Source organism: Coenobita brevimanus, chromosome 97 (genome assembly GCF_032717465.1).
Source record: "Coenobita brevimanus isolate Jiangsu-jjx chromosome 97, ASM3271746v2, whole genome shotgun sequence".
Lineage (NCBI taxonomy): Eukaryota > Metazoa > Arthropoda > Malacostraca > Decapoda > Coenobitidae > Coenobita > Coenobita brevimanus.
Window position 1 is genome coordinate 7,324,879 of NC_137050.1, and position 60,948 is coordinate 7,385,826.

The following is a 60,948-nucleotide window of genomic DNA, read 5'->3' on the forward strand; positions in this document are numbered from 1 at the left end:
GCGTCTATCTGTGTGTGTGTGAGGTATAAGTCTATGTGTACCTGTATGACCTGCATGTACACAGCCAAATGGCCTACATACACGGGGTGGCCTATATATACAGGGCAAATCCTTGGCAGTCTGGAAGTGTGTGTGTGTGTGTGTGTGAGAGAGAGAGAGGGGGGGGGAACAGGTGCAGAGACCGAGTAAGTTTGGCAAGTACAGATGGATTTTGTGAGAAAGAGCGTCGAGCAGGAAAGCAAGGAGTGATATGCCGAGGAAGGAAAACTTGTGGACGCTAGGGAGGGACTGTGACGGGGATGGATGGTGTGGAGAGAGAGAGAGAGAGAGAGAGAGAGAGAGAGAGAGAGTGTGTGTGTGTGTGTGTGTGTGTGTGTGTGTGTGTCATTGTAATAAAACGTCTCTTGACTAATCTTCATATACATTCATATCACACTCTCAAATCACCCCCCCTCTCTCTCTAGTTTGATTCACCTATTTTCTCTTCTCCCTTCTCTCTCTCTCTCTCTCTCTCTCTCTCCCTACGTTCCTACTTCCCTGTCAAAAACTATCTCATGCTCTATTTCGTCAGCTTTCTCCCTCGTCTCCTACCCCAAATTTTCTTTTTCTTTGCTCTCCCTCCTCCTCTCTACATTTTTTTTCCTTTCTGTCTCTTCCTCCCTTCTCTCCATATTCTCCTTTTTCCCTTCATCCTTCCCTCCATACAATTTTCTCTCTTTTCTCTCTCGCAGTTACTTCCTTCCTTCCCTTCCTACAAGTTTATTTCTTTCCTCCTGGTCTCCCTCCCTCCCTCACTCCAACTTTATATTCACCTTACTCACTTCCCACATTTCTTACCCTTTCACTCCTCCCTTCCCCAGAGTTCTTCCTCCGTTCCTCCTCTTTTCCCTTCTCTTCCCGCCAGTTTTCTTTCGGCTTCCATCTCCTATTTCGCTCCCCTGCCCCCTCTCACTTCCACACCTCCCCTCTCTCTATTCCTCACAAAGATTCTCCCTCCCATCCTCTGTCATTCCCTCCCTCCCTTTATTCCTTCCAACATTCTTCCCTCTATATTCTCTCTGTCTTTCCTGTTCCTCCCCGCCTTCCTTCTGTTCCCTTCAATATTTCTCCCACCTCCATCTTCGCCTTTCTGTCTGCCCCTTCCCCACTCTCATCCCTTCAGCTTTCCTCCCGCCTCCATTCCCGTTTCTCCACTCACTCCCCCACCCCAACACCTCGTTGCCGTGAGACATACCGGGAGACGTAAGAGGCAGGACGTGTGTGCCTGGTGCGACGATAGCTTCAATGCTGTTTGGTTTCCTGTACCCCCACCCCCACACCCCCTCTATCCCTCCCTCCCCTCCATTCGTTCTATTCTTGCCTCCCCAACACCCTTCTATCCCTACCTTCTCTCCATCCCTCTATCCCTACCTCCCTTCCACCCTTCCATCCCTGCCTCCTCGCATCTCATTATCTCTGCCTGCCCTCCACCCTTCCATCCCTGCCTCTCCTTCCCTTCCTCCTCTATCTCCACCTCCCCTTCACTTCTGCATCCCCACCTCCCCTCCACCTTTCCATCCCTGACTCCTCTCCACCCCTCTATCCCTGTCGCCTCTACACAGCTCTATCTCTACCATTAAGGGGATCAGGTGGGAGTGAGGTAGGTGACACTGAGGCACACTCTAGTGGATCTTGAAGACTTTCCAACATTTCCTCGCCCGTTCATATATGCACATAGTGAGTTAATAGCCTCCAGTATGCTTCTTAATGCAAATTATGGATAAAATGGATGGGGGAGATGCATAAGAAAAAGCTTCAGTTCCCTATTTCTGGAACATACCAAACTATGTGGAATCCAAATATCAGCTCTGTGTAGTCCGAAACTCTAGAGTACTCAAGAACTTAAATCATTATGCGTTTCTCCTCCCACACGTCATTAAGCGAATCATATCCATTTTGCAGAGAAATGAAAAACCTACAAGAGAGTACAACTGTGTAATATGCAAAATAAATCGCAAGGGAAAAGGTGCTAAAAATGCTTCCAAGCCAACGAAAACATGATCCAGGGACGGAGGGGTAGAGGCGCAACAAGCAAAAGAAAGACTATCTATCTATCTATCTATTGCCAGACGCCTCAATCCTGTTTGGGGTGGCCACAAACAAATCGGCTCCACTTCACCCTGTCCCCCGCCATTTCACTGCCCTGCTCCCAACTCACATCACCCTCTCTCATATACCTCTCCACCCCATCCCTCCATCTCATCCTCGGCCTCCCCCTCCCTCTTCCCTCCTCCACCTCACTCACATACACTCTCTTCGTCAGTCTTTCACCCTCCATCCTCTCCACATGGCCAAACCACCTCAGTGTGTTCCTCATAACGCTTCCTATCACAGCCACATCCACACCACAACGCTCCTTTATATCCTCATTCGTCAGCCTGTCTCTCCATGTGACTCCACAGGCTCCTCTTAAATAACTCATTTCCACTGCTCTCACTTTTGACTTGTGTCCTTCCAACAACGTCCAAGCTTCACTTCCATACGTTAGAGTTGGTATCACAATACTGTCATGTAGTAACTTTTTCACTTCCATGCTCACTTCCCTGTTTCTTATCACTGCTTTCAAGGAACCAGCAACCTTTAAAAGAAAGGCAAGGTTGGAAAAATGTACAAAGTTAGACGGATAAGCTAAAAAGGAAAGCCAACACAGTCAATCCTACTACCTGATGGAACTGGGCCACTTCCATAACCTGAATACTAGTAGAGGATGCATGAAATTTAATGAGTATTAGTTATAAAGTAGGACTGAGTATCATTGCGTACTAGTCAAATCGGCCCTCTAGTCCAACAACACCTGGCCATCAAACGAGCTGAAAAGAATGAGATGTTCGTCAGGGTAGAACAATCGCGTTATAGTTTACATGCCGACCATACCAAGAAGACTCTCCCAAACCATCATTCTCCCCCTCCACACGAAAGACAATCATTCAGTACCAGATTATTAAAAAATCCACGAAAACTCCACATGAATGGATGAATGGAAAATATACTTTATTCCACACTGTCTTAATTTGCTAGGGAAAAGTACCGATAAGTATGGTGCATAAAGGCGTTCCGTTGTTGCTGTATCCTCCATGATAATGCTTAGAGTTATAGAGTAATGAGTCAGATAATTGGGATATTCAGTCGTAAACACCTGCAGCTGGAGATAAGAAGCTACAGCTGAAACTTATCGGGGGGGGGGGGCTGTTAACTTCAAGCCAACGACGTGTTATTTTCACTCTGTTTTTGATATCCATAATAATATTAATAATCTTACGGCAGACTTTTCGAGCTGCAGGGGTCTGATGTAGCTTTCAGTAACTCTTTCACTAGTAGAAATTTCTCTTCAGCTGAATAAAATTGTCTCGAGTCTGCAACTGCAAATTTAAACATACAGTAGGCAATACCATGCTGTTGCAACCTTCCATCTGACCAAGCACATACTCCCCCACCTCCCTGCGCACCTAACCAAGAGCATAACGGCCCTCACCCCCCCCATCATTTCTTTTAAAGGAGGGCGTATGGAGGATGCCTTGAGGACACATAACCTGGGCCCTTCAGATTCCTTGCACGGGTCGCATTGAAATCTCTTGAATTTTATATATATATATATATATATATATATATATATATATATATATATATATATATATATATATATATATATATATATATATATATATTACTTTTTATTTTAAAAAAAAACTACTTCAGACACAGCACTCTACCTATCAAAAGGCACCAGTTCACTATAAAAGACACATAACTATGTGAAATTTCATTACTCTATAGTGAATACTCTCCGAATTCTGGCCCGGAAACGAAATCTCTAAGCCCGGCCAAGGCCCATAACCTTGCGCCCGGCCAGGTGCCCTGCCCCCCAGCTCTACGGACGGAGACCTACTGATCCCAGTGATAACAACACCCTCCTCTGAGTCTGTCAGGTGGAGGGTGAAAAGACATATGAGGAAAAATGTTGTTACTCTATCAGTGTCTCACCACATAACCCGACACTGACAAGAACGTGACAGCGAATGGTGAGACGAGGCAGGAGCGTGGCAGGATGTGGATGACATAAAACAGGGTGTGGTAGTAATGCCGGAACTGTGTGGATAGGGTATGGCAGGGTGTGGATGGGGTACGGGAGGGTGATGTAATTATATGGAATGAGTACCGAAGAGGCGAGGTTTTGTGAGGTGAGGAAGGACGGCAGTGTGGAAGGGATGTGGCAGAAACGAAGCTGGGTGTGGCAGGAGTGTAGATTATGTGAGTCAGGGATAAGAAATGATGTGGCAGCAGTATGAAAGGGGTGTGGATATGCTTGGTAGGGGTGTGGATTACGTGTAGCAAGGGTGAGGCAGGGTGTGGTAGTTATGTAGAGGAGTGAGATAGGGTGTTGCATGCGCAATATATGGGTGTGGTATGGTGTGGCTTAGGTAAGACTGGGTGTGGCAGAATTGTGTTTGAGGTATGGTAGGGTGAAACAGGGGCAGGAGATGGGGTAAGGCAGGGCATGGGTGAGACAGGGACAGAAATGAGGTATGGGCAGGGATTAGGTACCGGCAGGGGGAAGGCAGGGGTTGGGGTGAGGCAGGGGGAAGGGCAGGGGTGAAGCAGGGTCAAGAATGAGGCAGGGGCTGGAGTGAGGCAGAAGCAGGAGCGAGGCAGGCTAGGGATAAGGCAGGAGTAGGGGTGAGGCAGGGGCAGGGATGAGGCAGGTGCAGGGGTGAGGAAGGGGCAGAGGTGAGGCAAGGGCAGGGGTGAGGCAGGGGCAGGGGTGAGGAAGGGGCAGAGGTGAGGCAAGGGCAGGGGTAAGGCAGGGGCAGGGGTGAGGAAGAGGCAGAGATGAGGCAGGGGCAGAGGTGAGGCAAGAGCAGGGGAGAGGAAAGGGCAGTGGTGAGACAAGGGAAGTGGTGAGGGCGGGGTTGGAGTGACGCAGGGACTGGGGTGAGGCATGAACAGAGTGAGGCAGGGGCAAGGATGAGGCAGGGGCAGGGGTGAAGCAGAAACAAGGGCGAGGTAGGAGAAGTAAAGTAGGAAGAAGAAGGAGGAAGAAGAAAAGATTAAGGAGGAGGAGGAGGAGGAGGAGAAACGATTAAGGAGGAGGAGGAGGAGAAAAAAGAGAAGGAGGAAGAGGAAGAAGAGGGAGTAGGAAGAAGAGAAAAGCGAGAATGGCAGAGAGAGAGGAAGTGGAGAGAGGAAGAAGAAGAAGAAAATGAGGAGGGAGGAGCAGGATGGGGAAGTCATGACGAGGGAACGCAAGGGTGAAATGAACTGACGCATCCCAGAAGTGAGGGAGGTGGGGAGAGGGTGGGGAGTAGTGGACAGACAGAGAAGAGGGTAGGGAGGAGTGGGGGAGAGTGGGTGAAAGATAGGGAGAGGAAGAGAGGAAAAGGAAGATGGAGAGAGGACGTTGAGGAGTGGGGGAAGAGTGAGGGGAAGGTGGGGTGAGTGTGAAGAGCGGTGGGGAAGGTGAGGAGAGGGTAGGGAAAGTGAGAAGGAAGAGAAGGGTGTAGTGGGATAGACTGAGGGGGAAGGAAGAAGTGTAGTGTGTAAAAACTTGACTGATAAGTTGGGTGAGGATGAATATGGAGGAAGGATGCGGAACGAAATGAGGCATAAAAGAGGACGATGAGGCAAAGATAGAGGGATTAATGAATTTTTAACTACGGATGACGAAGGACGAGATGGAGATAAAGGGGTTAAAGGAAATAAATAGGGAGGAAAGGAGGGAAGAGAGAAAGAACAAAACTATGAGTGAAAAAATGACAGAAGGAAGGAACTAAGAAAAAAGGGAGGAAGCGAGAAAATGAAGGAAAATAGAGAGAAAAGCAAAGTGGAGATGGAGAGAGGGTACAACATCTTATGTCACGGCTGCTTGCTTCTCTCCCAACCACTCTAAATTGCCATGAAAAATATCCTTTTATCTTAAAAAAATTTCGGGGAGTTGTTGTCAGTTTCTATCGTCATAGGGAACATTTTTTTTTTCTTATGCCAAAGGAAGAAACCAAAATGTGAAAACCTGCGAAAGCTGAGTCTTCCAAAGCAAGCTAAAATAATGTTTCGTTCATTTCAGGATACTAATATGGAGTTCAACAATTATATATACTAGATTCACAGATTAAGAATACTACAAGTATACTCGCGGCGCGCGACACTGAGGTTGTTATTATCGTGCCCTGGCAACCTACCATTCAAAAGTGCGTCTGATTTCGTGTATAAGACGCATGTAATTCGTGTACAATATGCTCGTGTATAATAATATTCATGTATAATATATTCGTGCATAATAATATGATTCGTGTATAATATGATACGAACCAGGACGCACTTTTAAATGGTAGGTTGCCATGGTACGATAATGACAACTTCAGAGTCGTGTGCCGCGACTATAGATTGCACAACTCTTCCATTACAGTGCTGAACAGAAAAGGAATAAGAGTACGTGTATGGACGGGTGCTGCATGCCCGCTGTAATGGAGAAGCAAAAACAAGTTTATAAAACCGGAGTCCAGTGTAATAGTAATGGTAGACTTTATTTTTCTTTCCGGAAACATTTCTTACAAAGAGGATTTCCTGCTCACGGCTCCCGCCACATTTAATTCCTTTTACGACACGAAGGGAATACATGGGTTTCTTATAACTTTACCCTAGCAAAAATGTTTTACTGTGTTGAATGGACATGTATGTGCAACTGTCTACTCATGTACTTTGCGTAAATGTGGTTGAGTCCCCCGCCAAAGAGTGTTGTAAAAGGCAAGTTACCCGGCTTCCGGCCACAACACCACCTCCACGGCAGTACCTCCCAGGAACGATGATAACCTTACACCTCCTACTTGTATGACAACTGAGGAAATGAATGTGAGTGAACAGGGTTGCCTTTTTGTGTGTGTGTGTGTTTTTCTGTTTTCCGGTACTACCCCGCTGGAGAGAGAGAGAGAGAGAGAGAGAGAGAGAGAGAGAGAGAGAGAGAGAGAGAGAATTATCAGACGGCAAGCCTTCAACACCACTCTAACTTAAGGCACCGTAACTACTGCATGTGGAGAGCCCCAGCATACAGGAAAGTTGCAGGTGCACAGTAGCCTACATAGCGACGAATAACTTACCTGCACAGGGTCGTCGGATCAGCAACTTTAGCCCCTGATTGGCTGATTTTGCTGGAGCCATTGCGGTGAAGGGGTCCAAGAAGGCTGCATTTTATTCCTTCAGCAACAAAAGTCCAACTAGACCTAAAGAAAAATCTGGAGTCAGCAAAAATAAATAAAAATAAATAAAAAATAAATACATAAAACGAAAGGACGTCATTGTAGTGAAGGGCTTAGAATGTAAATAGTCAGATTATGAAAAAATGGTAATCTGTCAACATACATCCAATTGTACTCATAACTTAGCATGAACCACTTCACTATGATGATGCAATTATTTCATTTTTGCTACCGCCGGACGATTTTATTCAGCTTAGGATTGGCTTTTCGAACTGGAAATTAGATACGGTCTTTATCTACTTTTTTTGCGAGTTAAGTACAATCGTCCAGAAGTAGCCAAAGTAAACTCAGGGGTAAACTAGTAGAAAAAGTCGCTGTCACACTGGAAATGTAAAGGACAAGCAACAGGGCGTCAACACTGGATGAGACACGCATATAAATAACAGTACTGACATCTGCTATAATTACAAGTACTGTATTTATGATGACGATGACACTGATGAAAGCCATGACGATGACATATAGTGCGCGCCAGGAAGTTAGGGGTTATAAAAATGATGGCAGTAATGCTGAAGATGGTATTTAATTTCTCTGCAGCCCCCACCTCGTGTCTGCAGTACTACCAGGGCGTGACGGGGCAGGTTCGATCCTACAACTATGACGTCAGCACGGGACTACAGCTATCTAACCAGGACTACACTTCTTGCATCAGGACAGAGAAGAATTTTTGTGGCATTCAGTACATGGCCTGTGCTGATACCGGTGAGTTGAAGTACCATTAAACAGATAAACTGATAAACAGACAGATACATATATAGTGACAAAGAGGAAGATCAATAGATACATAGTGACAGAGAGAGAGATAGACAGATACATAGTGACACAGAGAACGATAGACAGATAACGAATGACTGATTGATTGGCTGATTGACAGACATTAATAGACAGATAGGTGGATGAACAGACAAATAGATAGCTGAAAGATACGCACAGATAGAAAGATATACAGATAGATGGATATAGACAGACAGACAGATAGATAAATAACAAGGTGGCACTCGTTAGCAGGAGAAAGCAATTATTCTGAGTCGGTTTTCTCGGCTGTCGTTCGTAATGGTCTACATCAAAATAGGTCTGAAACATTCACAGTCAGGCCCCGCTCATCACAGTCCGGTTTACCCCGATTATTTCTGTTCTTGCTTGTGAATCATCCCCCTCAAACCACTTCATTCCGATTGCTTCTGTTCATATATGCCTCTCGCCCGCCTGGATGCTTAGACTTGTGACTTTCCTTCCTTCCTTCGATCTTCATCTTGGCTTAACCTTTCCTCTCAGCCACTCTTTCAGTGTGTACAGTTAATCTTTATTATTATTATTATTATCTCCCATTTTGACACACTCAGGTGAGCCCTCCTATGGTACTAGGTATACTTCCACACCTTTCCCTCACCATGTCATTTCTCACTCCGTCAAACCATTCTATGCAAACCTTAGACACTTCATTTCCAGCACTTCCACCCTTCTTAAGTCTCTAGCATTTAGAGTGCACGCATCGCCTTCACACAAAATATGTCGGCACCACTACACCTGCATACGTAGCCACCAATACCTGAACATACACCCTTCACTACACCTTCATACATAGCCACCTTTACTTGAAAACACTTGTCGCTTCTTCAGCACACTCCTCGACGCCCCTAATACTCTAGTCCTTTTTCCTATCCTATGGCTTGCATCAGGTACCAACTAATATTACCACCTGTAAATAGCTAAAACAATTCACTTCCTCCAAAGATTCCCCGGTTAGGTTTATCTTAAGCCTGCTCTCTCTCTCTCTCTCTCTCTCTCTCTCTCTACTACAACTACAACTACTACTACTACTACTACGACTAGGACTGTTACTACTGCTACTACTACATCTTCTCATCTTGCTTTTCTCACAGTCATTCTCAGTTTCCCCTTCCCACAAACTCTTCCAAACTAAGAAACAGGGAAGGGAGGGAGAATGGGGGGTAGAAAGAGCGAGAAACACCATTACGCACGAAGACGACAGCCAAGTTTAGCAAATACGGTAACTTATTCAGAGACTTCACGTTATTTTAAGAAGGCAGGTAGACGGAGAAGGTGAGGGGTGAGAGGAGGCGAAGGAGAGGAAGATAATGAGGGAGGGAGGAGGAGAGAGGGAGGGTGAGAGGGGGAGAAAGGAGAGAAGGAGAGGAGGGAGGAAGGAGGAGGAGAGAAAAGTGAGAGAGGAAGAGGGTGAAGGAGAGAAAGAGTGTTAATAAAGGAGGGAAAGGGTGAGGGAGAGAAAAGGAGAGGGTGGAAGAGAGAGAAAGTAATCAATAGAGAGATGGGGAAGAGCGAAGGGAGAGGGAGAGGATGTCGAGTAGGGAGAATGAAGGAAGGGAAAGAGTGAGATACAGAGAAGAAGAGAAGTATGAATGAAGGAGAGAGAAAGGAGTGGAGGGGGAAAGAGGTAGAAGGATGGGAAGAAAAAGACTGAAGGAGATGGACAGAGAAAGAATGAAGGATAGAGAAGAAAAACGATAAAAAATAGTGAAGTTTGAGGGAAGAAACAGGAAGGATGAAGTTGAGGAGGAGGGGGGGGGAACAGGGATAGAAAGTGGTGGAGGAGAGAAGAAAGGAAGATAGGTAAAGATAAAAAGCTAAAACAAAAAAAAACAAAAACAAAATCAAGAGGCCTGGAAGATGGAAGGAAGATCAAGAGGTGGGGGGGAGAGGAAGGAAAGGGAAGGGTGCGGGACTGAAAGAAGGAAAAGAAAGGAAAAGGGAAAATGGGAAAACGGAAGGGTGAGATGAAAAAGGGAGTCGGAGGGAAGAAAGAGGGAGAAAGAGGGAGAAGGACGTTAGGGAGAAGGTGAAGGAGGAAGAGGGAAAAGTCTGGAAAAGGGAGATTATGAGGATAAGAAGAGGGAGGGGGAGGGAGGAAAGAAAATGGTCAGGCAGGGGATATGAGAGGGGGAAGAAAGTAAAAGAAAAGACAGATGAGAGAAAGAAGGAAAGAATGGGGGAGATAGGAGAGGGGGTGGGATATGATGAGAGAGGGAGAGGGGAAATTCGGGGAGAGGGAGAGAATGGAGGGAGTATTAAAGACTGGGTAAGGGAAGGGATGGCTTGATGAGAGGGAAGGGAAGAGCGGAAGGGATAGAAGGGGGGAAGAGAGCGAGGGGAAGCGTTACAGAATAATTATGGAGGAATGAGTAAGAAACTGCGTGATATCTAGTAATGAAAACTGTGTAAATAGCTTTGTGATATATATATATATATATATATATACACATTACAGTAACGATACAGAGAGCTTAGGCATGGTCTTACAATCATCGCATGTTTCAAAATTTCGCGTCATAACTGTGAATCTGTCCACACGTTAATACCTTTGAGCTCAAATTTGTAATAGTACTGTCTACAAAATTTCACCTTTAGAGGCAGCACACACGCCAGAGTTAGTCGTGCTCTGGCGGCACAAATAACAAAATACATAAACATATATTCCATCTGTAACCCCTACTGAGTCCTACAACACCAATAACAATAAAATTACGACAAAAACAAAACGAAAAAGCATCTTTTTATCTTCGTGCCTTTGCATCAAGAGTATTTCCCCAATCCTGCCCTGCCCCATTAGCAGCATAGGAATCCTGGTCTAGGCTACTTAGTTCAGATTTCTAAGGCAAAAATGACCAGTTACTCTTTCCCTGTGGGGCGTTATGTTAGCAATAAACCCTAACCACCCTTTGGGTTCAGCCACTGTAGGACACATCTGGCTAGGGAAACTTAATCCACTGAACCACCAGGTGTCCATTTATATGCATATGTTAAACGATTATCACTCAACGTAGCAAACAGTCTCCTGGGTTACAACATTTAGTTTGTGAATCAGTACAGAGTCACCTGAAGGTAGCACTACATCGCGTGAGTGGATGTTCAGCACCACCACCATACACTCATGTCTTAAGGTTCGTATTCTAAGTGGCATTGGAGGTTTCGTAACACCACTTCCTTAAGCGATGTGTTTTACATATTATACCTTAACATTAACTTGTATATCATTTTAATATCGATCAAAGTTTGCAGGAGAAATAGCAGAAGGAAGAGGCGATAAGAAAGATACTCAAGCCCCTACAGGCATAAAGAGTAATGATATTCTACCCATTTTAATGATAATAATACTTTGTTTCGAAATACAAAAGCAACAACAACAATACTACTACTACTACTACTACTACTACTACTACTACTAATAATAATAATAATAATAATGCTTTACCCTTTCAAATAATAATAATAATAATAATAATAATTGTAACAATAATAACGCTCTACCCTTTCAAATAACATCAAAACTTTACTCTCTCCAGTCAACACAAACCCCCAGTCCTTCACCATCACGGGCAGCACAAGCGCACCCGTGGGCAGTGTGGTGGGTGCCGCCAACTGCGACAAGGACTGGGTCACCATCCCCTGCATCTCTGACAACTCCGTGGATCCAACTTCGAACTGTCAGGATAGGCTTTGCGGGGACAACTTTAATGTCATTCAGTCAACCACCTCGGGCAATGTCGTCTTGTTTAGTGAGTTGGTGTTCCCTGTGTCCCTACTCGGTAACAACTCCCTCCCTCCTTTCTGTCCCTAATCAGTAGCGACTCCTTTCTTTCTCTAGCCAATAACGTCTCCCTCCTTTTTTGCCCTTAATCACTAACGACTCCCTCTTTACGTCCTTACTTATTAACGATGTCTTCTTTGTCTCTACTCAGTAATAACCCCCTCTTCGCTATCCCTGTTCAGTAACCCCTCATCCATATCCCTGCTTAGTAACAACTCCTTCTCCATATCCCTGCTCAGTAGCAACCCCCATCCTCTTTATCCCTACTCAGTAACAACTCCCCTCATCCCTATCCCTACTCAGTAACAACTCCCTTCTTCCCTATCCCTAATACAAAATCAACTCTGTGTGTGTGTGTGTGTGTGTGTGTGTGTGTGTGTGTGTGTGTGTGTGTGTGTGTGTGTCGTACCTACAAAATTACCAACACATAACAATATTCCTGCACTCTAACTCTCACAGCCTTCCTCACTGTTTAAGCTATTTACTTATTATATTAACTTACTTTTTATTTTTTATTTTTATTTAGTTACTTATTCTTTTTTATTTTTATTGTTTTTTCCAGGTTACGTTCGCCCCTTCCGCATCGTCTACCACACAGACGCCACTGAGGGCAGCGCCAGTCCCACGGAACTCAACAACAGGGGATTCTGCCTTGATTTTGTGCAGCAGCCTTGTGTTTGAGAGAGAGAGAGAGAGAGAGAGAGAGAGAGAGATTGTGTGTGTGTGTGTGTGTGTGTGTGTGTGTGTGTGTGTGTGTGTGTGTGTGTGTGTGTGTGTGTGCATAAACTTGTAAGTCATCCCGCTGGCGGAGCATAATGGTCAGATGGGCAGGGTGGGTTGGTGGGTGGGTGGACAGACGGGGGATTACGCAGAAAGGGTGAGTGGGGAGGGGTGGGGTGGGTGAGTATGTGGGTGGGATAGGTGGATGCTTGGCTTCCATGAGGACAAGGCAGGAGACGGGCGTACGTTGTAATTGTACGTTAAAATGATGTACTTAAGAGTTCAACAGACCCAATAGTTCACTACGATACGGTAAAATACGTTGTCCACCTTAACCTTGCCTAAAACCGCCATCCCTGCACCCTGAATGTTAAAACTGTATCAAGAATTTAACACTAGAATATGGTACTCGTCACAAAAAGTGTTACAGGCAAGATGTAGAGTCACAGCATTATCTTATTTTGTAAGAAGAGATTAACACTAGAATATAGTACTAGTCATATGTGTTACGACAAGGACGCAGAGCCTTAGTATTTCTTATTGTCATTGAACTACGAGAATAAGCTGCAAAAGGACGAAAATCGCCGCCACGTGGACGAACTACTGTATTGCAGTCTACCACCGTGTTGATAGACTATACTGTAATAGGCTTAAGCATTATTTACACACCAATACTTCCATAAAACATACTGGCACTATACGAGTGAACCTCATCAGGCCGAGGACACCACATCTAAAGTTTGTACTTGCTGCTGCATGACAATTTTATTCAGATGAAGAAAGCAACCCCGTAGTGAGTGGATTAATGAAGGCTAATATCTAACCCTTCCAATTTGAAGTTATAAAAAAAAAAAAAAAAAAAAAAAAACGGTAACAACTAGCTAATAAAAATTACATCCTAGGGCTGAAGGGAATCCTGGAACATAATCAAATGTATCAATAAATTATAATTCATTTATGTGTAAAATATTTAACTGTCATTAATGGGTACAATACTAAGTGCTATTGTGTGTTTTCTCCGTGTTCTGTACCTGGCAATAATAAACAATACCTCTGCTTGTGCTGCTTTGCGTTTTGTTCAACAGCCATCGCGAGAACTCTAGTCTTCCACTTCAGCTAACGGCAGACCACTGTCTTCAGCTGAGGAATCATAAAAGCATGAGGCTTGTTAATACTGGAGCCATTAATTCTTTCAAGATGGGGACAACTCTAGCATTCTACTCGACCTGACGCCACATTTCTTCAGCCGAGTCATATCCGTAGCAGCCTGTGTTAATAAGGACACCATTAACTTTCATGATTAAGGCAACTGTAGCATTCTCTTCCAGCTCACTCCAGATTATTTTATTCGACAGAGGGTGGTTCATAAAAGCCTGCCAGTGTTAATAAAACATAATAATTTCCCCGATCTGAACATTACACCTTCACAACTATGCCTTTTTCATTTTTTTTTTTTCTTTCAGCTAACGATCTCAGGTACTGCTGGGGTTAATGACGGCTATATCTAACCCATTCACTTCAAAGTATTTCACAGGGTGCATCAGATTGTTTATTTTAACATTGAAAGACTTTGTGGAGGGCAGGGATCGACGATACGACTTTTCCAGATGGCTGTACACACGGTAAAAATGATCACCCAGGTGGGGTCTGATGATGGCCTAAATACAGACAGTGACATCTAGGGGAAATTAATATAATTTCATGTGTGTGTGTGAGAGAGAGAGAGAGAGAGAGAGAGAGAGAGAGAGAGAGAGAGAGAGAGAGAGAGAGAGAGAGAGAGAGACAATAATACTATAACCATGCAGAGAGAATGGAGGAGACTCTGACTAGCGGAGTGTCCGTGAGTGAGGCGAAGGAGAGGAGGAGGAAGAAAGGATGATATGGAAAAATTGGGTGAAGCATATGAGTATGGGGATGTGCGTTGGAGAAAGCACAGAGGGATGGCGGAGGACAGAATGACAAGGAGGCGATTATTGTCGCCACCTCTTCTTAGGGTAAGGCGTCTGGCTGTACTGTAAATAAAAAAACGTCACAAGCAAACGGTATACTGCAATCTCATTACAACAGGAATTCTAATTTATGATATGAATAACAGGCACTTTGCGGTATTCACCGTTCGTATTGTAATATGTACGGTAATATGCGCAGATACTTTTTCGCCAAGGCCAGACCCATCTTCACGAGTCCTAAGCTGTCTTACTCTCTTTTGATCAATCAACCCTTTGCTACTCAATCATCTGCCGTTTCATTTATGTAGACTTCAACAAATTAGTAGGAATGAATCCATCCAGCCCTTTATCTTTTATTGTCCCCATAAAGATACTTAGTCTTGGCATTCCATGCACATGATCAGCTGTTCAAACCCGAGCGGTATTATGTTAGAAATTATCACTAACCGTCTCTCGGATGTTATCTCCTATTGGCCACTTCCAGTTGGGATGCATTAACCTACTAGACCACCAAACGTCTATTTGGTTAATTGGTTACCACTCAGCATAGTACGAGTAAATAGCTTCGTAAAAAAAAAAAAAAAAAAAAAAAAAAAAAACCGTTGTTTACTCTTAACTGACCTACAAAATAGGATCTCATAGACCAGTGGTTTCCAACTTATGCGGACAGCTGCCTAGGGAGGTGCAAAAGCTTGATGAAGAGGGTAATTATATTTGAAAACTATGAATTATGATGGAATTCAGTAAATATTTCAGATATGAATAAGAAATCTAGTTATCTAAATATATAAACAATTTCAAAGATTAAGAATCTATGATATTTATTGACATGTGCCAACTATGCCAGTAAAATACAGCATTTGAGGAAGGGGGGGAGGGCGCAAGGAACGTGTCATTCAGTGAGGGGGGCGAGAATTAGAAAAGGTTGAAAACCAGTCATAGACACTTCTATCAAGCGCAAAATATCAGTCCATTCCTGCCTCCCACAGCCTCCCTCACCCACTCTAATGCGACGCAGGCAGACGATCAAAGGATGCTCTTGTATCCAATACTTTCCGCACCACTAAACATGCCCCCTGCTGCTAAACCCTGCTCTGCTTCCAATAACCACGGACAATAGACACTCATTCCAGATCGCGGGTTGGGAGGGGATGAGGGGTGGGAGAGATCGGAGCAAGTCACATCACGCTTATGATCTAATGATTCTCTGTCTGTCTGTCTGTCTAACCGCGAATTCTCCTCCAGTGAATGCCATAAACCGAGACATTATCAGTACTGTGTGATGAGTATAAAAAAAAATAAAAAAAAGCACCTTCCCTAATCTGCACCAAAATACACTCCTACAATGCTCCGACTGAAGGGGGAATAGGCTATACTAGTTAATGCAGTGGTTTCCAACCTGTGGGGAGCGCCCCCCTAGGGGGGCAAGAAGGGCTGCCTGGGGAAGCGCGAAGGCTTGATAAAAAGGGTAATTATAACTGAAAACTATGAATTATGATGAAATTCAGTAATTTCTTAATATGGAGAAAATATTTCAGATATGAATAAGAAATCTAGTTATCTGAATACATAAACAATTTCACAGATTAAGGATCTATGATATTTATTAACATGTGTCAACTATGCCAGTAAAATACAGTATTTGAGGAAGGGGGACGCAGGGAACGTGTCATTCAGTGAGGGGGGGCGAAAATTAGAAAAGGCTGGAAACCACTGGGTTAATGTACCACATTTTAGACGGCGCTGGAGGCTTCGAATTATGTATATTACACCTTGATATTATTTTCTGTTATTTATATACTGAGCCAACGAAAATACACCAGTATGTTATGTGTACTTTACTGTATACATAAACTTCGACTCATCACTATCCAATTCACAAGCAGAGTCCATTAACATTCACTACATGTTAATGTCTGTTTCGATTCGTTTTGTTTATATAAGCTCAAACATGCTTGTATGCATCGGCCTTGGTCACCTAATGGGGGCTCTCCATGCTGCTCGATCTCTGGCAGCCTCCTCATTCAGTCTCTATGACCTTGTCCCAGGTCTTTTTCGATCTGCTTCTCTCATCCTTATCCTCCAGTTCAAAGGCAGTCGTCAGCTCGACTTGGAAATAATCCTCTGACATACTGCATACCAAGTGTACTGCAGGAATTTCATGTGCTTAAGTATGTCTGAGATGCAGCCTCCGTATGTAGCGAATCTGACGTGGAGCTGTGGCGTGTACTGTACCAAGAAAGTGTCAGTCGCCAACTAAATTTGTTTCATTACGCCTCTGGAAAACCATGACAACCACTGAATGATGAAAAACCATTCTAAAGGCTACTTCACGCTGAGCTATGCCACCTTCCAGCACCCCTCTGGCAAGGTGACGATAAAGGCAGCACAAATTTGGCGTGGTGGCAGACCATTATTAGAACTGATGGACAATATTCCAGTTACGCATGATTCAGCCTTTGTCCCAAGCGCAAGACAATAAGCTCTATTGCCACCACCACCACCACCACCACCACCACAAAAAAAAAAAAAAAAAAAAAAAAAAAAAAAAAAAAGGAACGTGTTTGTTCTTAACTCAGTCAACCACTGATGAATACACAGAACCTCAGTGTTCACATGGCAGCTGTATGAGCCCATGATCATATCAAGGAAACAGCGTTTCCAGCTATACTGGTGATGCGTTTTAACTGACTTTCAATTTACTGTTCAAATATCGACATATTTTGCCTCGGTAATGTAGAAAAAGATAGAGGTTATGCTACTTGTATGTAGAAGCAGAATAAAAATTTCGGGGGCTTCAATGGTGTGTGAATGAGTGTGTGGCCCATCCTCATTATTATTATTTTTTTTTACCTGTTCTCTGGACCCTATTTCACACCACTTGTGAGTGGGAGCAAAAGACAGGATGATGAAGATGATGTAAGTGCTGTACCTGAGGACCTTCTTGGTAGAAGAGTACATCGGTAGGCTACACAAAACTAGGAGGATGCACCCCATCTACATACACACGCCACCCAATATGCGAAAGCGTGTTCGGTTGATACAAGAACAAGCTGCAACAAGGCTCACATCAGCTGCAATTCTGACCAATGTAATCAGAGTGAACTGCCTTCCCTTTCGCTCAAACAACACGTAACCAAGCATCACCATTATTCAAAACGGCCAGCATAGAACATCCCTTGATTAAACTTACGTAGCACAGAGCTGAGATGCAGGCCCCTCACCGCACTTCATGTACAATTTGAAACACTAAAAACATAATAATATATGCTCTATTAATTTTCTCAATGTGCCTTTAGTCCTTGTATAGCACGCGGTAGGGTCTTCACCGTGCATATAAATATCATTATCATTAATTCTCTTTTAGGCAAGGAATCCATCGCCGTTATATTCTAACGCCAGATGACTTTTTCAACAGGAGAATATTATTTAGTGGGATCGACTGCCAACGCTTTAGAACTCTACTGACGTAATTAACACAAGAAATTACGAAGAGGTCATATTAGTGAGAAACTTCCCAACTCGGTCCCTTGTAACTCTTCATTATGAATATTATACCTACGACTCACGTAGCGAGAGAGGGTGTTAAATTTTGAGCGGTGTGTGTGTGTGTGTGTGTGTGTGTGTGAGAGAGAGAGAGAGAGAGAGAGAGAGAGAGAGAGAGAGAGAGAGAGAGAGAGAGAGAGAGAGAGAGAGAGAGAGAGAGAGAGAGAGAGAGAGAGAGAAGTTTTTATCAAATCTGAACCAAACTTTGTGGATGGGCTGAGGGTCAACCACGGAGGAAGAATTTTGCTTATTAAAACAATAGGTCAAATAAAGGTCACAGGGCTAGTCAAAGTTGGCCAAGCAAAATCAATGAGTTTTTATCCAATTTAGAGCACACATGGGAAAATGGTTAACAATAAGGCAAGAATTAGGCGATTTCGTTCTGAAAACAAAGGTCCGTAGCACAGGGCAAAGTAAAATTTCGACCCATACTAACAGAATAAGTTGAACAGTTTTTATTCACTTTCTACCAAGTGATGGAAGTGCTAATGGTCGGCCAAGTAGCACACATATTGTTTGGAGGCTCAAGAGGCCAAAGGTTAAGGTCAACTTAGTTTTTTATCCAATGTAGGGCAAATTTTTTGGAAGGGTTGAGGGTATGGCAAGAATTAAATTATTCAACCCTGAGAACACTCAATCAGTGGTCGAGGTCACAGGAAGGTCAAAATTTGACCTATTTGTGCTTATTTAAACTGAAACTTCTTTTAATCCAATTTTAACCAAACTTGGTGGAAATGTTGAGTCAGCCATTTATTATTTTTAAGAACACTAGATCAAAATCTCAGATCATAAGCAAAGTTAACTAAAATTGTTTTTATCTGATTTAGACCAAACACTGTGGAAGGGCTAAGGATAAGGCAAGAATGAAGCATTTCGGTTTTGTGAGCATAGTAATCTATCAAACATTAGGTTCACATGGCACAGTCAAATATTTGCCCATTTGACCTTTTGATGATCACATGTGTTGTACTCTTTTGAGGGTTCCTACTTGTTATTCTTTTTATTAGCTTCTTAAACAAACTACAATGTTAATGTCTACTAAATGGACACAAAATATATTACCTGCATTGTAAGATGAAAGATATTTCGGTGCTGCATTTGCTTACTTTCTTGTTCTGGTAGCTGTCGATTTTCTTAAAAAACTACAACCTTTGCCACGATCATACTATTCCTTGCAGCTATGATCAATTTCTTCACACAGTGTAACATCTCGACCTGCCACACCATCCATCATAATCTTGGGCCGTCCCACTCACACCTCTCAGCTCACTCCATTCTTTTACTGTCCACCACCCCACTGAAACTGCTGGAGAAATATTTAATTTGATTAGCCCCACTGACAACGCTGCCCCATATACAACACCCACTTTCACATGTACCAGCACTACTAATACCCTTCCCCACCACAACTGCAGCCCGTCCCGCAACTCTCTCTGCTCACCTCACTTATTTCTATTCTTATAAGGCCAGCATTCCAAAAATCACATTTCTAAAACCACCAAAACACCAGGTCTGGTTTTGGGCGCACTCTTGCATTGGTATGACCTGATTTAATCTGTACTGACCTCAAATGATAAAGCAGACACAACAGTACCTGAAATTACTCATCATCCATCCAATACCAGTTCTTTACTGCCCAATCATGAGCACAGGGACCCAGGGTTAAGTTATTCAGTCAATACAAATAAGGTGAGTGACCAGTTGCTTTGCCCACAGTTGCATTATCTGAGCAATAAACTCCAATAACTTCTCTGATTTAGCCCCTTATAGGCAATATCCAGCTACAGTGCCTTAAGCCAATAAAACACCCTGTATCCATTTCTGTGTTATTATATGTAATTACCAACAAACATCATAATTGTTTTCCTGGGTTACACAGAACAGTTTGGCTTGTGACTCAATGACGAAGTCACCTGAGCCACTACTTCAGGTGAGTAGATGGTGACTGAAATATGCCTGAGTTCAACCATTTTGGGTAAAGCATGAAAGAAATAATATACAATGACCAGAATGGAACCAAGCTATACGAATGAACAAGCCTCACGGCCCTATAAGGTCACTCAGCACTTATCCAAATCTGAGCTATAGCTGAACTACGCTTCGCTTTGGAGCAAGTGCTTTGTGGCCTAACAGGTAGTGAGGGAGTGAATGTATCTGATCCCTATAGCTTTTACAGTCTATCCTAACATGAACAGAACAGTCTGTAAATAACATACCTGAAATTAAAAAACCATCACCAAACTGAAGGGTCAAAAGGACTTGAACTGACATGTATGGCTGGTATTGAGGTTGCACAGGAGGGTACAGTACAGTTGAAAGGTTGTATAATGTGAAGGTGAGCATTTATAAATTCAACAGTGATGCACTGAAACAATGTAAATACAAATGAATGAAACTGTTATACCACATAGGAATGATAAAAGTTTCAATTCAGGAAAGCGTATGCATAAACTGAGTTGCAGTTTCGCTTCACGCCAGGCAGAGAAACTATAGATGCTACCTTTATTGTACAGCTCCAACAGAAGTTTTTGGTCAAGATAGACAGTTATGCTTTGCATCTGTACACCCTCACAGGGTATTTGTCAGAGCACCCAGAGAAATGCAGTGGAGTATTAGGAAGATAGAAACTGATAAATGGATTGTCAGAGTGGTTATGAAACTATACAAGTGAACTAAAGATTCTCTGGGAATGAGTGAAATTTGTGACAAATTCTGTGAATATGGAAGTCTGTAAGTGCTCTGTACATTTCTGTTCATTATTGTTGTGTTATAAGCCTTGTTGCTTTAGTTCATAACTGAAGCACTTTGGGAGATGTTATATGCTGATTATCTTTTCTTTACTACTGATAGTAAGGAAGGAGCACAAGAAAAGCTTGATATGCATGGAAGTCAAGGGTTTGAGGGTGAATGCCTATAGGGTGGATAGTGTTTTTTCCACAACTGGTACACCAGTTATTTTGAACCTCCTACAGTTTATGGGTTTGGTGAACAGTACTTCATTACACAGGCTAGCCAGTTCCAATGTTATTTTACATCTAAAGTTTTTCAGCAAAAAATAAATCAAGAATATTTTTATCATTTTATCACAACAGAATAAATTGTTTCTTGTGCATCACCTTTCTAGTCTTAACATATTTAGCACAAATATTCAATACTGTAACTATATTTATTATCTAGCTCAATGCCACTTCTTGGCTTACAATGCACTGTACAGAACCATAACCACCAATTATCATCCTCATGAAGCAGCTTCTCACAATGACATGAGGACAAAGAAGGAAGGTAACAATGATGGAGAAAGTACAGGATGGGAGAGGGTGGGAGAATGTAAGATGAGAAACAAAGAGAAGAGAGGTAGGAAGAATGGAAAAGGAAGAGGGATCCTTTCATGCAAAGGAGGTATGCAAAACAAAGCAGCCTGTAAGTAAACCTGGAATAAAGCTAAAACACTGAAGCCGTCTCTCTACCATTCAGAATGACAAAAACTTGGAGAACAACTCCACAATTTGCTGATAGTGTATGTACATTTTGTAGCACCTCAAAGTCTACCCTGCAATAACTGTAGCCACTGTTTTATTCCCTCTCAATTATTTTCCACCTCAAAGATAACCTGAGTCAAATAAGGAGGAACTTGGAAGTAAAAATACTGCACCCAAAAGGGACAGCACAGAAAGAAAATTAAAAAATAAACAAGGACAATAATGACCAAGAACAAGGCTTTTTGATCTATTTTGAGGACATGACTCAAATATGACAGAAATTCCAGGTACAATCTCTCCTCTTTCTCCACTTCAGGAGCTATGAGACTGCCTGAATTGCAAGTGCTAAGCAGTGGACTGCCACAAAAGTATAGCCAAAGGGGGATGAAGACAAAACTCAGTTAAGAAGGAAACCCTATGTACAGTATCTCCGGCACTGTAGGAGGTATAAGGCTACTTGAATTGAAAGTCCTGGGCAGTGGGATGCCACATTAGTGTAGCCAGAGGGAAATTTTTATCTGCAGACTCCCATTCTTTTTAGTTACTTCTTATAAGTAGAGAACGTGTGGAACTGTGGATGTTACTATACCTCCTTCAAACAATTTCTACATTCTGGTCATTCAGTACAGTGTTGTTCACAAAAATAATTTTTTTAAAAATCTCTTAAATCTGGGTGCTGATCAGCTCTAAGAGCAGCAAGGGCCTGACTAGTCTTAGCACGTAATAGGGCAGGGTCAGCCACCAGTGTTTGTAATTGTGGAAGGTCCATCTGCAGCAGCATCCCAGTGAGGCGTGGGGCAAGGTGGGGGTACCAAGTGGATAGTGTATAATACAGTTCCTCACCCACTGCCTCCTTCTCGTTGCTTAGTCCTGTGTACTGTCCCTCCTCATCTTCAGACTTCCTTGTGATTTCTGGGTATCTCACCTCAGTTACATTGGGTCCTGGGTAACTGTTTTCTCCTGTTTGACTTACTGTTGCACCCTTCTCTTCTCTTCTGCATTCAAGCCATCTCTCCTCATCTTCCTTCCTTTTGTGTCCTCTCACACATTGCTTTGCCCTAGCTGGCAATGAGTAACTTTTTACTCCTTTTACAGTTTCCTTCATTGTACTGAGCCCACGTGATTCCTGTCTTTCCTCCACTTTCCCTTTCTCCTTTCGCAGATCCATCCAGGCCTTGGTGATCTCCCCTTTCTCATTTCTACTGAGTTCTGATACTTTTGACAGTCTCCCTTGTCTCTGACTCACTTGTTGAATACTCCTCTGGTTCTGATCATCCTGTCAAAAGAAGAAATTTCATCACTAAATGTACAAGTCAGTCTGTCATACAATTATGGAACAGTCAAACAATATGAAAATAATTAATATAGGTGACAGAATGGTGTGCCAATCATCCACTCACTCAAAATAGTGCCACCTTCAGGGGATTCTACACTGAATAAAAAGCCAAATGGCCTCTTGTAACCCAGGAAATCATTTACCACAACAGATGGCCAACATAAAAGCAAATGACCACCCTATGACCACCCAATATAGTAAATGGATTCCTGTAACCCTGGAGACCATTTACTACCTATTTTTCATGTACAGCACTTGTATGGCACAAGTGCATGAAAAATGGTATGATGCCTCCATATTGAGACTACAGTACCTTTGAGACTTTTCTCACATAATTAGTCTATTTTGGGTCCTTGTGTGACAAATGCATATCACAGTGCTTAATCCTTTTTAGTATAATTTTTCAAATTTTGTTCCAACTGCAGTCAATTTTATTCAGTTCAGAGAATACTTCTTATTAAAAAAAAAAAAAAAAAAAAAAAAAAAAATTCCAGGTAAAATAGAACATAAGACATCCAGAGAAGCAGGAATTCTTCACCAGACTGAACTGAAAACTTGTGAGAGTGCACTGTCTGAGATGTGCTTTACACCTGACTTAATGAAGGAAAGAAGCAAGCAGACAGTTCACAAAAACGGTGATCAGTGTAACAGCCAATATAGAAGGCTAGAGATTTAACACTGTGACAGACAGTGGCTATAGGAAGTCAGTAAGTCAAGAGGCACTAATAAAATGAAAAGTTTCTGACACCATCCTGTTTAGAAGGGCTGTATATTGTGAGCCCCCCATGCATGAGAACAACTGGATGCAGTTGCCTTGGCCTGTATGAAGTAAAGTAATGTACAAATCTGCTGAAAGCACTATACATGTACAGTATATATGCAGTGGTGCAAACAAAACCAGGACCCTTGGCAATGCTGTAGGAACACCGATCAGCTCACTACAAAGAGTGTGTCTACCTCTTGCATGTCTTGCAAGGAGGTAATGTTTTTGTTTCCCCTCCCCGACGTAATTTTCGTCGGTACATTTATATTCCATGTGTTTTTAAACAACTCTATATAACAGTGATAAGACCGGGCCTACGGCGGTGGCGGTGGACTCATCACCCTGGTACACAAATTCATCAACTTTGCAGATACCAGTGCACATACAAAGTCACTTCTCCCTCCACATGACACCACAACAGAAATACAATCAATTAAAATACGCACTGGTTACAAATCACACATAACAATCGCTAACACATATGTTCCCCCCCAATCGTCACCCACAGTACCACACAGTTACTCTCCACAGATACACCATATCACTAACATACCCATCATCATCCTGGGTGGTGATTTCAACGCCAAGTCGTCAGCCTGGCATGTCAACATCCCTGACACACAGAGGGTTGGTACTACAAACCTAGACAGATCACCTTTTCATACTGAACAATCTATACCAATATACCCATATCCCACACCAATCCCTCTTCCTCCCATCATCTCCAGACATCACCTTCTGCTCCCCAAACCTCGCCCCCACTACATCCTGGAGAGTGGTCAAAACCCTAGGTTCTGATCACCTCCCAATCATCATCACTACCAAAACCAGAATCACCTCAGCTGGCCACAAACACACATACACTAATTATAAGACAGCCACCTAGGAGGCCTTTGTAACTGAAACAGAACAATATTTCGAAACACTAAACAGTACACCCATCACAAACATAACACCATTGTGCACACTTTCAATACAATTATACAAAACGCAGACAAAAGACACATCCTTAGAGGCAACAGAAAGAGACACAACCCCAACTTCACACCAGAAATTCAAGGCCTTAAGACAATGGGACACACTGCGACACTCCCCAACACCCCATACACAAGACACTGTACAACAAATACAAGAACTCAACACTCAAATAAACAATAAAATATCAGAACAGCAAACACTAAACTGGAAAAAATACCTCCAAACACTTGACCACAAAACAAACATCAGCAAACTCTACAAAACATTAAATAGCTCACATTTTCCAACAGCAACACTACACAATCACACGTTGCCATCACAACAACAGACACCATACCCTCATATAAACAACAAGCAAACACTCTCATCAATCACTTTTCACAAGTCAGCCATCTAAACCCCCATCCCGAAGACCGAAGTATCATCCGATGTAAGAGACAGTTCCCCACAGACCCAGACTATGCATCTTTCACTGACAACCAGACAAAGCACATCATTAACAACCTTAAGCACTCATCAGGCTGTGGACCAGACAACATAAGCAACAGTCACCTTAAACTCCTTGGACCACAAGGCATACAAGCACTCACCAACATATCAAACTACAGCTACTCATACAACATAATACCCAACACCTGGAAGCATGGCATTATCATCACTATCCCTAAACCCAACAAAGACCCCACGTTACCCTCCTCACACTGCCCCATCAAACTCCTCTGCACCCCCTCTAAAGTCACTGAACGACTGGTACTACAACAAGTTACACCTCACATTCCCCTAGCCAAATCACAACATGGCTTTAGGCCACTACACTCCACAAACACCCTTCTTACAGACCTTACACAGAGAGTTTTCGATGGCATGAATTCAGCTAGGCCACCACACAGAACACTCCTAATCACACTAGACATCAGCAAAGCTTTTGATGCCATCCCCGCCACAACCTCACAAGCAAAATACTCAACACAAACATGCACAACAACACCAAAAGATGGCTGGCAAACTACTTAGCAGGCATGTGCACACGTAACATTTGCTGGTCAGTCTTCTAACATCAGAAACTTCACAAACGGCGTCCCCCAAGGATCTGTTTAGTCCCCTACACTCTTTAACCTATACATGCACGTCATACCCTCACCCCACACACCACAGATACACATAGCTTCATATGCAGTTGATATAACACTTACATGTACACACCAAAATGCAAACACAGCTGCACATATCATCCAACCTTACCTCAACATACTACACGAATGGTTCACCACAAACAGGCTCAAAATAGCCCCAGCCAAATCTACAGTGACTCTTCTCACAAACTGGACAGCAGAACACAGTCACATCCCACACCTCACCATAAACAACACTCCCCTAACACACACACACACACACACACACACACACACACACACACACACACACACAAAATCCTTAGTGTAACATACAATACATCGATGTCATTTAAACAACACATCATAAACATTAAAAATAAAATAACACCAAGGCTCAATGCCTTGAGGTCACTTGCCCATGCAACATTGGACACAACAAAGAAACCACTACCACAGTGTACAAACAATACATATGTTCAGTGATGACTTATGCAAGCCCTGCCTGGGCTCCTAACCTCACCAAAACACACTACAACACTCTACAGATCATACAGAACAAGGCCCTAAAAATAATCACAGGCTGCACAGCTACTACACCCACAGACCACCTACATCAAGAAACCAAAGTCCCCAAAGTCAAGGATCATCTAGACATGAAAGACATCCACTATATTACATGGCAGCACATCCACCCACACCAAGGAACATCAAAACAACACCCAGCACACGATACCATATACAAATACTGTCATCTCTCCCCCCCTCGCCTAACTCAGACCAGCTTCCAGAAGCATATCCACACTTAGATCACTCACGTCCACGGAATCCTGACTCCATCAGATAGGCTAAAAGTATTTCATCACGTTTTGTAGCTTCACACATATATCTATCTAAAGGTCAATCCGAATGCTGTCATATTAAAAAGGGGTGCCAAATCCCCGGTTATGCACTTCTCCGAACAAAATTCATCCAGGTAGCTCAGTCTCTTGTCAGTCCTTTAGCCTCACTCCATATCCCTCTTCCTCACACACTCATCCACCATATCCCTCCATCTCCCTCCTGGCCCACCTCGCCTCCTCTCTCCTTCAAATTCGCTCAGATATACCCCTTTCGCCACTCTACCATCATCCATTCTCTCTGCATGACTAAACCATTTTAGTACACTCTCTTCGATTCTGGTGTCCACAGACTTCCTCACTCTGAATCTTTCATGAATCACACCATCCTGTATCCTATCCACTCTCTGTACCCCACATAAATTCCCCAGCAGTCCCATCTCCACTGCTCTTACTCTGTGACTTTTCATTTTCATGCCATATCATAGTCTCACATCTGTTAGTTGGCACTAACACTCTATCATGTTAGCCTCGTGCAGCTGCAACAGTCAAGCCTTTGTTTTTTATCAAGGCCTTCATAACACCTGCTACCTTCCTTCCTTGTGTCACTCCACCCTCCACTACTTTTGCACACCTTCCTCTCCTTTCTATCACTGTATCCAGGTATTTGAACTCTCTCAACAATTCCCATCTCTCTCCATTCACTGCAACACCACACTGGGAGTCACCATCTCTCTCAATAACCATCACTTCACTCTATTCTACATTTACTCTCAAAGCATGATGCTCACCGACGTCTACAAAACTCTGCTCTATCTATCAAGCGCTAGTCTAGCATTTGCAAGCAGCACTGCATCAATGGCATACAACAAATTTGACATCATCCATCCATCACCATTTCATTACCAATGCCCTCCCTCTCTCCATTACCTGTGCTTTTACTTCTCTCATCATCCTATCCATATATGTATTGAACAACCATGGGGACATCACACAACCCTGTCGCATGCCCACATCAATCATGAATCTATCACACAGATGCCCATTTACCCCCACACATACCTCTCTACCTTCACAGCTCTTGACAGCACCCAGCAGCCCACCATCCACACTGCACATGCACAAAACCTTCCACAATCCCTGCCCATCTACTCTGTCGTATGCTTTTTCCAGATCCATAAATGCCATAAACACCTTAAAGTCCTTCTCACACGCCCTCTCCACTATCTGTCCTACTGCAAATATTTGATCCACGCATCCTCTGCCACTCCCAAAGTCACCCTGTTCATCATTCACTAGGACCTCTGCTTTCTCCCTTACTTTCCCTATAATACTGTAAATCATCCATATACCTTCCCTACTACACTCAATAGACTTACCCCATGATAATTCCTGCACTCACTTCGCTCAGCTTTATTTTTGTACAGGCGTACAATCACTGTCTCTTTCCATTCTACTGGCACAGTTTCACTCATCCATGAAAAATATGAGTGTTATGTGCCAAGTAATATACCTGAACCATGGCCACCAGGCATCTCGGCATAAGAAAGCAGCTGTAAGGGCATTACATCGTGATAAGTCTTGTGAGTATACTGGACTATTACCTGTAGGTACGCAAGGTATTCGGCCCGAGCTCTGGCGACAGCAGAGGAGAGGGCAGGTGGGTGAGTTAACAAGTGCGAAAGGGTAGAAGTGGATAGCTCCAATAACATGCCCGTTACCTGCAACACAATATTTATACAGTAAGCCCTCGATACATCAAACTAACTGAGGGGAAAAGGCTGACATTATAGCCGAGTGTCCAATGTGGCTGACGATATAACCAAGAGTTCGATGTAGCTGATGTTTGTTAGGGGGGAATGTGAGACCCCATGTTTGCTTTATATTAAAACTTGTTCAGTGGATACCTGATGGAATTATACATGTTCACACTTTTTAAAAGTTTTGTGTGGTTTATACTGAGTACCTAGATGATTCACAGATAACTAATACCGTATTTAAAATAATAATAAGTACAGAACAGAAAAAACAATATTTTTATCTGCCTTTGTTTAGTCTGGCATTCATGTTGCCTCAATAAACTGATCTTTTGTTTGATATACAGTATTTTAAGGTTGTTTAGTAAGTTCATAGGGGTATATAATGCTGAAGTATGGGTTAACAAGTTTCAATTTACAGGTGGTCCCCAACTTACAATGGGGCTACATTCCAATACACCCATCATAAGTGGAATACTGTACAGTAATCTTATACATAGGCTATATTACAGTGGCATTTATAATACCACTTGTATCCAGGGCCACACAAACAGTTCCATCTGAAACATAACCTCCTCTCAAGCACATCCCACAGACATAACACATGTGGTTGCAGTGCCTTGCAGTAGTGAAAAATGCGTACGGTAAGATCATTTTGTTAAACTTTACAGTATTTGTAACTTTATTCATAAAACATGGGTGACTGTACACTGAGTGACAAGTCAGATGGTTTCCTGTATGCCAGGAAACCATTTACTACGCTGGGTGGTAACTATATAACCATATTATTGCACCTGGTAGCTTAGTAATTAAGGTGCTCCAATCGGACTGAGCCTGTGTAGGTTTATATCCAAGGGATGCTTGGGGTTTATTGCTTACATAATGCCACTTGGGGATGAGTGAGGCTGGTCACTCTCATCTTAAATATCAGAACCAACCTGCCTAACCCCAGGCCCCTCTGCTCCTCATGGGGCAACACATGGATGATGGATGGATGGATAAACATGGAAAAATAAAGAAAAATAAACTAAAGAAATAAATCTTGAACATTTATTGGTGAACTGATGACTTGGAAAGAAATGTTGTACATTAGAATTATTGTGACTCCCTTGCTTACAGTTGTGTATAAGGCCATGGCCCGCCAATTTATTCCTCACCTGAACACTGTCACTCCACCCCTCACTCACCACTCAACTGTCTTGCAGATAAAACAGTAAACATATATGAACTGCATGAAGCAACAAACTAAAGTAATAAATCTTCAGCATTTATTTATAATCTGATGATTAGGAAAGAAGTGTTGTACAGCAGAATTATCACGACTCCCTTGCTCACAGTTGTGTATACAGCCGCAGACCACCAATTCATTCTTCACCTTAGTGCCATCACTCCACCCCTCACTCACTACTCAACTGTTTTGCAGATAATACAGTATATACAAAATTAAAGCACAGTAATTCTATCCAACAAAGCAAACCTTCATTTCTATCCGCTAGATTTTATCTTCTCTGCCAGTGCAAATGTGTTCTAAGGTGAATTTTTACATCACCTTACAATACACTTGCACTGGCAGAGAAGATAAAATCTAGCTGATGGAAAATGAGGTTTGCTTTGTTGGACAGAACTGCTGTGCTTGCAATTCGTATGGTACGTAGGTACTGTAATACTGTATCTGCAAACCACCTGAGTGGCGAGTGAGGGGTGAAGTGATGACGGTCTGGTGAGGATAAAATGGCGGGCCACAGCCATACAGTATACATAACTCTGAGCAAGGGCATCGTGATAATTCTACTGTACAAAACTAATGTACTTTCCAAATCATCAGTTTGCCAATAAATACTCACGATTTATTTCTTTAGTTTATACTTCCATGTTTTTAAGAATAATTTTTAACAGAATGGACTTGCTAAGATACTGTAAGATACTGCAAGCTCACTTGTAGTTAGAGTTGGTTCGTTAGGTAGAGAACCAAATGGGTACCACACATTTTCTGCCGACAAAGAGCATGCCTTTTTTCAATGTATTTACTCGCATTGCTTTTCTCAACCCTCTGTCCTAAAAACATCCCATGAGTATCATCATCATCACCCGGACCTCTTTTCTCACCCTTGGGCAGGGTGAAGAGTAGCAATGTCCAGATAGCCCAAATTTGCCCAATCCAATAGGCCATGCTTCCACTCATCATTCAAGCTCCTGGAATCCTGGCTCTATCGGATACGTCAAAAACTTCACCACGTTCTGTAGCTTCACATAAACGTATCCGACTGAGTCAATCCCATGAGTAAAAGATGAAATTTAAAAATAAAATACAATACAGTTCAGTACTGATACAGCACAGTAATACAGTATATAGTATAGTGTACTACAGGTATGTATGGTATTCAACTACTGTTGGCACCAATGGAGGACAGAGTTGTATATCATGCAGTACAATACTGTACAGTGCACTTAATCCCGTGTGGTCTTGTGGCTGGAATTACATGTACAGTAATTTCTGAATCACAACAGAGCACTAGGACAAGAAGCACTGAGAGGCCACAGGCTTTGCAACAACAAGAAGCATGGCATGGGAGGCCACAGAGTAAGGTAAGTCAGCACTAGAGTTTTGCCATCGTATGGTCACTAGAGCAGAGCACATAGATAAGTCTTCACTGAACAAGATCCATGAGAGTGAATGAGAGAGCGACAGTAGGTTCGGTACGCCATATAAGCTGCTCCAGCAACAAATTGTGATTAGCTGGTGCATTGTAAGGTTTTCCCGGGTGCCCATCTGCTACCGCATATGAGCTGGTTGATACGCCTCACCACTAGATACTGCATAGAACCACTGGTTACTTCCCATTTCAGTGCCAGATGTTGCATAATTTTGATGGATATTTCTTTAATAGAACCAAGCCAATAGCACCAGATATTGTGTTGGGGCATACATTGAAACACTGGATAATTGAGAGTTTAGGGCTGGATATTGCAACAACGGATAATTGAGAGTTTACTACTTATAAAGGAAGGAAGGGTTCAACCCTTATCGTCACACCTCCACACAAAATTCAAGCAGCTCGATTCTTTGCCGGTTTCTGTGCTCTAGTTTGTTCACTGGCAGTAAATTTTGCTCTTGCTGTCTTAGCACCTGCACTGCAAGATGGAACACTTGCTGGGCACTTCGACATCATTTATGGGTTAGTTAGGAATCACATGGTCACAAGAAGATGAGTCCTGGGATGAAATGAGGAGCAAGAAAAATGCTTCTATTTTCTGAAAACAAAGACAGCCAACATTCTAATGAAGCTGGTCTGTATGGGTGGGCTTGGAACCCCTAGCAGACAGCAACAAAAGCACACCACACATGCTGTAAATAAATGTGTTAACTGGAAATACAACATCTAAATGCTCCCATTTAGTTTTCCCACATAATTATGATTAACTGATAATACTGTGCCACTGAATAATAATAGAGAGAAATTAAATGCCAATGTTAAAATAAATCACTGTCACAAACTGCACTGCTTCACTACTGAACTGTACTTAACGAAGATATCCAGTAATATTGTAGCCCCCAATCCAGTTCTGATCAAGCAAGCTCATTCCAGAGGATTTTTATTTTATTAAACTGGTCTGGTTCCAGTTCTAAACATCACTTGATTTAGTAGTAGTAGCAGCTGCAACCCCAAACTCATCTGAATGTGAACCCAGTGGACTGTGGGCTGAAGCTGTCCCCCCACAGCTCAGTGGCCTCCTTTTTGAGGATGAGGAAATGAGGGAGGTTTATATAACCAGGAAGCCCCACTGCCCAGTTTTACTGGTGCCACCATATGAGAACATCCCTCTTCAGTACCATCACATAACATACTATGTTAATTACCAGTAAGTACCAAATAATTTAAATTCCTTGTATAAAACCAAGGTTCATTAAAAGTCATGGATGTGTTCCAAGACACCACAAATTTTTCCCAAGAACTGGTAGCTACTTAAAATTGTAGAAAACTGGCTAATCAGCTTTACAGTATGTAATGGAACCCTGATCAGTATGCACCTATTCTGTAATGTATTGTACACTTAACTCCCTGAATCTGGGTGACTTCCATTTTACTTTATTCTTGCTGCTACCCAATGATGCTAATCTACCCAGGAAAAGATTCTTGCACTGGAGAGTTTTATCTAAATTGTATCAAACCTCCCTATTTTGAGAAGGCTATCATGATCTGAACAAAATAACCAGGAGATAATATGAAAATTACATTAAAGAAAAATATCCCTGGGATAAATGGGTTGAAAAAAATATATATACAGGTATATACCATTCATTCATCATCTAATCCAGTGTTGCCCCACGAGAAGCAGAGGAGCCCAGGGCTAGGCAAGTTGGTCCTGATATTTAAGATGAGAATGACCAACGTCACTCATCTCTGAGCAGCATTACGTGAGCAATAAACCCCGACCACTGCTTGGATATAAACCTGCATCGGCTCAATCCAACTGGAGCACCTTAATTACTCACTAAATCACCAGGAGCAATAATTTGGTTACTGTATATGTTTACCACACAGCACAGTAAATGGTTTCCTGGTGTACAGGAAACCATTTGGCTTGTCACTTAGTGTAGAGTCACCTGTAGACAGATGGAAGAGGAAAGAACGAAGGAAAGAAACAAAAGAGGAAGGATGGAAAGAAGGAAGGAGGAGAAAGAAGGAAGAGTTAGGGCAGACACCCGAGAGCAGCACTACATCGAGTGAGTGAAAAAAAAGAGAACATATAGCCCCAGCATGCTTCTCTCACCTGAGCACACAATTCCTGATCCAACTCCGCCACAGCCTGGAACACTTCTGCTCCAAGGGACTCTCGCACCTCACTGTCACACCTGAAATATTATTCCAGTTAGATGGGAGTCATCTTTTTCAATATATTTTTGCAATCTCCTGATAATTTTTGTCAGATCTGGATGCATTTTCTAAAGTGCAGATGTCACATCCATCCTTAATTGCCTACTTCAGTATGGTAGTAACCTAATCTGAATAAAAAGTCAATTGGTAGCAGCAAAAATAAACTACAAAAAGACATCACCAAAATGAAGGGGTTAACCAATAGGATACTGTATATCCAAAATTTAAAATTCAATAACTTCTTCAGTGCTACAAGCACTGACCAATTTTCTAGTGCAGTATATTATATATGAACACCACATGCATAAACACTGAGCACAAACTAAATCTAAATTAAATGATGGATAATTTATTTCAGTTATTTAACTGAATCAGATGACAAATTATTTTATTCCTCCTATCTGCAGATTACCATATTTTAATCATATTAGGAAGGATATGGATGTGACAGGACGAGTAAGGAGAAACACACAGGTGGTTTGGCCACGTGGAGAGGATAGAGAGTAAGAGACTGATGAGACGAGTGTATGTAAGGTGGAGGGGGGGAGGGGAAGGGCAAGGATGAGATGGAGAGATGGAGTGGAGAGGTATATGAGAGAGGGGTGTGTAAGCTGGGAGCAGGGCAGTGAAATGACAGGGGACAGGGCGACATGGAGGCGATTTGTTTGTGGTCACCCCTTACGGGATTAAGGCATCTCGCAATAGACAGATAGATAGACAGGAAGGATCTGTTGTAATGAAGGGTTTAACTGAGGTTATAGCCAATCCCTTTATTTGAATATCCCACAATCTAAATCAAATTATATGGGGCATGTAGGAATAAATTAATAAGGATATCATCAGACTGAAAGAATTCTGTGCACCACTAAAACTAAATACCATGTACTGTATATATACCACCAATCTGCTCTCACCATTCCCATTCATTAGTCTTTCAAACACTGTTTTCCACTCTTCTCCTTTCTTCATTTCCACTTGTCAGTATTTTTCCACTCTCATCCATCACATTTTTTATACATTTTCATCCTTTCTACATTTTTAGAGAATGGTTAAAAACAATCTTCATTAACATCAACACCCAGAGGATTTACAATATTTTGCAACATACAGTAGAGTTTTCTGACTAACAACATACAGGCTGGGTGGTTGGCATCACTGACTGTGAAGCTGCCAGCCCGTTAGTGCCAGACTTCGAATCCGAGCATGGGCAGCTGGCGTCTCTCAACTCAGGTGTTCATCAACTCTTCGTGGGTTGGTAAGTAAAATGAATACGTTGGGTAACACCTAGGAGAGGTAACTGTGGTAACCTGGATGATGCAGTGGCCCCGTATCTCAGGATATTGGGTGAATAACCCGCCATGGGCTCAAAGGCCTATGCTACAGAGATAAGCGCTACGGCTAAGTGCGTCATGGTATTTGCCCCCATCTTTACCTTGCCTTTACATACAAATTCACTCAACAGCTTGAGGATATACATTACTTTGCAACATAAAGTCTTCTAACTAATGACAGGCAAATTCATTCAGTTTCGGCGAGGTTCCAACAGACCAAGATGATAAGGTGTTCTTACAACAGCTTAGGGGCATCCATTTCACTGACAGCCAAGTTCAACAGATACGCAACCCATGTCACATATCACACTTTGTTTTACATACTTCATCCAAAGTCAGTGTTTGTAATTTCTCTTCCTGACTTACAAATGTATCACAACATACATAAATCACTGGATTTAATTACAACTTTTCTTATACAGTATACTGCACTAATCTAAACATCAGCAACAATAATGAAAACTTGCAAGAAATAAACACTTACTCAGACAAAGAAACAATGACTCTATTCACATTTTCTTCCAAGAGTGAATCTGATGTTAGGAGACCGATGATTTCACTGTTTGATTTACCAGCAGCCAGCAATTCTGTTACCTGTATGAGGGAACTTATGTACAGTAATTAATAAACATGATGATATATAAGATAAAACAGTCTTGTATATAACAAGATAAATCTAAATGTAGTGATGCAGCAGCTGAAAAAAGCTGTCACACATTACACAGAGTAAATGGAAAAGGTATAAAAAAAATTACAGGTTTTAGTTAAAATGTCCTAATCCTGTATGATACACAGGTTTCACCTGTCCTAAATAAAATCATGCAGCATTAGGCATACCTAATCATACATACAGACATACAATGTGAGATCACATTGTTCTGATAATGGTCTCGCCGATCTGTAATGTAGTCAGCCACTGATCTATTAGCCGTATATCACATCATGATACCTTGCACCAGCATGATGTACCATGGGAAAGATTAAAGTTATGTGATAAATCCACTATTGTGGTAGGTGGGGGCGCTCACCATCCACTCACTTGATGTAGTGCTGCTCTTGGGTGTCTGCCCTTTCCTCTCCTCCATCCTTCTTTCCTTCCATCCTCTTCTGTCTTCCTTTCCTTCATTCTTTCCTTGTCCTTCTGCCTATGGGTAACTTTACATCCCCTTTTCTGTCTTTCTTTCCTTCTTTCTTTCCTCTTCCTTCTGCCTGCGGGTGACTCTACACCGAATGACAAGCCAAATGGTTTCCTGTACACCAAGAAACAATTTACTATGCTGGGTAGTAACCATATAACCAAATTTTGATGAATGGTTGTTGTAATTATTGCGCTCCAATCAGACTGAGCTGGTGAAGGTTTATATCCAAGGGGTGGTTAGGGTTGACTGCTCATGTAATGCCACTCAGGGATGAGTGAGGCTGGTCGCTCTCATCCTAAATGTTGGGACCAACTGCCTAGCCCTGGTCTCCTACTCTCCTCATTGGGCAATGTAGGATTGGATGATGGATGGATAGATGATTGGATAAATCCACTATCAGTTTTTCACTGCAAAGCCTGTGCCATGCAGCATCACAAATGACCAAAAGGAAACTCATAATGATTTGTTTCTCCAGCCTGAAAAAACTATGAACTATTGCCTCCATATATGTTCATCGGCTATATGAGAACATGATGGCAGCAAGTACAAGCAATCCTTGATTAACAATCAGGATGCATTCATGGAAAACTGATCAGCTAATAAACAAGTTGATTATAAAATGGGTTCAATGAAGACATGTTGCTGGACTCAGCCAACCCAAGGACATTAGTAGAGATATCACTTTCCCATCCCCTCAAGATAAAGGTAAAACATCAATTTTCCAGCATCCTTGGTTCTTGAGCCTTACCAGATGAAACATTTTGCTGGACTAATCAAATCCACATACTGTATAATTATTCAACAGGAACCAACGGAGGTCACTTATAATAATTCAACAATACACCTCTGACCAATTATTGCTCAGTGTAATCACACTCATGTTCTAACTTAAATTTATTATGGAACAACTGTGACTGGTCTGCTATCAAGTAACCTGACAACTCCAGTTCATCACTCCGACACTGTCGAAACCATTCCATCATCACTCAATCTCATTCAGTACTCCTACCACCCTTCATATATTTTTTATTTTTATGTTCATTTACTCCTTCATATCACTGTCTGAATCAGTAACTCTCAAGAGGATGCTCTGGAGGGCTCTGTACTGTTCATTAACACCTCTGTCAAAACATCTATGCTCAGCTACCACTTTCCTCATCTCGCTATAGAACACATCCCTTACTGCTTGGTTTTTTAGCTTCCATATTTTCTTCCTAGGTGCACAGCTCCTCTTTTTCGTCACCCGCTCCTTAAGCACCATGTCACATATCACTGTGTTGCTGCACACACTCCTCGCTCCCTGTAACTTTAACATCCCTCACTAACCTCCTATCAGCCCTCCTGACCAGGAAATAGTCTATCTGGCTGCTATTTCCCCCAGCCTAGTACATGATCAACCTATTCTCTCTTTTCTGATAATGTGTGTTGCACACAATCATGTTCATTGCCTCTCCAAACTCAAGTATCCTTTCCCCTTCCTCATTTCTTGTACCATATGCATATCCCTCATATATTCCTTCATATCCTTGAGCTGTTTCACCTACATGACCATTTACAGCCACCACAAAAAACCTTGATACTCTCCTCCTATACTGTATTTAGCTGGAAAACTTCAACATAATTCTGATAGGCAAGAAAGTCACTTTAAAGTGACAATTTCGTCTATCAGAGTTAATATTTTTTACTTTCTACATCACTCAAGTACTTTCCAGGCATCTTGGATTATGTCAGGTGAAAATATAACACTAGGACGACATAAGGAAGAAACTGAGAATTTATGCACCAAGAGCATCAACAGTAAACATCCTCCCCTGACAAGAGCTTGGTGAGCACTGGCAAGTTTTGCACATCAGTGAGTCTGGGACTATCCAGGATGTTACCAGATGTACATTAACAGCCGAATTAACTCAGAAGATGGTTGGAGTTAAGCCTACATTAAATGTGTTTTTCACAGGTCTTAGAGGTGTGATGGGATCAAGGTTTTTTGTGGAGGATGTAAGTCCCCTCCCAAAACTATAATCTCATCATCCCCCATAACACTTAGCCTATGACACGTATTAAGTCATCCCAAAATCTATCCTTCTCCACCTCATCCAACCCTGCTTGTGGAGCATATGCTAATATAAAAGCAAACATAATCCTACTGTACAAAATTTTCACTACTATTATCCTATCACTTACTCTCATAACATTCATAACATATTCCATCCATTTCTCCCCAACTAACACATCCACACCACCATATCCATCTGTCCTACCCTGCCAAAACAACTTAAAATAACGATCCCTCCCAGCAATCATTCTGGCTGATCAACCCCTATACCAGACTTCCTGCACACATCCCACATCCACCCACCTCCTACCGAGTGCATCAACCACGTCCCCCACTCTACCCTCAAACTTCCCACATTGCACAATGCCACTCTGATCCTCCTGGGTGATTTAGTGTCCTTACGCTTGCTTTGACTTTCATTTTTTAACTTGATCATAATCAGTAAATATTACAGGGGAGAGACATGCCACAGGCCCCACACACTGCACAGTCCCAGGTCCAGACAATGGCCTCGGGGCACCCTGCCAGGACAGCTACAGGGACACCCTCCAAGTGTACCTTGGCACTGTAGCTGCCCCACCATTAAACACCCACTGTTAGGGAAGCCTCCTGGGGTGCTATGCCCAGGCTTGGGCCCCTTTCTATCAGGCAGAAGCAGCAGCCTAGAAACCGTGATGAACTGTACCCTCTAGCATAGGTTTGAGCCCAATCTCACCCCGGCCCCACGATCTATGCTGGCAGAGCCCTCGTCATGCCTCACCTCAAAAGGTCTGCCAGTGGGTGCTAGTGTCAACCCCTGTGACGTAGTGGGGTATGTTGTGTGATGTATAAAGTGCATGTGGTGTAGTGTATGAGATGGTTAGAGGAACTGTTTGGGAGAGTATGCAGGTCTACTCTCCGTGTTAGTGTCACACTGAAAAGGTCAGCAAAGGGGGATGGTTGGCCGCAATTACCCCCATTTTACGGTATACAGTATACTGTACCATAAGTACAGAACAGCAATGCTCTACAGTACATCATAATATACTGCAGCACAAATTTTTCCAGGGAAACTTCATCTGGGGTTGTCTTCTCTATGTTCAGATAGTTAAAGAGTGAAATACTGTACAGGGTTTCTGTAGGGGTTGTACCCCCACAGAAGGGCTGAGGGTTAGTATGGCATTATCCAAAACATACATTATCCAACATGGCTTTGGCTGAATTATGATGGAGAATCAGGAGGTTAGGATGGGTAAATGCAGTCCTGTGGAACACAGTAATACCCTTTTATAACTACTCTGCAACTCAATGAACAGACACTAATTACAATCTGTTACAGAACAATTCTTTAACTGACCTGGTCAGCCAGAGCTGGGCTAAGAAAGCGAACCTTGGCATGCAGATGTTGGCACAAAACTTTGTGTGTATCTGGTAGTGGCCCACTATCCATTATGAACACTCCCTGTTAAATGGAAAATCTGTGTAAATTACACAGCATTACGAAATGAAGCACTGTTACTTAAACTACCATTGCAGTTACAAAAAAGCAGATAGGAAGACAGACATACTGTACACCATTTGTACTGCATGACGAGTTCCAACCTCAGATCTTACAAGTATTTCCATCACAAAGTCAGGACAAGTGAAATGGCCTGGATAATTGGTAAATGGACCACAAATGACAGAATATAGTTAAACTGTACCCTGATTAAAATAAATGCAAAATGATGCCACAGAAATACAAGAAAAACTGGTAACAAACATAGCTACTGCAAATGGCAACCTAACCACACATTAGAAAACACACTACGGTATATCCCAGAGGCCATTTTGCACGATGTTGTTCTCTAACTCTAGCTACTCATTTAATTTGGCTTCATTTATAAAGGCCCCAACATGCTTGTATATGTCAGCCTTGGTCACTCAATGGCAGCTCTCCATGATGCTCAATCTTTAGCAGCCTCTCTATTCAGTCCTTTAAAATCCCTGTGGTCACACTCTATGACCATGTCCCAGGTCTTTTTCAGTCTGCCTCTCGCAACCCTACTCTAAACATTCACACCTCTGACACTTTGCACTCATATGCCTAAGTAATCTCAATGTACCCCTTCTCATCATAACATTAATATATTCAAGACCTATCCTTCCTCCCCAACACTTCATCCACAGTCCTAACCCCACCAGGTCTTTCATTCAATGACACACTACACATCCATCTAATCGTCATCATCTCTGTACAGTATATGTGTCTGTGAATATCCTCTTCATTTACTGCTCGTCTCACTATTGTACAGCATTATAATCCTCACACATGTTACATACAATGACCTCTGAGATAGGAGGAAGAGTCCTCTCAATATCAGGAGTGGCAACAGCTCTCTGAGCTTCTTCCAACCACTCCTCACCCAAGCCAGTGAGCTGGCTCCAGCCCCACCTGCACATCAGTTATCATGTCCACAAAATACTGTAACAAACTCCTCCACACACACTGCCAGATGAATTCACTCAGCGTACGAGAGACATCATAATGAAGGTACTGTATAAGAAACTACTGTATTTCTATTAATCTTTTCAGTAAATTCTTTTTTGAATAACGCTACAGAAAAATACAGTGGTCTCACATCCAACGTGCATTTCTTTAGTACAGTACTAAATGCCATTAATTCAATGGACTCAGAATATTCAGCGGAAAAAAAAAGAGTTTAGAACAGTAGGGAAAACTTGCATTGGTATGGTTTGCTTCCATGAAATTCATTTTTTTTTTTTTTTGGGGGGGTGGGGGGTGGGGGGGGTCCATTAGTCCAGGAAGTTGAGAGGTGCCACAGGCAATGAGAACATGAATTAGCTGTGAAAGGTAACATCAATGAGCATCAGTCTTCTTGTGCTTGCTGGTGTGCTAACACCATAATAGTATGCTGCTTTTTTTGTGTGCTACCAGCCCATATTCATCATTCAAGTGAGACAGTAGTGGTGGCAGTCATGTGTACGTGTGTTCATTTGAACTCTGATATTTTCAAAGTTTTGATGTATTTTCAGTTGTTTAGGGTAAATTCACTGCATACTGAGATAAATACTAGGGTAAGGTCTAGAACAACAAGATATATAATCTAGTGAGAAAAGCTTCATATTTTTTCTCAAAGGATAAATAGTAAGTGGTGAGGATGAGTTGATGTAAGGTGGATGGAGGTGTCAAACCCAAAGGTAAACAAAGAGGAGATTTCAAGTGTGGGACCTGCAAAGATATAGTAAAGAATAAGGATGAAGCACTGGAATGTAATCTTTGTGGACTGTCGCACCATACTGACTGTGAGGATGTAGCAAAAGATGTACTGTACATGATTTCTTGAAGAGTCATGCAGTGGACTCTATTCACTGGTACTGTAACACGTGCAATGTCAAGATACTAGCAATTGTAGCAATGCTATGAGACAGGATGAGAAGGAAGCTAGGTTAATAGCACTAAAAGAAGGTTCAGCGAGTAAACCTGAGATACCGGTAGTAATTAGGGAACTAAATGACGTAAAATCAAAAGTTTACACTGCAGAGACTCGGGGAAAGTAAACATGAGGACATTGTGAAAGAAATTAATGAAATCAAAGCAAAAGTTTCCACTGAGACCAAACCAGATCTAGAGTTACAGGGATATATTAAAGAGAGAAGCAGAAAAAATTCAGCAATGTGTTAGTGATAATCAAGCTACTGAGAATGGCCTGATAAAGAAGACTGCAATCAAAATACAGAATAGGATTGACAGAACAACTTGATCATTTATGGAGTGCCAGAACAAGTATGGGAAAACCCCAACCTAAGTCTTCGATCTGACAAGATAAAGCAGGACAAAGTGAATTTCCAGGAGGTATGTGACAAAATTGGTATTCAAGCCTTTGATGATGATGTATCTATCTATTTATATATCTATAGCCCGACGCCCTAATCCCGCAAAGGGTGGCCGCAGACAAAACGCCTCCAAGTTGCTCTGTCACCCACCATTTGACTACCCTCTCCCCAACTCACCCCCCCCTCCCTCATATACCTCTCAACTCCATCCCTCCACCTCATCCTCGGTCTACCTCTCCCTCTCCCTCTCTCCACCTCACCTACATACACCCTCTTAGTCAGTGATCTGGCAACTCTGTTACCCCATCATCAACAGTCACAGCCTAACTCCGATCAAGAGCAGATGTTTATCTTAATGGAGGCCACATGTGCTCGTTTTTTGTGAATAAACAGTGAATAAACTGCAACACATCACCACTAGACCACACGGGAATTTACAGTGTTGTGCAGCGTTAAGAAATAAAGGATTAACTGTGGAGTGCAAACTGGCAGTTGAAAATGGTGTGGTGTAATTAACAGTGTGCAGTGTTAAACAATTATAACTCAAGTGCAAAGAATTACTGTAAGTGCAACACAACACTGGATTACTGTACATGCTTCAAGAGCATTTTCACCACTGCCAAAGCCAGAGAAGACAGCCACAGACGTGCTATAAGTACCCTGTCTGAGGTACAGCCACTTCTAATTCCTCATTCTTTGGTTCCTTTTCATTTATTTCATGCTTTATGTCAATTATTGGTGTGACTAGGGTCTTCCATCCATCCATCCATTGCCAGACGCCATGTATCCCAAACGGGGTGGCCAAGGGCTTAGAGTTAATTGTTTTACAGGGAGGGACACTAATCCTCCACTAAATAGGTTTAAATATGTGCTATGCATGTCTGGTAGGGAGTTATTTAGGTGGCTTTCAAAGTTAGGCTGGGTTAGGGTCCTTAAGTACCCAGTACCAGTCCAGGAGCCAGGGGCCCACTTTCCGGACATGCCTTTGGCTTTATTACGTCGGATAGTGGAGGGATTATTGTACTTTTGAAACAATAGTACTGAGATTTTAGGTGTATAGAAGTGAAACGGATGAAAGAATCCATATAAACTGCTTCAATATACAGGAGTCCAAATAATAACACAGTAGAGAGTGATGAGCATTTGGAAGTTTTGCACAGAGATAAATAACCATATCATTAAGCATAATATAATATTGGGGGATTTTAATCTGCCAAATATCAATTGAAAAAACAGCACCACAGCAGCAGGAGTTAATAGTCTGGAACACAGATTCATAGAAACAGTGAGGGATTGTTTTTTGACCCAACATATTATGAAGTTCACATGACTGAGAGGTGAGGACAGTGCAAGTGTAATAAACTTGCTGTTTAGTAGTTGAGGGGATATTGTGGAAGACATAAAATTAGGAAATCCCTCAGGTAGGAGTGATCACATGTAGAAATTTCACCTGCAGGACTGATTTACAAGAAAGATCACATACAAAATTTGTATATAGATTTTGAACTGATGAGGAAAAAATTGAGTATAAACTGGACGGACTATTTAGGTGATAGTAATGTTGAAGAAATGTGGAAAAAGTTTAGGAATAAACTCGAGGATGTGATAATGGAATGTATTCCAGTGAGAGAATTTAAGCACAAGACAGCGTCAAGAAAAAGGACTAATAAAGAATTACTAATGCACAAAAATTAGGAGAAAGAAAAGGCTCTGGTTCCGAATGAACAAATCAAACAGAGATAGTACAAGCAAATGAAGAAGTTGTCACTGACAGAGAGTATCAAGAAGTGGAGAAAGAACACAGACAAATCAACAATCAGGTCACATGCGAAACAAGGAAAGAGGTGAAAAACGAGGAACAAAATATTGCCAGACATCTACTGACAGACACTTTAATCCCTTATATGGGGTGGCCACAAACAAATCGTCTCCATGTCACCCTGTCTCCTGCCATTTCACTGCCCTGCTCCCAATTCACTTCCCCCTCTCTCATATACTTCTTCACTCCATTCCTCCATCTCATCCTTTTTTTTTTTTTTTTTTTTTTTTTTTTTTTAAATGTGTCTGACTCTGGACATATGCTTCACAGCCTGCTTTCAAGGCTTAGTAGTCCTCCTACATACCACACACCTCTACACGTCACCACTTCGGCACTAACACCCACCATCCATACTGAATACAGGCAAGGGCTGTCTCATACAGGACTGGTGCATTGGTATTAGCGGGGGTGTTTTTACGACATGTCGGCGTGCCTTCTGGTAGATCAGCAAAGTCTGATTTTTATGAAATTCAAATCCTTAAACTGTTCCCTGCCCTAGCGGGATTTGAACCTGGGTCCGTTAGGACCGCAGGGCACCTTTCTTCCAATTGAGCCACCCCCTTGGTCTTCCCTTTCCTCTCTACCCATCCACCTCACTCACATACACTCTCTTTGTCAGTCTCTCACTCTCCATCCTCTCCACATGGCCAAACCACTTCAATGCGTTTCTCTTAATGCTTCCTATCACATCCACACCCACACCACAATGCTCCTTTACATCCTCATTTCTCAGTCTGTCTCTCCATGTGACTCCACAGCCTCCTCTCAAATAACTCATTTCCACTGCTCTCATTCTTGACTTGTGTCCCTCCAACAACGTCCAAGCTTCACTTCCATACGTTAGAGTTGGTATCACAATACAGTACTGTCATGTAATAACTTTTTCACTTCCATACCCACTTCTCTGTTTCTTATCACTGCCTTCAAGGAACCAGCAACCTTTCTTCCTTGTTGTACCCTTTCAAGCACTTCATCCTCCAAACTTTCATCCCAACTCGTCACATTACCCAAGTACTTAAACGTACTCACATTTTTCATTTCCTCATCATCCAACCGCACTGTACATTCAATGACTTCACCTCTCTCGAAGACCATAACTTTACTCTTCCCTACATTCACCATTAGATTCAGTTTCTTACACATTCTCCCAAACTCATCCACCAAGCCTTGCAGCTCCCCTTCGTTTTCACTTAACAACACAGTATCGTCAGCAAACAACAGTACTGGGAGTTTCCACACACTGCCCTCTCTCATTAGGGCCACTCCAACATCCACCGCCCTACCTTGTTTCTCTTCTCTAACCCCATCCATATACAGACTGAACAACCATGGGGACATGACACATCCCTGTTTCAATCTAACATTCAAACAGAAATATTCACTCAGTTCACTATCCACACACACTGCAGCCTTAGCCCCCCTCATACTGTACATACTCTTCAAGGCATTCAACAACTTCCCATTTAATCCATACATTCTTAATACTTTCCACATTCCTTGTCTGTCCACCCTGTCATATGCTTATTCTAAATCCATGAAGTCTTGGCTAGGCTTATGATTCTGACATTTATCTATTTGTCTTCCAGGTATACTGTACGGTACTTATTTTTGCGATTACACACCCAAAATCCCTACTGGTATGCTTACTGTGTGCTGTATTAAGTTTCAGGTTATAAATTCTCCCCAAAATATTTCATTACATATTTAGTTATGTCTTTGTTTATCAAATGCTTAAATATTTAAAAGCAAGAGGATCATAAATGGATAGCTACTGGTACCGTATTTATTAATTTAGGCCTTTTAACTGTGCTTTAGGCCCTCATGACTGGGGGCCATTGTCAATGAGGGAGTCCACAGGAGCAGGACTTGATTAACCTTTCGTGTAAGCAAATTTGAAATGCAGGTGTGCTTGGCACAGCCTGAGCTGTGACTCAAACTCCATGGGTTAAACCAATGAGAACAGTGGTTATATGAGCAGGATCTGAATAAGCCAATGAATGAACAGCAATGCAACTCCATTAAGCAGTGTGTCATGTAGTGCACTCCCATATTATCTATCTCTGTCTATTGCCAGACGCCGTAATCCCGTACGGGGTGGCCATTTGACTCGAGTTATTTGTTTTACAGGGAGGGGCACTAACCCTCCACCAACCCACTTGACACGTAGGGAGCACGTATGGTTCAGTTATATGGTTACCACCCAGCGTTGTAAATGGTTTCTTGGCTTACAGGAAACCATTTGGCTTGTCACTCAATGTAAAGCCACCTGTAATGGAAAAAAAAAAAGCAATAAGTAGTGACAGGAAAGATGGGAGAAATAGGAAGAGAGGAGGGCAGGCACAGAAAAAGAATGATAAAGGCTAAGGAAGAAGTAGCCTCATACGAAGTTTACGGTAAAATTAATGTCTGAAATGGTGGTCATCTGTGGTGCATGTACTCCGTTGTCTTAAATTATACAAGTGTATAACCCGTTAACTGCTCTATACAGCCTGGGCTGTTCCGAGTGCGACTGCTCAATACAGCCCTGGCTGCGCAGGTGAATTTCGAATACAGTGTCATGGTGACCAAGGCCAACCCATGCAAGCATGTCTGTGTCTTCAAAACTGAAACCGAAAAAGAAAACAAAAACCATACATTCCAATGGGGAATCAGACACTTTGATGTTCATCCATGGCTTTACCAAGGTAAATATTGAGCTAATATTTCGTTACTACATACTTTGGCATGTGTTCTCTCAATTCCTAAGACAAAATTTGGCATTTGGGAAATTTCATTTTTACCCCTATGTCTGCACACCACAGACACCTCCAAAAAACAGCCATGCGCAGTTAACAGGTTAAGGAATAGCAAGGCCAGTTTGGATTCTCAGCAGTCTTATGGCATATAACCTTGACAATGAACTTACCTAAGTGGAATGAGGGCGTGTTACGATGGCCAACATCATCAAAACAAAGCTGGGATTTACTCCTCAGTCAGTAACGCTTTTTCCTGACAAAAACCGATGGTCAAGCTCCTGCACCTCTGGCAGAGGGAAAGGAAAGTGGGGATCACAGAGCTGTCATGTACTTTTTTTTTTTTTTTTTTTAAATGCTCACTACCCTCTTCTTTGACGTAAGTCACATGAACCTGTAAACTTCCTCCCCTGCTGTACCCAGTCGTGTGGCTTTCAGCTGCAGAAATTAAAGGTACAAATGAAAAGTAAGCTTTTTTTTTTTAACCATATCACGGCTGGGAGAGAATTACTATGTTCCAGTGAGTGACTCAACCCCAACAAAACGCATCTTTAAATGATATTTGAATTACCTAAGCTAGGTTTGGCTTCGTGGTTCCAGAGCACAACAATAAAGGTGTGCTGGCGAAATAAGAGGGTAATATCTGCTAACCTTAGCACGTTTTTGCTCTCAATCCTGATTTTTTTTATTTATTAATAGTTAAATTACGCACATTTTTTTTTTTTTTTTTTACAGGATTTCTGATAAGCGGGTGTGTACGAACCACTGAGCTCTACAGTACTGTAGAGCTCTGTGCTTGGCACCCTCACACATACTCCTCACGGCATTCAACAACTTCCCATTTACTTCATATACAGTATTCTTAATACTTTCCAGAATGATGTACAATAATGGAACCCCCTCTTTATGAATATTTTTAAAAGCCCACTTATCCGCTAATCTAAAAAAAAAAAAAAAATCAAAGGATCCTGTCAATACTTCATTACAACAGAAAATTTGGAAATATTGCGTCACTCTCATCATATTCATATAGAGCAAAAATCGTCTGTTTAGCAATTTCAGCTAATGTTAGCATCGTGACATGTAAACAGTGCCAGGTGAAGTGTACTAAAATAGGGTTTCTGGGACGTTCACTGCGAAACGTGGTCTCATCGTGCTTTCATAGGTCATCACCTTTAAAATAATGCAGGTACGTAAGTTTTACCACTTCGTGAAAGTGTACTTAACAAATAATGCTTGGCGTCTGACGTTTGGTCACTCACACCACATCCAAATGGGTACGATGTGCCTGGTTTCAGAGGAAGTGCTTTGGCAAATACTAAGCAGTTTGAACACATAATTAAGCCTAAATAACTTAATATTTCTGGTGAAAATTCATACTTCAAACTTGTAAAGATACTGTATTTAACCTTTATGAAAGATTGTGTATCAGAATAATAGATTTAAAGGTATAGTAATTATTCACAGACTTCTGGAAGAGGCCTTTAAAGGTAATTACTCACAGAAGACTTGTGGAAGAGGTCTTTAAAGGTATAGTAATTGCTCAGAAGACTTCTTGAAGAGGCCTTTAAAGGTATAGTAATTACTCAGAAGACTTCCGGTAGAGGCCCATTAACCCTTGCTGAGCTGGAGATCTTGTATGAGGCACAATGAAGGTTGTACAGGCCATGCTGCAAGCCTCATTTGAGGTACAATTTCTATTTCTCTACCGCCAGACCTCAACCCATAAGGGGTGGCTGCAAACAAATCACCTCCATGTTACCCTATTCTCTGCCATTTTGTGCCCTCCACCCAGCTTACACCCCCTCTCTCATATACCTTTCTATTCCATTCCTCCATCACATCATCAGTCTCCTCCTCTCCCTTCCCCCTCCTCCTCATTCATGTACACTCTCCTATTTCGTCTCTCACTCTCCATCCTCTCCACATGGCCAAGCCACCTCACTGTATTTCTCCAAACGCATTTTGTCACATCTACTTTTACACCACATTGCTCCTTCTCCTCCTCATTTGTCAGTCTGTTTCTCCATGTAACTCCACATGCACCTCTTAACCCAGTTTCACTGCTCTCACTCTAGACTTGTATCATTCCAACAAGGTTCAAACATTGCTTCCATATGTTAGAGTGAGGATCATATTACTGACATGTAGTGAATTTTTTTCACCTCTGTGCACACTTCCCAATTTCTTGTCATTGCTTCCAGTGAACCAGCAGCCTTTATTTCCTGTTATGTCTCCCAAATAACAAAACTCTTCCACACACTCAAGAGATTCACCAGCAAGTTCAATCCTTTCACGTCTGACACTCTCCACCTGCTCACCCCGGCACGCCGTACACAAAAAATCAGCATTATCTCGCAGTCTACCTCTGATACCACTACATCTCTTATGCACCCATTTATCACACACACCGCACAAGATGGAATTACTCCCACACCCTTGTGGCAAACTGCACAAGGCCACTCTCCCTAGTCTTTGACAGTGCCACCACCAACCCTAGATATATATATACTGTATATATATATATATATATATATATACATATACAGTACATATATACAGTGGTACAGGGGTAGATTGTGCGTTTCGCACGCTGGTGAGTGCGGGTTCGCCTCCCGCCAGAGTTGTGAAAACTTTGGGAAGCATTCACCAAGCCACTTGCTACTTTGGCGGACACAGGGGGTGCTGTGGTTGAACCAGTGTCACATACTACAGTAGTATACTTGCACCCAGTCAGCTTAAGGCGGGCCGATTACACTTAGTTCACAGACTACACACACATCCAAAGCCACTACGACACTACAATCACACTCACAAGCACTTCTCACCCTACATACAGTCTTTACCAGACAGCCTAAGCCACTAGGTAGAGATACATTGGCTGTATCGTCCCTGCTTCGGTAGGGATAGGTCGGTCCTGCAATGGACCTCGACGGCTGATGATGATGATGATGGTATACAGTAGGCTCACACAGTGCACGAGAGATCATGCGATTCGCTGTACTGCTTTTTCACAGTACTGTATTTGTAAGATAAATATTTACATTATTGTTCTTGTAAGTTTATGTGCAAGTTAAAGTATCGGTACTATTAAATAACGTTAAAGCAAGAAATAAAGTCTTATAACCAGTTTGCCTGATAGGCGTCAGAATATTGCCTTTTTTATTTGTTTGTTAAAGATTTGCTGTACTGCTTTTCCACACTACTGTACTGTAAGTTAATTATTTACTGTTCTGGTATGTACTTGTAAGGTAAAGCACTTAAAGCATTAACTAAAGCCTTGTAACCAGTTAACTTGATTTTTATGATTACCTATGATCGGCAGGTTCCAAGAAAATTTGCCGTCGTCAATTCGTCGTCTGACAATTCCCCGTCAAAACATGGATGATTCCCCGTCAGGACAATTCGCACCCGGGACAATTCCCCGTCATTCTATAAATGTACTTCTTATTAATTAATCAGTATTATAATAACTATATTTCAGGGGGATCCATCAAAGTCTGTGTTCAGTAGCATAGGCTTTGGATATTATTTATTAACCTTTAGTCAGTAATCATTTCTTCCTCGCTGTAGTCGCCTTTGAATTATATTGTAGTGTCACCCATAGCTGTCTTCATTAATGTTATGATGGCGAATTGACGACGGCTAATTGTCCCGAAACCGATCGATGTGGGAATGTTGCCTTGTGTTTACGTATTTGTATGTTGAAATTTTGCTGTGCAGTACTGTTTTTGTAAGTTATAACGTTAAATAAACCTTCTAACCACTTAAAGTGCTTAATATTGATTACCAATGGCAGATAACAGCAAAACACCACATTTAGGGGATCTAGGAAGCAAAATAATGAGTAGTTGAAACACGCGGGTTCGCACCGAACGCGCTACGGTTGGAACGAAACCCATGCATTTGGGGCGAGCTTGATATATATATACATATATATATATATATATATATATACACATCCATCCATCCATCCAGCCATCATCCAATCCTACATTGCCCCATGAGGAGCGTAGGAGCCCGGGGCTAGGCAGTTGGTCCCGACATGTAAGATGAGAGTGACCAGCCTCACTCATCCCTGAGTGGCATTACATGAGCAATCAACCCCAACCATTCCTTGGATATAAACCTTCACCGGCTCAATCCAATTGGAGTGCAATAATTACCCACTAAACATATATATATATATATACAGTATATATATATATATATATATATATATATATATATATATATATATATATATATAAACTGATTTTTTTTATCCCTGTCCCAGGCCAATTTGCACATCTTCCATATCCATTCTACTGCTATCTCTCCCTTGTGCTTGAGCATTTCACCCCACACTCCATCTGTTCCTGGGGCTTTCTCCATTTTGACTTGCTTCATTTCATCCACTATTTCCATCATACTGACGTCTTCCTCTCTTCTCATCTCCCTCCTTCTCTCAGCCATTCTCCAGCCACTTATACTAGCGTTACTTTCATTCTCTATGTTTAACAGTTCTTTAAAGTGTTCTCTCCATTTGCTAACTCTTTCTTCCATCTCCACCAGTAATGTGCTATTTTTACTGTTCACTCCCCTCCTACCTTCTTTATCACGCTGTCCTACTCTCTTAACCTCCTTCCAGAACATTTTCTTACATTCCCTCCATTTTACATTCAACTTCCTTCCAAAGTCCTTCTTTTTACCCTCTTACCTATCTTTTCACGTCCTCTTCTTTATGTATAATCCTCTGTTCCATCTCTCAACTTCCTCTATGCCTCTGCTTCCCCTTCATTCACTACATGCATTCTCCTTTTGTGGTACAGCTTGTTTCACCTCTTCATACCACCATGCTGCTCCTTGCACACTCTTTCATCTTCTCTTCACCCAACACACCACCTCAGAATTTACATTGGTTGTAAAACAGTGACTCAGGGGAGGTAAACTACCTTACAAAGAATCAGCATGGCAGGGGTTAACTAAATCTGTCATTACAGCTCTTAAATTTTCACTGGCCACAATTTTGCATTCTGAATGATTGTCAGCTCAGTCTGGTATTATATACTGTACTGGTAATGTGTTGATGCCTTATGATTAAATATTTGTTCCTGGTGCCATCACACTGTACCTAGGCTAATCTCTTTTCAAAGTCCACAACTGATTCAGTTTGAATCATCATCTGAGGCAAACTGTTCGAGTTGTCTGGCACCCAGTTGCAAAACGTATGCTTTCTCTTATTTAGCCTTGATTATAGTTTTTAAATCAGTTTATCCCATTGTAGTGCTGTTTGCTTGCAAGTTGCAGTTCAAATATATCTTCATGTACAGTATTGTACTGTATCTCCCTTACTTGGCATCTTGTTTTAAATAAGAAATGCAGTACGGTACTGTTTAATATTTCTGTAATCCCTTTTTGTAAAGTAAGTGCCAGCTCTTAAATCAGTACCAGTATTATGTTACTAATAAGTTTGTATTATTTCAACTCAAGAACCCAGATGAAGATACGGAATGGAATGACATTCTGCGGAAAAAAGGCATCCTACCACCAAAGGAGCCAGAGGTGACAGAAGAGAAGCTCACAGAGATGTTAGAGCAGACCATCCAGGAGAAACAGAGCACAGGTGGTGCACTTTTCTTATGAGAGAGAGAGAGAGAGAGAGAGAGAGAGAGAGTTATCAGTATATCATGTTGATGGTGATACTTGAGGAAAGAAATGTACCAGTAAGGTTCTTAAACTAATTCTCACTGAAATAATGTTGGAATTATAAATTTTCATAATGGAATTTTAAATTTTTATATTTTATGTATACCATATGATAGGGTATTATTGTACAGTATGTGTGTTCTTATTTTTCCCCAGAAAATAACACTTTCCAATTCCCCCCCGTAATATTGACTGTATTCCATATGATGATAGGTTGAGTTTGAAATAAATTTTGAGTTCATTATGTCACATATTGTTGACTGACAAAAAGAAGTACATGAGACATTACAAAGACTGAAAATTGTATTGAGAAATAAATTTGTGTGTGGCACTTGGACATCCAGCCCACTTGGATCAAACCTGTATGCTCCATGTATACTATGGATCTATAACATAACTGTTCCCCATAAACGATTAGCTGATAACTGGTGATATATAAATTTAATAGCCTTTCTTCAAGGTTGGGTAAATAACTGCATCAGTTTAAATAATATATTTCTGACAGGAGGAGCTAATTTAAGTGGTGATGAGTGATTATTACTAATTTGTAAACTTGTATACATAATGGAGAGGACAGAGAGTTATATTGAAGATGATCTGGCAATCATTGAATTAACAAAGGAATCAGATGAGGAATCACTTGTATCCATAGCAATCTCCAAGATGTAAAGCCAAGAAGATGGAGGTGAAACTAGTAACACAGAGGATAAAACAGGGGCAACAGAGATTGAACACTTTACGGTGACCACAGATTTGTAGTTAAATTAAGGGAACTATGTGCTGACAGTATTCAACTACAGCAAGTGCCAGAGTTCTACACACTACTGAGGGTGGATTTTGTAGAAGACCAGCAAGGAAGATGACAAGTACATGGTGAAATATTATAGAATTACAAAGACAAATAATAAAGAGGAAGGCCTCTTAAATTCAAGGAGTCAGAAGTCAGAAGACCTGTACTCCTTTGACCAAAACTGTGTTGTGAGAAAACTGAGGCTGTATTCTTTCGGTAAGAGTGGGAAAATGTCGTTTAAGAATGACGGGCCACTGATAATTTGGTTAAAAAAATATATATATATTCTGACCATTTCATATGCTGATTATAGGTAGGGAGAATGTTTATTTTTTACAGAAAAGGATAATTTAAAATACTAAAGCTGTGAAGTTTCTGACTAAAGTACATATTTCTCACTGTGTATACAAATTTACGGTACTGTATGTGATTTACGGTACTACAAGACTTTCCAGCATACTTTATTTTCTTTGCTTAAAAATCATTTGTATCCATTGTGTTTTCCCTATTCTTGTACTGCATAAAGAAAAGCCTCTGAAGTTTGTGAAATGAAATGGGAATAGTTTGTGTGTGTGTGTGTGTGTGTGTTCAAAGATGAAATGTATTATTGTACTTGAAATTATCTGTTTTTTCCAGAATATTTATGAAGATTTTGCATAACAATAATTTTAGTGTGCTGTTTTACCCAATTTTATGCAAAAAAAAAAAAAAAAAAAAAAAAGACCGGCATGCCATCATCACCTCATTCTTTGGGTTATGTCGGCCGGGGTTTTCAACTATTACCCAAAATTTGTTTTAATTTTATGAGGAAATTTTTTGGGCATAAAACTTTAACATATAGCATGTAGGATTAAAGCTTTATGGTATTTCTTATAATCAGAGGCAAGATTATGCAAGTTATCACTGGGTGAGTTGGATGAGTTAGAAGATGATGAGGATGAAGCCATCTTGCTGGAGTACCGCCGCAAGAGGATAGCCGAGATGAAAGCAGAAGCAGAAGCGAACAAGTTTGGGGAGGTTTGTAATCCTTTCTAATCACTTTCACACTCTACAAGGTTTTGAACTTATGTCAGGCTAATATTCAGTACCACACAAATGTATTCAACTTGAACAAAATACAGGTTAATATTGCTGTTGTTTCTAACTCAGACATTTTACAGTATATTTTTATTTAGGTGATCATATCTTGGGTACTGTACCTGCTTTTCACTTTTCACTTTTTTTATTCTCCTTAGAAATTATACTGTAGATGTACTTATTACAATTGCTACTGTAGTTTGTGGATAGGCTGTGAACATTTTATGAAAACAGGAAATATGAAGCTACTGACTGTACAGTTTCTTACTGAAATTATTATTAAATTATTCCAAACAGGTTGGGGAAATTAGCGCTCAGGATTATGTAGAAAAAGTGAACAATGCTGGGACTGGAGTATGGGTATTCCTGCATCTGTACAAGCAGGGTATACCTCTATGTGCCCTCATCAACCAGTATCTGGGCAGACTGGCAGCAAAGTATCCACAGGTTAGTTTTGTTGGACATTTATGGTATTGTTATTCATTACATTCTCCATGATCCCCAGCTTTTTGGTTTCTAATGGTGTCAAGATTCATTAAAACAGCTGTTGGATTTGTACAGTGATACACCTTTATTTGGACTACAGTGCTGATAAAATCATGTGTCAGCCACTAGATTGAACGTGACAGCATTCTGCCGACCACAGACTGCTAGAATTACTTTTTCAAATGAACATATCTGTGATCCATAGTGGGTGCCTATAGGGATCGACTTTTGACAACAAACTCTCCTTGCTTGAATGGTATATTGATAGATGTTTGGCCGGATTCATTAGGCATTAGGTAATTTCCCTTTCTTTCACTTTCATATTGTTTTATGATCCTATCAACACCATTTACTAGTGGGAAATAGGATTAGGATAATTATGACAAGTATCGTGAAGATAGGGAATGAGAGATTAGGAGAGTGTATGTGAGGTGAAAGGGGGATGGGGGGAGACTTGGGATGAGATGGAGGGATGTGTGGAGATATATGGAAGAGGGTGGTATGTGTTGCAGAGGGCAGCCTGTTGGGAAAGGACAGGGTGACATGGAGGCAGTTCATTGGTGGCCAAGCCTTATGGGATTTAAGTGTATAGTGGTACATAAACATACAAACAGATAAATAGGTAGATGTCAAGTACAGTGATCCCTTGGTTATCCCGCATAACTGGTACCGCGTCTAGTGCATGATAATGAAATTACGCAATGATGAAAGTGCAGAACCTATGGGATTTATCTGAATTGGCACTGGGCACTCCTATTGTAAACCCAAATTTTTCCCTTATACAACAGTTTAGACCCACTAAATACATACATACTGTTATGATATCAGAAATATGCAAAGGCATGGTTAGGATAATAGAAAATTATGAAATGGGCACAGTAAGGAAGAAACATATACCTGGTACCATATGGAGATATGAGATGGGCCTGAGGTTAAGCAGTAGAGAGTTCGTGGTCTCCACCACTTGGAATTACCATCTTGAGTAAGACCTTATCTTTGAATCCCCCAAAGTCATTAGAAACCACAAATTTTGCACCATCATAGTGGATCGCTGTACAGTATTTCGAGGATGAATAAAGAGCAGCTTGATGAGAGAAGATAAACAGTGTCATGATTGATCTTGTTTAATATTGTCTTTACTGGTTCTGCAGGTGAAGTTCTTGAAGGCAATATCCACTACATGCATACCGAACTTCCCTGATCGCAACCTGCCTACCATATTCGTGTATTTTGAGGGACAGATGAAGCGTCAGTTTATTGGACCTGCTGAGTTTGGTGGTGACAAGCTAAAATATGAAGGTCAGTGGTATGGAAGAGTGCACAGAGTGGACAGGATTTTGAAAGTTTGATTCAGAAATGATGTGAAGCAAGAAAGTCTAATGATAATAAGATAGAAGAGGGTGTTCTTAGATGGTTTGGTTGTAAGAAGAGAATGAATGTTGATGGGGTGATGAAAAGATATATGTGAAGGAGTTTGAAGGTGGGAGGAAGTGTAATAGATAAAAAAGGTGAATGGATATGGCAGTTGAGCATGTGAGAAAGTGAGGAAGTTAAGGAACTGACATGGTATCAAGCAGGTTAGGTGAGTTTTATATGGAGGAGCACATAACAAGGGTTTGTCAAATTAAAAAACATGATAGTTATTGGATTGACCTATGGAGAGACCGACTGATGAATGAGGAAGTGAAGGAGTGTTGTGGTGTGGATGTGGATGTGATAGAAAGCATTAGGAGAAATACATTGAGGTGGTTTGGCCATGTGGAGAGGATGGAGAGCGAGGGGCTACTGAGGAGAGTTTGCGTGAGTGAGAGGGAGGGGGAGGCCAAGGAATGAAGTGGAGGAATGGAGTGGAGAGTTATATGAGAGGGTGGGTGTGAGCTGGGGTGAGGACAACGAGATGGCAGGAGACAGGGCGACATGGAGGCAGTTTGTTTGTGGCCACCCCTTACGGGATTGAGACGTTTGGCGATAGATAGACTTATCAGATGATGAATGGTTTGTGAATGAGTATGTTGCCTATTTCATAGGGTGTGCTGTTGATTAGTTCTTCCTCTAACTTGTTCACCATCTCACTGTGACCCTCATCTTCATGTGGGGGTTGGAGGTGACATGATAATGATGATGATGCTGATAAGAAAGTGAGGTATTGAGGTTGATGAGGCTAGGCAGTTAACAACAGATTGAGTTGGTTGAATGAATTATGTGTGGAGGTGCTTCCCCCCCCCCCCATCAACAGAACAATTCTGTGAATGGTTCATGAAGTGCATGAGTAGAGAAAAAATTTTATGGTTAGGCAATGTGGAGCCAGGATTTTGGGGACATGAATATTTGTATGGCTGATTTCACCAGGCATGCTGTTGGCAGTTTTCCCAGTTTCATGCACTATACAGGCAAGTCCCAGTTGACGAGCAATCACTTGACGAGAATTCGCTAATACGAGGTCATGAAATTTGCACCATCGCCTGTTTAACTAGCAGGTAAAATCCCCCCGAATCCCAAATTACGAGAATCGAGACGAGTTGCCCCGCAGCTGTCCATTTTCTAATGCTGTTTTTTTGTATTTCATGTGTATTAACCCTTTATTCCTGCTTAAAATTGTCTGTCACAGGTGTTGGTGGTCAGTGGAGGTTACTTGGCTGGTTGTTCACCCCATCCCTATTTTACCTATAATTTATGTTATTCTTATATTAATGCTGTTTTTATGATTCAGGTGTACTACCCTCTTATTTCAGCTTGAAATGATCAGAAAGTCAGTTTTGGTGGTTTGGGGGGAGGTTGCTCAGAGGCCTTGCTTCCTAACCCTATTTTTCCCATAAGTTCATCATTTAATGAGGATTCGGCTAATGAGCAAAATCCTTGCTCCCAATTAGCTTGTAAGATTGGGACCCACCTGTACTTTGTTCCTTTGTTTCTGAATCTAGTATCACCACATCTTTAGGTGGGAGAAAATTGTCATGATGATGATAATACATACATAGGTACACCATATGATGAAATGTTACTTAAATTTGAATGTTTAATGACTCCCCTGCTCTGAATATAATTCTGTACTTGCTGCTAATGTGCCATTTCATGGAGGATGTGATTGGGAGCTGGTGTAAGAAAATTCAGTGATTATTTTGAAAAGGTTACCTGGTCTCTTGTAAGTTTTAAGTTAATTTGTATGCCAATATCAGTAACCTATACATAACCCAGTTATGGCATAAACCTACCAGTTTAACACTGTTCAATATGACAAAACTATTCAGCAATACTGAAGTTAAGCATGTAGAGGGCAAAGCTGTTGTCACAGTGCAGGTAGATTTTGGTTGCCTTCTCTATCCTGTACAATCATGCAATGAAGTGATGACTCACTTTCTGTAAGTTTCTGATAAAACTTCCTGGATATAACAATCTTCCACTTGATAGGGAGTCCAAGACAGCAACACTTTTTTTGTGTGTATGTATTCTCCATAACATGCCTGCCCTCCAAATTTAATTAATGGTGTTCATATAAAAGAAAGCTAATCTTAATACCTCTCCACATGCTGCTTACTGCAAAAATAAGTTAAAAAATTGGTTTCCATCCCACGTGAACTGCAAGTTGCTTCACTTCATTGCACTTCACTTGGTGTTTGAACTCCAGTGTAACACATTTGTTCTATCACTGACACTAACACACAGGACATTGATGAATTCAAAGGCCATCTTGGAACAAACAAACGATTATAAACTTCCACTTCAGCAAGCGTATAAGCAAAAATAATAATCAGACATCATCCAGTGAGGCTCAGTAACACACCTGGTAGTGACAAAATCAAAAGTCATTTTGGGACAAACAAATGACTGTAAGGTTCCATGTCAGCGATCATATAAGCGAAAATGATCATATATTGACCAGTGGGGCTTCGTATGGTATCATAATGATCTATCTATCTATCTGTCATCCAATCCTACATTGCTCCATGTGGAGCATAGGAGCCCGGGGCTAGGCAGTTGGTCCCGACATTTAAGATGAGAGTGACCAGCCTCACTCATCCCTGAGTGGCATTACATGAGCAATCAACCCCAACCATCCCTTGGATATAAACCTTCACCGGCTCAATCCGATTGGAGCGCAATAATTATGCACTAAACCACCAGGTGCCAAAATCTGGTTATATGGTTACCACCCAGCGTAGTAAATGGTTTCCTGGTGTACAGGAAACCATTTGGCTTGTCACTCAGTGTAGAGTCACCCACAGGCAGAAGGAAGAGAAAAGAATGAAGGAAAGAAAGACAGAAGAGGGAGTGTAAAGTTGCCCATAGGCAGAAGGACAAGGAAAGAATGAACGAAAGGAAGACAGAAGAGGATGGAAACACATAAGCAAAAAAAATGCAGTCGTATATAGAAAAAAAAAAAAAAAAAAGACCTAACTTTTTGGTTATCACTTAACTGGTTCTTCATAAATCAAGGGTCTGCTGTAACTTTCTTCCTGTGTGTATATTTTTTATTGTGTATGAATACTGAAATTAATTTTAACATATTATGCCACATTAATAAACCAGAGCTGGAGTGGATACTATCTCGTACTGGTGGGTTCATCACTGACCTGGAGAGTGACCCACGTGGACCCCGAGTGAAGGACGTCCTCTTAGATTCACTTCGTGGCAATAAAGATGACAGTGACAGTGATGAAAATGACTGGTGAGGATGACGTATTGTAATTTTAGTCACCTTCAGACTGACAAGGAAAGTTTTGTTGAGATTGTTATTTCCTGCACCCAAAATGCTGGAATCATAACTACATATGCTGTGTAATGACTGCAGCATTGTAGTATAGAGAGGTAACAACTGTGAAACCGTGTCATAGGAAGGGTTATCCCTGATGTTAGTAAATCATGTTTGCTGTGGTTATCAGCATATGAACTTTTCACAGAGCATTCATGTTCTGGTGCTGTCAAGAAAAATTACTAGATATAAATTAGTGTGAAATCAGGTTGCTATATTTTTACTAATACAATGTATTATAAGCTGTCACAAATTATGAACTCTTAGTTATGAATTTTGATACAAGGCAGATTTACAGCCAGTAATGTAAAGTAGCATCAAGTTTTATTTGTAAGATTTGTGCCAGGCCATTTTTTAAATAGTTAATTCAGTGATATGTACATTAGCATGGAGCTGTGAACAGATAATTTATTATTTTTGTTGTTTAATTTTATGCCCTGTGTTTATTAACACAAATTTCTAATAAACCATCAAAAGAACTGTGACTTTTATTAAATACAATGCTCTACAAAAGTTAGTACCAGGTATATAATGTGATCCAGGTGGTAGTAAGATATGTAAAGCCTGGGACTGGTTCATGGAACGTAGGTTCAAATCTCAGAGCGAAAAAAAAAAGTGCTCTTCCCTAAGCCCTACCAGCACGTACTAAAAAACACGCCTGTTAATATTATTACACTAGTTCCCTGTGAAGTCACCACAGTCTGTCACATTGTACATGGTAAGTACAGCAGGTACGCACAGTACGTGAGTTTATGGACGGCAGAGGAGGTCGCGTACTAGGAATTTGCGTACTGTGAATACATAAACTTATGGGAAAAATTATATGTGGGCGGCACCCCCCTTCATCGGTAACCCTTTTGACTCCTTTCAGACCTAAGTATTCTACTGTACAGGGAAACTATCTAAGACAAATTATGCAAGATAGAGTAAACCAACAAGATTATGGCTTTACTAAGTCAACAAGGATATGGCTTAACTAAACCAAAAAGAATATGGATGGCATGGCAGACATCCTGGCGTAGTACGGCGATCACGGGAACAGTTGTAGCACACAAAACAATAGCCTTAGAGTAGACGAGAAAGTTGCTGGAACAGTGAGTGTACCCACTGTGTGCGCATGTTTCCTCTGCTGGGCCTCCCTCTTCATCCTCCAAGCGATGCATTGTGCATCACGTCACGAATGCGCATCATCGACGTCACAAGGTGGGCAGAGCATAGGCAACCGTTGGTGTGTCTTGGGGTGGCATGTTGCATGCTAGGGGTAATCCTGGATTTGGGCCACTCTTTGCTGCTGTCTTGCCTATTACGAGTTCAATTCGTGTACTATTAAAAATACACTAAAATTTGATAAAAAATAGGTCCTCACCTACTATGCAATTTGCGTACTGTACATACCAGCATTGTAGGGCTCAAGACCAGTCTTGGTCTCGAGGCCAGTTTGATGTGGTCTTGGTCTTGGTCTCACTTGATGTTGTCTTGGTCTTGATCTTGGTCTTGGAGTTTTGACTCAAGACCAGGTCTAGACCAGCATTACAAAGTGCATCACAGCATGGGGAAGGTCGGAATTTATGATCATACACAGAGAAAAATCATGGCTGATTCGATTCACGGTGCACCATACAGCATTGTATTGTCTACAGATACTAGTGTTGTAGGTCTCGAGACTAGTTTGATGTGGTCTTGGTCTCGCTTGACGTGGTCTTGGTCTCGGAGGGTCTGGTCTTGGTCTTGGTCTCGAGGTGCCTGGTCTTGAGTACAACACTGGTACGTACTTACTGTACCAGTATTGGTTCCCAGGTGGTGATAGATAATGACCTGTGGGAAGCCTTGTGTATGGGTGGACTACTAAATCTTTGGCATGAGCTTCATAGTTTGTCCAGAATTAGTACCATTAAAAAAAATAAAAAAAATAACTTGTCTTGTTCCAGTAGTGCTATGTCACACGACTTTATAATGTCTACATTGCATATCATATTTCAACCCCTGCTGGGCTGATTCTTTGTAACATAGTTTACCTCCCGAGCCATTGTTTTATAGTGTAAATTTTACTTCATATGA

The 60,948-nt window shown here is 41.6% G+C and overlaps 3 protein-coding genes across 7 annotated transcripts in view; 2 read left to right on the top strand and 1 right to left on the bottom strand.

Moving 5' to 3' along the window:
* LOC145413793 (uncharacterized) overlaps nucleotides 1-12,534 on the top strand; it is a 47,446-nt gene extending 34,912 nt beyond the window's left edge. The window contains exons 6-8 of the mRNA XM_080283447.1: nucleotides 7,824-7,988; nucleotides 11,609-11,821; nucleotides 12,416-12,534. Coding sequence (XP_080139573.1) covers nucleotides 7,824-7,988; nucleotides 11,609-11,821; nucleotides 12,416-12,534 — 497 coding nt within the window. The remainder of the gene's footprint in view (nucleotides 1-7,823; nucleotides 7,989-11,608; nucleotides 11,822-12,415) is intronic.
* An 8,723-nt stretch (nucleotides 12,535-21,257) lies between these two features.
* Nucleotides 21,258-46,763, bottom strand: LOC145413620 (uncharacterized). Of its 4 annotated transcripts, XM_080283275.1 has the most exons (7): nucleotides 46,671-46,690; nucleotides 46,273-46,388; nucleotides 39,069-39,173; nucleotides 35,025-35,134; nucleotides 33,106-33,187; nucleotides 28,180-28,296; nucleotides 21,258-22,823 (listed from the first exon to the last, which is right to left on the bottom strand). In XM_080283275.1, exons 3-7 carry the CDS (start codon nucleotides 39,159-39,161, stop codon nucleotides 22,200-22,202), a joined length of 1,026 nt encoding a protein of 341 aa, XP_080139401.1. In that variant the 5' UTR covers nucleotides 39,162-39,173; nucleotides 46,273-46,388; nucleotides 46,671-46,690; the 3' UTR covers nucleotides 21,258-22,199. The 4 variants fall into 4 exon arrangements, with proteins under 4 accessions (XP_080139401.1, XP_080139403.1, XP_080139404.1 ...); XM_080283277.1 differs by lacking the exon at nucleotides 35,025-35,134; XM_080283278.1 differs by lacking the exons at nucleotides 35,025-35,134; nucleotides 46,273-46,388; nucleotides 46,671-46,690 and adding an exon at nucleotides 46,751-46,763.
* A 419-nt stretch (nucleotides 46,764-47,182) lies between these two features.
* viaf (viral IAP-associated factor) lies at nucleotides 47,183-59,383 on the top strand. Of its 2 annotated transcripts, none has more exons than XM_080283507.1 (6): nucleotides 47,183-47,288; nucleotides 51,572-51,704; nucleotides 53,458-53,594; nucleotides 53,952-54,101; nucleotides 55,292-55,439; nucleotides 58,668-59,383. In XM_080283507.1, the coding sequence occupies exons 1-6, from the start codon at nucleotides 47,283-47,285 to the stop codon at nucleotides 58,808-58,810; spliced, it is 717 nt and encodes a 238-aa protein (XP_080139633.1). In that variant the 5' UTR covers nucleotides 47,183-47,282; the 3' UTR covers nucleotides 58,811-59,383. The 2 variants fall into 2 exon arrangements, with proteins under 2 accessions (XP_080139633.1, XP_080139635.1); XM_080283509.1 differs by lacking the exon at nucleotides 47,183-47,288 and adding an exon at nucleotides 47,493-47,589.
* Nucleotides 59,384-60,948: the final 1,565 nt, after the last annotated feature.

Excerpts from the sequence above, each read along its gene's own strand:
- LOC145413620 (XM_080283275.1), bottom strand. The coding sequence starts at position 39,161 with ATGGATAGTGGGCCACTACCAGATACACACAAAGTTTTGTGCCAACAT. Across the intron at positions 35,135-39,068 it reads GCCCAGCTCTGGCTGACCAG|GTAACAGAATTGCTGGCTGC; the intron begins GTCAGTTAAAGA and ends TCCCTCATACAG. Across the intron at positions 33,188-35,024 it reads GTCATTGTTTCTTTGTCTGA|GTGTGACAGTGAGGTGCGAG; the intron begins GTAAGTGTTTAT and ends ATAATATTTCAG.
- viaf (XM_080283507.1), top strand. Across the intron at positions 51,705-53,457 it reads CCAGGAGAAACAGAGCACAG|AGGCAAGATTATGCAAGTTA; the intron begins GTGGTGCACTTT and ends TCTTATAATCAG. Across the intron at positions 55,440-58,667 it reads TGACAAGCTAAAATATGAAG|AGCTGGAGTGGATACTATCT; the intron begins GTCAGTGGTATG and ends TTAATAAACCAG.